At 40.1% G+C, this 72,089-nt stretch overlaps 2 protein-coding genes and 2 long non-coding RNA genes across 4 annotated transcripts; 2 read left to right on the forward strand and 2 right to left on the reverse strand.

Moving 5' to 3' along the window:
* The first annotated feature begins 13,314 nt into the window (after positions 1 to 13,314).
* On the forward strand, positions 13,315 to 14,457 carry LOC117150036 (mitochondrial import inner membrane translocase subunit Tim23). Its single transcript, XM_033316904.1, has 4 exons — positions 13,315 to 13,585; positions 13,690 to 13,972; positions 14,032 to 14,201; positions 14,266 to 14,457. Exons 1-4 carry the CDS (start codon positions 13,534 to 13,536, stop codon positions 14,379 to 14,381), a joined length of 621 nt encoding a protein of 206 aa, XP_033172795.1. The 5' UTR covers positions 13,315 to 13,533; the 3' UTR covers positions 14,382 to 14,457.
* A 115-nt stretch (positions 14,458 to 14,572) lies between these two features.
* Positions 14,573 to 15,209, reverse strand: LOC117150047 (thyrostimulin beta-5 subunit). The gene is made up of 2 exons (XM_033316912.1): positions 15,119 to 15,209; positions 14,573 to 15,059 (listed from the first exon to the last, which is right to left on the reverse strand). The coding sequence occupies exons 1-2, from the start codon at positions 15,139 to 15,141 to the stop codon at positions 14,573 to 14,575; spliced, it is 510 nt and encodes a 169-aa protein (XP_033172803.1). The 5' UTR covers positions 15,142 to 15,209.
* Positions 15,210 to 15,868: 659 nt separating this feature from the next.
* On the reverse strand, positions 15,869 to 16,608 carry LOC117150060. The gene is made up of 3 exons (XR_004460648.1): positions 16,548 to 16,608; positions 16,043 to 16,490; positions 15,869 to 15,960 (listed from the first exon to the last, which is right to left on the reverse strand). It is a non-coding gene; the product is annotated as an uncharacterized LOC117150060 (long non-coding RNA).
* Positions 16,609 to 35,432: 18,824 nt separating this feature from the next.
* Positions 35,433 to 36,232, forward strand: LOC117141519. Its single transcript, XR_004459490.1, has 2 exons — positions 35,433 to 35,566; positions 35,659 to 36,232. It is a non-coding gene; the product is annotated as an uncharacterized LOC117141519 (long non-coding RNA).
* Positions 36,233 to 72,089: the final 35,857 nt, after the last annotated feature.

A 72,089-nucleotide genomic window follows, 5' to 3' on the forward strand; every position in this document is an offset into this window, starting at 1 on the left:
TTAAATTCCTTTTAGTATTTATTATATTTTATGATAAATATATATATTTTATATATATATTTACGAATTCAGACCGAGTGTTTAATAAAAAAAAAGAACACAGGAGGTTATTTTATTTATTATTAAACGTTTTATTATTTCCAGTAAAGGAAGAACTAGAGCCTTTGGATTATCTATCACTAGTGGGGTGGGTTGAAGTGGGCTTAGCAGTGTTATCGCGATTGATAACGTACTCAGAACTGAACTGGTGTATGGGGACATGTTTGGGTTTATATAGGCGGATTGGGATAGCTTAAGAGCGAAGTTTAAGAGAGTAAAGTTATCAACGTCTATTCTCCCGGAAAGAGAGGTGTCTATTCTCCCGTTAAGAGAGGAGCCCCGAAAAATAGGAGTAATTTGAGAATCCTGAGACGATTGTGTGGGCGGAAGTTTTTGTTATTTCAGTTGGCTCGCCAAGTGATCGAATGTTTAGGGGACGTCCCCATCCTTAAGAAAAAAGCCTGTCCTCAGGCGTTTAGAGTAGGGTACAATACAGGGGTATTGGGGGGTGCAGTATTGTCTGTTTCAGGACTTATAATATTTTCATTTTTTTGCGTTTGATTTTTAAATTTTACAATTAACTTTTGGGGTATAGTTTTATATTTATAGATAAAGTACAATATTACAATAATAACTATCATGATTAATGTTGCAAGTGTTATTATTTGAAAGATATTATTCGTCTGATTGTGTTGTTCGATTATTTCCTTTGTCTGAATGTATTCGAGTGGTTCGAGTTTTGTTACATTATTGTTAACATAGATAGTTTGAGTATAGTCTAACATTGTGTTGGTAATTAATATTTCTTCTAATTGGACCGAACAATTAAATGCTTTTATCATGTTATTGGCTTCTATTATAGTTTCTCTATTGATACAGTTTTGGTTTAGGATAGTCTTGGGAAGGTTCCAGTTGTGATTATATTAGGTTCTACATATTTTATTTCAAAATCAGAATGTGTTTTACTGTATCTACATTGTGTTGGGACCTGGTTTAGTATACCAATTATACATTTATTTACAACTAAGCTTTGAGAACTTGTCGTGTATGTTTGATTATTGTGTGAAAAATATTTGTCATGTATTGTTTCGGTTAGTATGTAACTTTTTCCGTCTGGGTAGGGTATTATTTTAAAAACGGGTGTTTTGGTTATTTCTCTTGGAATGTGGGATATTATCAGGATTTCGATCGTATCAGATTTAAGCCAAGCTGAAGTTTTAATATTAAGAAGTTTTTCAGAATTGACGTGGATTAATGAGTCGTATTTTAAAAGTTTTGGATTAAAGATACCTAAGCGTGCCAGTTGCAAACCAAGCTCTATATCTTCAGTGAATTGTTGTAAGTTGAAAATTATTAGATTTATCATTTGTTCTCCTTCAAAGTTATTATTTAAATGGTTGGTCAATTCGATTCCTTGGTTAATGGCTTCTATTACTTGGTTAAGTTCGCTTATTTGTACATTATTTTTAGAGATGTCGGCTATTTTTTGTTGTAATTCTTCTATATCTTCTTGATCTAAGGTACCGAATAAGTATTTGTAAATTGTTCCCATAAAGTTAACAAGACCGCGTTTACTACGTTTTACAATTCGTATACCGTTCATTTATCTGTCAAGTTTCTCTACTAGATACTGTATTTGTGGTGAGTTATTAAAATGTTGAGTTTGTTTAATAAGTTCTTCATAAGTATTTTCTGTTTTAGTTAAGTTAATAGATAAGTAATGATATTCGTGGTTTATCGATAAATCTATTGATCCGGTTTAAAAGAAAGCTAGCCGTTTTTGGCCTGGATAGGGGTTACTTCTAGGTATTGTGTGCTAATTGTCGATAGGAGGCATAACATGAGTATCATGCTCGGGAGTAAGCCTGGAATTATCGTTATTATATTTACTTTTATTAATTTTATTTTTCTTTTTAAACTTAGACTTATAGTGTGTTATATTTCTACCTCTATTTGTTTCTTCGAAATGTTTAAAATCTATTTGTCTTAAATTTCCTGTCTTTTTGAATGGGTTAGTCGTTTTTGATCTAACTAGGGGGGATTCTTTGAAGTTTGTGTCTATGTTAAAGTCGTGTCTATTTTCATTGAGTTTGTCAATTTTGTTTACTTTATTTTGTTGAGTGTTATAGGCAGGGGTTCCTGCAAAAATAAAGATGTCTGCTGGGGCTCGACCAGTTGTGTTGTGTTTTGTTTTGTGACTGTAAATGTAAAGTATTTTTTCAAATTTTGTGAATTGGTTTTCAGGTTCATTTTCGCTTGTTATTATTCTTAATTTTTCATTAACGGTTTTATGAAATCGCTCAACGTCAGAGATTCCATTTTTACTTGTTGTTATATTTAAAGTTACTCCTTCTGATTCTAACCAAATTTTAAGTGCAATGCACATGAAGGCGGAGTCTTTGTCGGCTTTTATTTCTATGGTTTTACCCATATCGTTGAATATGCGTAAAATAGCTCTTTTAGTTTCAAGCCAGTCTCTACTATTTACTTCTATCAGGGAGGCGTATTTAGAATAAATGTCAATGCATGATAGGAATTGTTTATTGTTTACTAAGTAAAAATCCATGACATACTTTTCTCTGGGACTAAAGGATTCTGGGGTTGTTTCAAGGGTTAATTTTGTGTTTCTATGTTCCGTTTTAGCGATGTTACAGACTTTACATTCGTTTATGTTTTGGATAAGTTTTTGGTAATCAGGGTAATAGTAAAGTTCTTTGAACTGAAGTGTGAGTTTTTCTATACCAGGGTGTAATAATTCTTTATGTGTTTTGAGAATGATTTCCTTGAATTGGGCGTATGTTTGAATGTCAATTAGTTTTTTGCTGGTTTTCATATTTTTAGTGAAACTGTCGGGACTTATGATTTGAATATACGCATTTTGAAATATTTGAAAGTCGATCTCATCAGGAAAGTAAGTAAGTAAGTTTTCTTAGTGCAAATGTATTCTTTAATGATATCTTTAGCAAGGGTATCAGTCATTTCTTTATAACTGATTTTAATTCTGGTTTTATGGAAATATTTTATTATTTGGACGTCGTCAAAATTGTCTTTTATGAATTCGAATTGTCTGTTATAATAATTAAGAAGTCTTTATATGTTATTGAAATGTGATTTTGGTTGTCTTCTTGTGCACTATGCACAGTAGCTGTTGTGAGCAGGGAAGCTGGGTCATCTTCTCCTAGGAAGTTTTCCTTAATTTGAACTCTAGATAGAGCGTCAGCTACATGATTTTCTTTAATGGGTAGATATTGAATATTATAATCGTATTGGTTAAGTTTTATCTTCCATCTCTGTAATTTCATATTGGGATCTTTTATGTTATTTAGCCATACAAGTGGTCTATGATCACTTAATATGTCGAACTTTCTACCGAATAGGTAGGACCTGAAATATTTTGTTGCCCATACTATAGCTAATAGTTCTTTTTCTATAGCCGAATAGTTAAGTTCGTGTTCGTTTAGAGTTCTGCTTGCATAGCAGATGGGTTTATGTTCTTGGGATAATACAGCACCTATGGCTATAGGCCATAAAATTTCTTTTCGAAGTTGGGGTATATTAGGATTGGATCGGACGTGATGAGTACTTTTAGTTTCTCGATGGCGGACATGTAATCATTATCTTTTGTGTTAATTACTGCTCCTTTCTTTAATTTGGACGTCATAGGTTTTGCTATTTTTGCAAAATTGGGAATGAACTTACGGTAGAATCCGCAGAGTCCAAGGAATAATTTTATTCCTTTTGTGGTTTTAGGAATAGGAAAATTAATAATTGCATTTATTTTTTTAGCGTTTGGTTTTACACCTTCTGTCGTGATAATGTGACCGAGAAATTCTGTTTCTTTCTTCAGAAATTCACATTTATCAAGTTGCAACTTTAGATTAGCTAATCGTAGCTTATCAAATACCTTTTTTAGTGACATTATGTGTTCTTCCAATGAAGTGGAATAAATGATAATATCATCTAAATAAACTAAACAATCTTTATAAATTAAGTCTTCTAGAAGATGCATGCAGCGTTGAAATGTTGCTGGTGCATTTTTCAGACCAAAAGGCATACGAGTATATTCGTAATGTCCATGTTTTGTTGAAAATGCTGTTTTGGATATTGATTGCTTGTCCATTTGAATTTGATGGAAACCTTTAGCTAAATCAATGGTTGTGAAGTATTGACAGCGTCCAAGCTTGTCTAATATTTCATCCATTACTATAATGGGGAATTTGTCGTCGATGGTTATATCATTGAGACTACGATAGTCTATGACTAATCGAAATTTTGGTTTACCAGAAGCATCACTTTTCTTTGGCACAATCCAAATTGGAGAACAATAGGGGGACTTAGATTTCCTAATTATTTTTTGTTCTATCATTTCGTTGATTTGCCTGTTGACTTCTTGATCAAACGCTTGGGGGTATTTATATGGTTTTTTATAGACAGGGTCTTCGTGTTTTGTATGAATGGAATGTTTAATCGTACTCGTGAAGGTCAAAGTTTCACCTTCTTTGTACTGAATATCACGGTATTCAAGCAAAACGTGGGAAAGTTGCTCCCTTTCTTCTGTATTTAGATGTTCTAATCTAAATACGTTAGATTCTCTTTACTCGTCATCTAGGGCGTAGTTAGAGGATGTTACTAGAAGGGCTTCTTCTATGTATGGGTTAATAAGAGGGTTTTCCTCAAATTTTGAAGTCTTGGGACACTCATAGGTAGTCTTGGACTCTTCTGGGTTAGATGATCTGGGGCACTGATTGGATGCTGACTCATCTGTTTTTAAGTGGTGTTTCCGCTTAATTTTCTGGAGGTTTTTCTCCTTTTTTTTTTGTATATGTAGAGGGGTTTCCTCTGAATTGGATGATCTGGGGCACTCATTGGTAACCTTTGACTCATCTGATTTTAAGTGGGGTTTCCGCTTAATTTTCCGGAGGGTTTTCTCCTTTTTTGGGGTATGTAGAGGGGTTTCCATTGAGTTAGATGACTTGGGGCACTCATTGATTGCCTTGGATTCATCTGTTTGGATGTGGTCGTACCACATTTTAAATGTGTAGCCATTTATAGTGACTGTTTGTGTTGAATAATTAATCTGAGTGTTAGTTGGTTCTAAATAGTTTCTGCCTAATAGTAAGTCATATTTTTCTGAAAAGTTTTGAATATAGAATGTTTGTTTAATGGGACAAAGGTTGCTTGACTGCAATGAAACGCTTTGATTCAACGTTATAATGCCATTAATAGTGTGGACTTTAACATTAGAAGGTTTGATTGGGAAATTAAAGAAATTTTGTTTCATAATATTAATTGACGAACCGGTGTCTACTAAGCATTTGAGAGTAATATTATTCTTTGTAATTTTTAAGAATGGGTTTCCTCCTCCTCTGAATCGCTTTCTGATTCCGAGGCTGGTTGAAGAAAATTTTCGCATCCTGTATCCATTCTGTATTGGGCACTATTACTTTCTCCTCATATCCGAAACCCATTTTTCAGACAGGTGCTACTTCACCTTAAGGGGGTATGACCTCGTGTCAGTCATCCACGCTAATGGTACAGCACGCGGCGGCGCCGCCATCCTTATTCGCAGCAGCATCAAATTCGACACCCAACCACCCATTCAAGAGGATTGGGTGCAATGCGCCCGAATATCGGTAAGCACCACCCACGGAGACATTACCTTAGCTGCTGCCTACTGCCCACCCAGATTTAGAGCCACGGACGATTGCTTCTCTTCGCTTTTGGACAGCCTCGGCCCAAATTCGTCATAGGAGGAGACTTTAACGCCAAGCACACTTGGTGGGGTTCCAGAGTATGCAATCCAAAAGGACGCGCGCTATGCAGGCAGGTTCTCTCCCGCAACCTCAATTGCCACGGAACTGGGACGCCAACATACTGGCCCACTGACCCTGCAAAAACTTCAGACATCTTGGACTTTGCGATCTCTGGCGGCCTGGACCCGGCAAGAATCCAGACCAGGGAGGTGGAAGACCTTCTCTCGGACCATAGTGCCATTGCCGTTTCGGTCTACGCCTCAGCCATGTTGAGATCCGCGGGTAAAAAGTTAATCTTCAAAACGTCCGACATCAGCAAATACCACCACTGGCTGAACAACACGACAGTCACTAATCCACCATTGGATACCCCTGAACTTATAGATGCGGTCGTTGTGAACCTCACCTCGCAAATTCAGGAGGCAGCAACTTATGCTGCTCCAAGGTTCTCTAACCAAACGAGGGACAGCAGTAGAGACGTCCACTTTTGGAATCCGCGGGTTAATGAGCTCAAGTCAGAGAAAAGGCGTCTCCGACGGGTTTGGTTCCTCTCCAGGAACCCTAGAGACAAAACAGCTCTCAACAGAGCCACCAAGGAGCTGAAGGAAACTCTGGTCAGGCTAAGGAAGGAGGCCCTCGGCAGCTTTGTTGGTAATCTCGCGCCGGGTGATCCCCACCACAACCTGTGGAATGTTACCAAGCGCATCAAGAGGCCACTGAAGAGGATCCCGCCCATCAGAAGACAAGACAACTCATGGTGCAGAACTGAGACCGAAAGAGCCAACGCATTCGCCGAGCACTTGGAGGAAGTCTTCACACCAGCCAATCGATGTTCCCCAAATGAAGCAGCCGAAACAGCCAGGCTCCTGACAGAACCTCTCTCTGACTCCGAGTAGATACCCCAGGCCACGGAAGAGGAGATCAGCAATTTAATAGCGGCAATGGGTAACCACAAGGCTCCAGGCGATGATGCCATCAATGCCATTGCTATTAAGCTCCTACCCCCTATTAGCAAGTCGACCATCACGACCATAATAAATAAGTGCTTGCAATTGGGGCACTTCCCTTCATCATGGAAACGCGCCGAAGTAGTTATGATCCTGAAGCCTGGTAAACATGAAGCCAATCTCGCCTCCTACCGCCCGATCAGCTTACTGCCAGTACTCTCCAAGATACTCGAAAGAGTATTTTTGTGCAGAGCATTGCCGGTGATTGAGGAGGCTGGTCTGATCCCTGATCACCAGTTTGGCTTTAGGCGCCGCCACGGGACACCAGAGCAAGGCCACCGAGTAGCGCAATATATCCTGGACGCCTTTGAGAATAAGAAATACTGCCTAGCAGTAATGCTGGACATTAAGCAAGCCTTTGATCGTGTTTGGCACCCCGGTCTCCTCCTGAAGCTCAAAAACGGCCTGCCCAAGCCATATTTCAAGTTCTTGAAGTCGTTCCTGGAGAGCAGAAGATTCGCCGTCAGGTGTAGAGAAGCGCGCTCAGACGTCAAAGAAGCCCGTGCAGGAGTTCCCCAAGGAAGCGTTCTCGGTCCGCTCCTCTACAACGCGTATACGGCTGACCTGCAAGTGATACCGAGCCAGTACATTATGGCAGCCACTTACGCCGATGATACTGCGTTCCTAACAACAGCAGATACCCCAGCAGAGGCCTCCCAGACTATGCAGGAGCAACTAGATCTACTGAACACGTAGCACAAGAGATGGAATATATCGGTAAACAGACAAGTCAACCGCTACCACCTTCGCAACTAGGCGCGGCACTTGCCCTCCAGTCAGTTTCAACGGGTCCCCAATCCCAGAGGTAGCCAATCCAATTATCTTGGCTTTACACTGGACAGGAGACTTACTTGGAGACCACACCTGCTAAAGAAGCGGAAACAGGCGGAGAACCGAGTCCGTGAATTCTACTGGCTGATGGGCAGACGATCTAAGCTACCGACTTCCACTAAGCTCCTTATCTACAAAGCGATCATAAGGCCAATCTGGACGTATGGCATTCAACTGTGGGGCACTGCTTCGAAAAGTAACATCAACATTATCCAGACATTCGAAAACAAAACGCTCCGCACAGTCACAAACGCTCACCCTTTCCACGATAATGCCACTATCCACGAGGTCCTCAGCTTCCCCTGGGTGAAGGATGAGATTAAGAAAAGCAGCAGGCAGTACATGCATAGGCTTCAAGACCACCCAAACTACCTGGCACAAGACCTGCTGGACTCCAGTCAACGCACCAGGAGGCTGCACCGATCCCACCCTTTGGACCGCTCTGGGATTAGATTACAAATTATGTAATCCATTAATTCTCTACCGTTAAGTTTAGTCCTCAAATTTAATGATTGTCCGCGAAGGACAGTTTTAAATTAATACATCCAAAAAAAAAAAAAAAAAAAAAACTTTCTCTCTGTCGTTTGACGGGAGGGTTTGGGGCATTATTATTATTATTTATTATTATACTATTATTTCTTTGTTGAAAATTTAATGGATTCTGGACTCTTCCTGTATTTAATTTTTGTGTGAGTTCTCTTGCTAACCTTGGATTTGGTTCGCCGGGTTTCGGAGTAGTGCTTGGATTTGACTTTTTGTGTTGTGTTGCTCACGAAATTTTGATAGTTTCCCTTATTCTTACAGGTTTGGGGTTGGATTTTGTTAGGATCGGAATAATTTTGGGGTCTTGTTCTGTCATTGAAAGTTATTTCGTATACGCCTTCTTGTTGCGCTATTTGTTTGAGTTTAGATACTGTCGTAATGTCAAATCTAGCAAGAGTCATAAATAACCTATCGGGCAATTTTCTCATGATTACCTCTTTGATTGTATTATTTAATGCATTTGTGTATAATACAGTATTATTGATATCATTTTCTAGCATAAGTTTATTCGATATCGTGAATGATTTTATTTCTAATTCTTCGACGAACTTACGGATACTTCCGTTGAAGGGTGTGTTGTAAATGCGACGGAGTAGTTCTTCACATGGTGTTTGGGTTTTATACTCGCTGATGAGCGCATTCATAAGGGTTGACCAGGTTGTTGCTCCGGATAACTGGGATACACGTTGAGCATCTCCTGCAAGTTGCATTTCAATTGCGCTGAAGAATACATGCCTTTGCCTGATGTCCTGCGATGGATAGAGCTGAAGTATGAACTCAATCCTTCGGATAAAGGCACTGAGTTCTTGGGTGTTACCGCTGAATGTTGGTATTTGTCTAATTTGGCTTAAGGCTTGATTAAGATGGGATTCCGATAACAATTTTACTTGCTCGGTTGCCATGGTTGTTGGTTTTATTATTTTTCTTTTTTTGTTTTTACACTTTCGTTAACCGTATGCAGTAGGTTTGACTATTATGTGTCAACCACCGATTATACGTAGTTCTTTTGCGGATAAAAAGAGTTAATTGTATTACGATATTATGTTCACTTTAGCGCCGATTCGCGTGGTTGAATCTTAAAAGATACGCTTGGTCGTACAAAGAGCTTTTGTCACTAGATTGATATTTGTAAACAACTCGCACAACTTTTTCTATTTATCCGACCGACTGCGCCATTTACGAATTCAGACAGAGTGTTTAATAAAAAAAAAAGAACACAGGAGGTTATTTTATTTATTATTAAACGTTTTATTATTTCCAGTAAAGGAAGAACTAGAGCCTTTGGATTATCACTAGGTTGGATAATGGACTTCGAGGTTGAAGTGGGCTTAGCAGTGTTATCGCGATTGATAACGTACTCAGAACTGAACTAGTGTATGGGGACATGTTTGGGTTTATATAGGCGGATTGGGATAGCTTAAGAGCGAAGTTTAAGAGAATAAAGTTATCAACGTCTATTCTCCCGGAAGTTTAGCGAAGCGAGTTGGCTCGCCAAGTGATGGAATGTTTAGGGGACGTGGACATTGGCTCGCCCCAGAGTCTATACTTTGGACTTCGGACTTTTGCACTTTGCTGTGCGTAGATGAAAGCTAAGCATAATCGAAGGGCTCTCGATCTTTAAATACATTTCGTACTTAGACATTAATGTGTGTGTGTGATTGTTTACAATAGTGTGTGTGGTTGTGATTGGGGAGTTGTGGGTGAAGATATGTTACTATATATATATATACTTACGTAGTTATTAATTTGCCAGTCGAATAAATAATCCGACAATAACAAAGACAAAGATCAACGCTGAAGCAACTTTAAGTCGAAACACGAACAATTTCGGTGAACGTCTTTATTCGAGAAATGTCAGTTTAAGACTACTGTACAGAGTTTTGATCGGCTCGAAGTGAGTCGCGAGAAACGGGAATGTCTAGTCAGTGAATTTGTGGGGTTTTTTTTTTTTTTATTATATACGGCAGGAAAATTAAATCTTCTAAAGATACCATCAAACGTCCTTGGATGGCATGCACGATTCATACCCATCAGCTGAGGCATTATGGCTACGTACTAAACAAAAACCTCCGCTCTCTCTCCTGTCCTTTTCAAGCTCACTTGGACTGCCAGTCAAAGTATTTCATCGGTGAGCAGGATGTGATGCCAAGTCGCACTCCATCTTCTTTTGCGATGCACTGCAGCGCCTTTTTACGACCAACTGAGCGGACAGTCGTAGAGTTCTTGCCCCGCCAAAATACGGGAGTACTCCTTATCTATAGTTCCGATTGGCCAACTCGTCCTTACGGACACGCTTCATCATGGTGACGATGATCACGTGAGCCCCGTCCCAAACGATTTTGTCCGCCATCATAGCGGCAACCAGGCCACTCGGGCTGAGAGGTGACCCAGCGAGCGCCACGAGTTGCGCACTGCATTTTTTATGCGATATGAAATTCATAAGTTTGTTTGTTCAAGCAAAATTGGCGCGAAACTTTTACTTAACTTTGTGATTCTGTTAAAAATACACCACGTGTCCAAATATTGACAAATAAAATGGAATTTAAAGGTCAAGGTATGCTTAATATAGATATAACTTACTGATATAGAATTGTGTTCCATGTTGTAATTGTTGTTGTCTTTGTTTACGTCTTAGTTTAGGGAAACTCTAACCAAATTGTTCGTCTATTGTGGAGTGAGAAATGATTTGTGCCAACTTGTAGAATTCATCTTCCAACACTGGAAAATCTTAAAAAACCAATTATTAAACAGCTTATGTATGGAAAGCAGATCGATAGAAATGAAGGCAGATTGACTAAGAGAATAAGAATAGTAAATGGTGTAAAAAAACAACGGGAAGTTACCTGATAGGCGGAAAATTATGAAATTTCTCGATCATTCCTTTAAGTGTCCTACCCCGACGACGCCCTTGTTACAGACCCCTAAAGATTGAATTCGCTAAATAAACCAAAGAACTTATTTTGGCGGAAAAGTCGAATTTAAAGTCAAAAATACAAAACCTCACAGCTTATAGTTACAATTTTTCAATCGACAGAAAAATAGTTGTCACTTTTTCCCTCCATCTCACATAAATTGACGGAAAGGTGTTGAATATAAAAACTGGAACGAAATCTTGCCAGGTGTGTCCTATCTGTGAGCCGAGCCACTTCAAAGGATTTTATGAAAACCACCGAAATATCAAACTTTAAGGCTAAAATTGAAAATGTAAATTATGGCATCAGTCCTCTGCACGCATGGATCAGATTTTTCGAGTTTATACTTAAAATCTCATACAAACTTAAATTGGAAAAGTGACAAACAAGGGATAATGAAGAAAGAGACATGATAACATTCCGTAAACAAGAGTTACAACAATTATTTTTGACTCAGATGGGATTACATGTTGATAAGCCAAAACAAAACGGAAGTGGAAATACGAATGACGGAAACACCACACGAAGAACATTTAAAAATACAAGGCAACTTTCATCAATATGAGGATTAAATTATAATATTTCGCACAGGTTTTATATTATTTTGGTTGCTATATCTTGTGAATTTCGTATAAATATTTCTAAATTCAAAAAATTCTGCCAACGAACTGGATCACTATAAATGGTATCCGATGTCAGCAACTATCCATAAAGTTTTGATTCACGGTCCGCAGATAATAGAATCCTCGGTTTTACCTATCGGCTGCTTTGGAGAGAACGCATCTGAAACACGTAATAAATTCTACAAGCGTGATAGACGGTCATATTCGAGACAAAGTTCTAGTTTTAACAATTTAACGGACGTATTTTACCGAGCCATGGATTCATCGGATCCTTTACTTTCAAGCCTAAATATAAACAAAAGGTCGTCTCAAAATAAAAAAGTCGCTTTGCCCAAAGTCATCAATCTTTTAGATGCACCAAATGTATAACATATTAATAATGAACATTTTTTGGGAAGCGATGATAGCGACTCGGATTTGGATCACGATGATCCATTTTCTATGCATTTGGACGTAGAAAATGTTGATTAATATAATAGTATAATTATATGTATATTAAATAAATACATAAGAAAAATTCAGCTTAAATTTATTATATTAATTAATAAGAAGAAATAATCATGCCAAATGTACTCCTTAACTTTATATCCTAATATGGGTGGTATGGGTGGGCTTGGTCCGATTTACTTGAAATTTCACGTACGTATTTTGAAATGACATTTAAATGTCAAATGCACCAATTCTACAAAAATTCAGCTCCCTAGCTTTATTATTTGTGTCTGTGCACTGTTGAAAATGTCTCCTTGTAGTTTACACCGTAGATTTGTCCGCAACCTTTTGCCATTAGTCTTGCCTTGTAACGCTCAATTTCGCCAGTCGCGCCTTTCTTTATCCCAAATGTCCACCGGCATCCAATTGCCTTTTGTACTGGGAGCAAGTCTGTTATCTCCCAAGTCTCCTTCTTTATTAGCGCGTTTTATGTTGGCGCCCGCCTCTCATCAGCTATTGTCATCATTGCTATTTTCGTACTGAACTTTAGATGTTCCCAGTTATCCCCTACTATTCCCCTATCCTCAAACTATAAAATGAAAATCTAAACATTTTTCAAAAGTGTGGGCGTGGCAGTTTAGGGCAGTTTTATAGCGTTAGAGTGAGCGTGGCAAAAACTTTTTGGCAAATCGATAGAAATTTACAAGACCAATAAAAATTTTAATATATATTAAAATAGTTTTCAAAGTTTGGGCGTGTCAGTTATGCGTGGCAAAAAACTTTCCCTGCGTCTATGCCTCTGGAAGCTGCATGCATAATCTCAAAATTGTATAGTTCCTCAGATCATTTCCTATAAACCAGAGCGGACACACTTAGCGCAGTAAGATAGGACTCAAAAATTCAAATTAAAAAAATTAAATCATTACCCAATCAAAAAGCTTAAATTTAGTTTTACTTATATGATCAAATTAAGTTTATAGTCAAAGCCGAATGCAAATTTAAAAAATATAATAATATAAAAATAAATTCCTATTTAATATGAATACACATAAAATTTGTACATTTCTTTGTCCACCGTTTCTGAGTTGCCGCTAACCGAGTGATGCTATCTTGACGCATATTTTTAAATGGTGTAAATTTAATGCATATATTTTGTGGTATGGTAGTATTTTTAAATGTTAGCTGTGCAGCCATGCTGTCTCTAGTTTAATTTCCTGAATCTAATGTGAAGAAACAGGAATGCTTGAAAACAGATGTCACTTCTACAGGGGAACAAAGTTTAAAAACAAGTAAATCACAGAAAACGTCGTTTCCTTTTGCTAATAGAGCGCCTGAACTCGGTGGAAATAGCAAAAAAATATATCACCATTCTTGGGACTGCAGAACAAATTCGAAAATGAGTGACAACTTTTCAAGAACACCATTTTCTGAAGGGCACGCTCCAAGCCGTAAGCAATAAAGATTTTGGTTACATAATTTTATTTAATTATTAAATAGCTCGATGTTATCTGTTTTTTTTTTTTAAATTGAAATGGAATACAATGATATGCAGATGAAGAAGCATTAAAACCCCACTACACTACCACTACGGGTTCTTTTAGTAGAACTCCGGTCTCGCCGTATCTCAACTATGATTCGCGATATCTGCAACAAGCACAGCCAGAGTTCATTTTTCCCGAAGGGGCCAACAAGCAGCGTGGACGCTTCGAGTTGGCCTTCTCACAGATAGGCACTTCGGTAATGATTGGCGGTGGAATTGGTGGCCTAGCAGGTGTTTATAATGGTTTAAAAGTCACAAAAGCACTCGATCAGAAGGGAAAAGTTCGTCGAACACAGTAAGTAATTATCGGAATTAAAATTGGTTGCAACCTCACAACTTCGACTTAACGCGTAGGTTACTTAATCACATTATGAAGCAAGGTTCCGGCACAGCTAACACATTGGGCACATTGACGGTGCTGTATTCGGCTTGTGGAGTTTTGCTGCAGTTTTTCCGCGGAGAAGATGATCATGTAAACACAGTAATTGCGGGCTCTGCCACAGGACTGCTATACAAGTCAACAGGTTAGCTGAATTTGCCATATATCGAAAAATAATATTTATGAACTAGTTGCATTGTATTTTACAGCTGGTCTTAGGACGTGTGCTTTTGGTGGAGCTATTGGGCTGGGCATCTCGTCGCTCTATTGCTTATACCTAATAGCACAAGAAAACAGTTCGAACTCAAGTCCCAAGTACCTATAAATGGCTAAAATATGTAGTACGCAGGCATTAATAGGATCAATCCTTGCCGATTAAAATTATAAATACGAAATTTTAATTTTATTTTGTTTTATTACATTTTATATTAAGAATTTTTGCATTAACTTGCTGTTGTAGATAAAGCCATCACAATCCCGTACACAATTTAGTTAGGAACCCAATTTCAAAACTCGTTAATAGTCCAAGTTTTTGGTATCGGCGCCTACCATGATTGCCCTGCTGCCCCCAGCCATTTCATTATTGGCCGGAGCTTCGCAGCTGGTGTCCTGTGTGGAGCACGTCTGGCAGTGACAGTTCACTGCCTCCATGTACTGGTACTTGCTTACGCTGTCCTTTGCTTTAGGGTGACAATTCTTCAGGATAGCTACTACCAGCTGCCGCTGGGCGTGGACACAAACAGGATGGAACGAACGCTTGTAAGGAAACTTCCAATCGGAAATTTCGCTTGAGTCGCATCGTCCCCAACACGACCAAACGCTTACATAGTCCCAACACTCGTGTCCTTGAAGATCAGACTGTGTCACTTTATACGTGTATACACGACGGTGGCATCCCAAAGGCGTCACAATATGTCCGTTGTTTATCGGTTTAATTTCCGACAAACTTGAAGACGAAACCGAAATAAGCACTACAGACGTACCCACAAAGATGACTAAAGTCCTGAAAAAATAATTCTGAACATAGAGGAACAATGCGCTAGCTATTTTTGGCTGCCTTACAGAGTTGCACTATCCGCCAACATAGTTTTCGGTGCAGTTTCTGGTTATCAACTGAGTTACAAGTGAAAGGAATCGCCTTTTTATTAATGCGGCGAACGTCTAAACTGAGCCTGCGCTACGCAGAAAGGAGTGTAAACACTCAACATATGGCGTACAAAAATAAATTACATTGCTTGAAGGTTCAACTTTGCATTTCTAATTCTGTTTGCGTTATGAATTTTAATTTGTACATTAATTTGTTTTTGTTGAATTTAAATCCAAAAACAATTGCACGTATATTTTCGAGCGAACTCATATTTTGTTACTTTATCTGTATGCATCTTCAACTCTCGTACATAAATGCGCATTCAGCAAAAACGTTTGCTTGCACTTGTAAATTAAACCGATTGAGTGAGTGGTTTCATCTTAAAGGATTATTTATTGAGCCAACACTGCTATGGTGGTATAAAATCTCTCAACTTGGCCATTAGATGTGCCGTGCAAAGAAGGCGAAATCGAGACCTGTACACTGAACCTATTTTTTAGGATGACTCGTATGGCTTCCGAGTTCATTCACCCTTCATTGTCAAAGTAAAGAGTTTTCATGTTAGGGAAAAGATTTATTAGCTGCAAAATTGGTTAAAAAAATATATCTTTGTGGATAATACTTTCCTCAGTATAACCGGGAACTGGTGATTTTGTGACGATTTTGCCTTGGACCAAGTTTTATAGTTTGAAGTGATTTTTGAAGCCAGTTGGCTCATTTAGAGGAAAATGCAGTCGCGAAGGACTTTCCTTTCATTTTCCTGTCCTGCTCTTATGTTCCTCGGGCATGATTTTCCGTTATGCGATACTATTTGCTACTAAAATTATGTTTTGAACAATGTGTAAATGTGAGGTAAAAACATCGAATAAATCGTACTGAATAAGAGATATTTAACGAACTGTTTTCCTGGTTCTGGAGTTGCAGCGGCTAGCTCGGTGAGTTTGTGTGTTTGTCCAACGAAATTTATGATTTGTGTGATTGCTCAAACAAGGAGAAGACAGAGTTTCAGACAAGAATAGCTTTATTGTCAGACTACTTCGACAATGGACTCATACAGTCCTCGCCGTCTGCCGCGCGGCGTTACTCCTTCGTCGTCTTTCCTTCGTTATCCCGCGTCGTCCTTGACAACATACCACATGCTTGGAATGGGCTTAGAATGTTATGGGGGCACGCGCTTGCGTATTTTCTTTATAGGCCGCAGGGATTTCCCCTTTTGCGCACGGCTCGCTCGGACTCGGACACGGCCCTTGACTCTTATTGCATTCCAGCCCTCTTCGCTGATGCTAAGACGCTCCCGTGCACCCGGATTTGTGGGGAGATTTAAGACTCCTCACTAACCGCCCTGAGCTGCAACGACCAATTGTTTGAAACGTTTGTAAGAAGATAAATACTTGTAATACTTACGATAAGTCCAATACGATATATATTACGAACCATATCGAAGATCTCGAAAGGAAACGACGCGCCACGATCTGTTCAAAGTCCATGCAGGCCAACGTATATAACGAATCTAGCGATACGTCTGTTCCTTACGAATAAACAAATACAAGCCATCTTATAATGGAATTGCCTATTCATTTAAACAATAGTTTCGAACCAACGACTACGCTTACAATTTTCAGAAGTGGCATAACTTACGATCAAAGCCATTTGTTATGCACCATATGTGAAATTCGTTTATTGTTCTTTCGTGACTCCAGTGGAACAGCGCAGTAACAAAAAAAAGGAAAATTACGAAAACTAACGAATTACGAGTGAAGCACTTGAAGCGTCTTCTGCGAGAACGAGGTCTTTCCACGTCTGGAAGCAGAGAGGATCTTATTCTTCGTTTGATCGAACACGAAAATTGTGATGAAATAAAGTTTGCAACTACGGAGCAATTACAACTCGAGATGAACGACCTTCGTGAATATATGCAAAGATGAACACAGGATTGTTGCATATTCCTCCGACTATAGACAGCCCTACAGTCAAAAACGTTCCGACTTCACCAAACATCACAGAGGTGCCACAGCGTACCGCTCCCATTAGAGAAATTGCAGATACGCTACCTGAGTTTGACCCAATGAATGACAAATTTCTCACGGCAGAAAAGTTTATTGATCGCGCCAATAAAGTCATGGACGTTTACCATTGGGATGAAGAGCTTCTCCTAATGGCTATATCCACAAGTCTTCGAGGTGCTGCACGGATGTGGCATGACGATTCACGTACATTGCATATCCGTTGGTTGGATTTCGCAAATTATCTTCTCACGAAATTTGGTTCGAGGGATACTGGCTATTTAGCATTCAACTTTCGTCAGCTTTATTCTCGGGTCTGGCTTATCTGGATATGCTGCTTCTAACTCTGTCCAGATTGCTGCGGGCTTAGAGTCATTTTCCATTCCTGCGCAATACTCAGCCAGGGTCTTTCGCATGTATTCTGTTCTTCCAGACAGCTGTATGCAAACCTCTTTGCCACATATATGAATTCCTCCTTTTTAAGGTGGTAGAACCAACTTCTACAAATACTACTTTTAGTTCTATACTGCCGGACGCCAGAAATAACGAACTGATTTTAATTGGTCTTCTCGCTACGTGATACGTACTGCTAGCTCAGAATATTTCGTGTGTTCGTCCCACCAAATTTATATCAAAAATTTAACTGAACTTCCACCCCGACGGACGTGTTTTTTACAGAGCTCCAGTTAATACTCAAGTTTAAGTGAAAAATTGAAGCCCAAGTTCAACCATCATATAAAATTGAAAAGACGCCAACATACATTTATATGCGTTAAAAACCTTATTTATTTATTTTTTTTTTTGCACGGGTCCCACGGCCGAGGGGCCGCTGCCGTCCCCGCCCAACCGACCGAGGGGCGCTGCCGTGTATCGTACGGCTCGATTCGCGAGAAGATAGACGAGTCATAGAAAAGAGTACAGAGACGAGGAAACATAAAGTAATAAATAATAATAAATAATGTAACTAAATAATAACATAACTGTAATAAATATAATTGTTAGTAGGATCTAATTATGTACTAAAAAAGTTAAAATTGATTGCTTTAAGAGCGGCAGAGAGTCAAGATTACAAATAATAGGATAAAGTCTATTATAGTCAGAATATAATACTCTGTAAGCGTCATGCTACTCATAGTTAGATCTACAACGATTTAAGATAAGTGGTATATAGCTTCTAGTGAATCTACTTGGAACCGAGAAGATAAGCCGACTAATCAAATTCGGACTCTCAACATCACCACGAATAAGCTTACAAATAAAAACTGTTCCAAGCATAGTTCTACGGTTAGCTAGGGAAGGTAAATTAATTAAAAGTAGTCTACTGGAACAAGGAGGTAATATACGGTTTGCATCCCGCCGCAAGGCAAAAAGTAAAAAAAATTTTAGGACCGATTCAATACGGTTCGAGTGAACTACGTATTGTGGACTCCAAACAGGTGATCCATACTCAAGAATCGGACGGAGTAACGAAATAAATTTATAGTCATGTAAGGATCATCAAATTCCTTAGACCACCTTTTTATAAAACCAAACACACCCCTGGCCTTATTGACAATAGACGAAATATGGTCAGAAAATTTTAGTTTAGGGTCCAGAAGAACATCAACCCATGTTATTCTGTCCAAAGGGCACCCACTTAGAGTGTAAGTCGTGCGTACTGGGTTGACACGACAGAGGGTCATAACTTTATACTTGGAGCCATTTAAGCTTAATATGTTATCACGGCACCATATTTGAAAGCTGTCTAGATCGGATTGTAAGTCTAAATGGCGCGAACTGTCCTTGTGCTGAAGGCATAATTTAACATCGCCTGCGTACATAAGAACACGCGAAGGTTTTATTACTAAGGGGAGGTCGTTAATGAATAAGGTAAAAATAAGCGGACCAAGGTGTTTCCCTTGTGGGACACCAGATGTGACTCGGAGAATACAAGACAGAGAATTTTTAAAGAGGACTTTTTGCGTCCTGCCATTCAGATAGCTTAAAATCCAATTTAGAAGGTCAACAGGGAAACCTAATAGATCAAGTTTCCTTACTAGAAGGTAATGCTTTACTAAAGTCAGTTTAGATGACATCTGTTTGAAGATTATTTTTAAAGGGCAGTATTACGAAAGAAGTTAGCTCCAAGAGGTTAGTGGTTGTTGAGCACACAGCCAGGGATTCCATCGGGACCTGCCGAATAGACCGGTTTAACTCGCTGAAGAGTGGGGCAGAATATTAGATTCGACTTAGATACGGCATATGGCTGTTCCGATGTTACCGTAGTGTTTTCAAAAAATAGCGAGGTTGGGTAGGAACTTGTTTTTTGCTTAGTGTTAACGAAATTATAAAACTGTTTCGGATCCTGTGCGAACTGGAACTTACAACGATTTAAATAATTTCGTAGTAGCACTAACATTGAGCACGGTAAAGTTTAACCGAGCGCTTACATATACTTGCATTGACAAATTTTCGAAATTCGCCGTCGTACAGCATGTGCTGTCAAGAACAATTGAGGATTTGAAACCGGCCATGTTACAGGTCATGAATTTCTTCCCAAAGGTCAAGGGTATTTACTGCGACAACGACCCATCGTTAAAATCGCACACTATCACGGCCATGCTAGACAACCATTTTGGCGTCAGCATCACGAATGCGCCACCCCTTCACAGTGTCTCAAACGGGCATGTGGAACGTTTTCACAGCACTCTACTAGAGCTCGCCAGGTGCCTGAAAATTGACAAGGGCATAAATGATACTGTGGAGATAATCTTGTTAGCCACTACCAGGTATAACAAATCAATCCATTCGGTCATCGATAAGAGGCCGGTCGACGCAATACAAGAATCCACGGACGACACACAAGAACGGATTGCTGATTACTGCTTTAAATTCATTGGAAGAAACACGATATGTACTAAAAGCACTGTCAACTAATGAAATAAAAATACAGCCACTAGAAACTACTCACTATCACAACATATTAAGACTATTAAAAGATAAATCGACCAAATACTACACCATCAGACCAAAAGACCAGAGAGGGTTTAAGTTAATCTTCGTAACGTCCATCATGCTACAATGACGACAATGACGATATTATCAATGAACTAGCTCAGCAAGGGCATGAAGTTATAAATTTACACAACATCCAGACGACTCCAAACAACCATTGCCTCTATTCTCTATTGAAGTCAAAAGGAAAGACAATAATAAAGACATTTATAAAATTGACCATCAACTTCAAAGTAATCTTTGAACACTTCCTCAATGTACAAACCGCCAAAAATATGGACAAAAAATTACAGCACCAAAGACTCTACTTGTGTAAAGTGCGCTGGAAAACACAGCTCATCATCCTGTACTATTAACACAAGATCGGAGAGAACAAGCATTAAATCACTATGCTGTGAAAACCACACTGCAAACTATAAAGGTTGTATGGTGTACACAGCACTACAAATTCAAAAATACCCAACTCTTCAGAAAAAAGAAATACCTATAACAGAAACAACTCATCAAACGACACAATACAACGCAACAAATAACGTAGTAAGCTTTAAAACGCCAGCTATATCCTATGCCGAAGTCTTAAAAAAATCAAGTAACTAAACCAACTAACTAAAAAACAAACCAACTCAACAATTCAACCTACTATTGTACCTGATATACAGCCTGCTTCAACTTAATTAAGCCAAACTGCACAAAATGATTTTGACAAACTTATATTAGTGATGAAACAATTAATACCCCAAATCACAGTACCACTTCAACCTCCAAAGAGATAAGTCGTGCCACTCAGTTTAAAGCCTCGCTTCGCGTAAGCCCAAAACCCTTATCACCAACAACGTGCTAAACAAATATCAAACACAAAGAGAAAATAAAAAACTCAACAACAAAAACAACAATACCGCTAACCCGGGCTCAAGCCCTGAACCAACAATCACGACAGACCCACCAAACATTTACAAAATTACTTCAAAAACATACCAATCCCAATTAGGCGAACCTAAATTTATAATTATTAAAAGAAATGACAACAACTCTTTCGAATGAACTTCACCATTCATCATAAAAAAATCGGTGGACTTTGCCTGTGGAGGAGAAGTTGAGGGATGCAAACGTACAAGAGACGGCAACCTGTTAATAAAAACCTAAAACGAATTACAAGCCAGAAAACTCCTAAAATTAACAAAAATTGCAGATATGGATGTAACAACAAGTGAACATAAAATATTAAACTTCTCTAAGGGAGTTATTTACTGTAACGACCTTAGACACATCGACGAAGACACAATTCTACAAGAACTAAAACCACAAAAAGTAACTGAAGTTAAAAAAATAATGAAACGGCAAAACCCCAACTCTAACTCTGACACCAACAACATTCCTTCATTCACTTCAACGCACTTACCCACCAAACTAACAAGGAATACCCCCCCTCCCACAACGTAAACAAAGAAGCCGCTCTAATCAATAGAATTATTCTTTATAGCGCAAACCTCTCCATCCCACAAACCTCACCTAACATACATCCATACAGGGTTCCATGGTGGAATAAACACCTCGACCAATTACGTAAAGAAAAACAACTTGCCTGGAAAAAATTAAACCGCACATTTACTGTTGACAACATTCTAGACTTTAGACGCAAAAACGCAATATTTAGATACGAACTAAAAAAGAGGAAAAAAGAAGCTTCCAGCTCTTTCACCTCAACCATTCATCCCACTACTCCCTCATCCAAAATATGGGCCAATATAAGACGCTTCTGCGGAACCCAGTAAAACAAATTCATGCCATCACAAACCCAGAAAACAATGAGACTACATTGGCTAGCAACGAAATTGCTAACATATTCGCACAACACTTTTCTGAACTCTCCGGCGACTGGAACTTTTCAGAGGAGTTCCGGAACAATAAATATAGAAATAACCTACATCACTATACCCCTCCCCGGCCGCCACGCCAGTAGGTATCACAAGGGGATCAACGCGCCACCATCGGTGGTACGCGCCGTAATTGTGACACACTACTGGAAGTGCATCTACACTCTCCACGCAAGGGCGGCTGGAAACAGGCTCTAGGTCATGTCTCTGCTAAGAGTGCTGGCTAATCGTAGTTGGGCTGGAGCTGGTAACTCTCAAAAATTTCCACACCTCCGGGCCGGACTAAGGTGTCATTCGACCCGTGCCGAAAGTTTGCCAGGCTAGGGGCCCGTGTAATAACTAGCCCAGTCGATAACAGAGAGTCCGGGCAAGTGGCGTCCGCCCGGTCTAGTTAGCCTTACCCGGGTACTGCGGATCTCTGCCCGGGCGGACCTTTTATTTCTCTGCAACTCGTGGGTACTATGAGCAATAGACCAAATAATTTTAGAATACCGCAGGCCTTGACTACGGGAAATTTCGCAAGACATTACGAGGACCGTCTCCTTGACGGAGAGCGGCCTACTTCGGTGGTAACACCAAAAAATGCTCCTAAACGGAGTGCGCCAACGGCACAAGCTCGCCCAGTTGCGGGAGGGAAGTATCGGGCAGCCACACCGAGTCACTCGAATGTGGTCCAAGCCGGCTAAGCGGGACAGGCTAAAAACCTATTACCGCAACTTGGTCAGCCTGGGGCCCGGGATGACCCTAACCGTAAGGGGCAAGTCACCCGCAGAAGCTTTGTCTCTGGCCAAGACAACGCATCCGCTAGAGCACAGGCCCAACTCTGCTTCGAAGCGGGCAAACACCACCCTGACGCCTCCGACGGAAACGCCTCAGAGGCAGAAGGCGGAGAAGAGCAGGCCACTGACTGCTCCCTTCGATGGCCCAAGTTCCTCAAGGGCTGCAACGGCAACTGAAATACGCAAGCCATCATATGCGGCCGTAACTTGGGCCATGAAAGTTGCGCTCGTACCAGAGGGGTACCCCAAAGTCGTCCTCAGCAGTGAGAACCTCTCACAGCTCGAGGACTCACTACTGGAGGAAATAGTCCTCTCCGGTTGGGATTCTCCAATCAAGTTTGGAGGAATCCACTTAAGGGTGGACCACCTGATAGTGGACTGCCGCAACGCAACCACTGCTGAGTGGCTGCAATCAGCAGTCCCCAGCCTCAGTGGCATTGATGACAACTCATGCGCCACGATTATTTCTAATGACCACAAGCTGAGCTTCAGGTTCAGTTTGTGGTCTAAATAAGGCTAAAACGATAAAATCCTGCCCAAGACAGGTCGAGACTCCTCGAAATCCACCAGTCTCCGCGGAGAAGGAGAAGCCCAATAAGCTCTCCGAATCCAGCGAGGATCTGGCGGATGATGAGGATCTTGATGCGACCATCATCGAGATGGGGGATCAGACCCCGTTATCCTCTCAGAAGCTAGGCATGGAACTAGACCTGCTGAGTAAGGAAGAAGCGATACCGGTGGATGGTGATCTGGGTATCTCCAGATCAGCAACGCCGACGATGGAGCCGATCATCAAATGGTCGGAAGTACAGGGATAGCTCAGGTGAACATCCATCGCGCCAAGGCGACCTCGGCTGCGCTGGCAAGGATGTTCACCAAACAACATCTTGGGCTAGCCCTGGTACAGGAACCCTGGTATAACCAGGGAATAAAAGGACTGTACGTGAAGAACGCCAAGGTAATTTGGGATCAACGGGCCTCTAGCCCTAGAGCCTGTATCCTGGCATGTAGAAGTATTAATTATTATATACTTACAGAATTTCTCACGCGGGACTGTATACCGATCGTGGTAGAAGATGTGGGAGCAGCCAAGAAGACTGTGGTGGCATCGGTATACTTTGCCCACCGCCCGAAATCACTGCACTGGCAAAATACTGCAAGAGGATACACTCACCCATCATCATCGGATGTGATGCAAATGCACATCACGTGATATGGGGCAGCAGCGACGTAAATCAAAGAGGTGAGTCACTCTTAGAATTTTTCTTGAATAACAATCTAGAAATCCTAAATGTTCCGACATTTGTTACCAGGGTAAGATCTGAGGTTCTGGACATCACACTTTCCAGCAGATCAGTGGCTTCGCATATAAGCGACTGGCACGTATCTCCTGAGGAGTCAATGTCAGATCACAGAATTATTCGTTTTAACATAGGGCTAAATCTAGAATGCAGCGAGCGTAGGCGCAATCCCAGGAATACGAACTGGGAAGGGTTCAATGCCTCCTTACTGCGGAATCCAGCTTCTGGGGTAACCGGGAAACTCCGTACCGCTCTAGAACTGGAGGCCGTCGTAAAAGATATTAACTCGTGTCTTACTAACGCGTTTAGAGAAAACTGCTCCCTTGGTCGAGCCAAGAGGGAAAAAAATGTTCCATGGTGGAACGACCAATTGGAGAAGTTACGGAAAGCGACCAGGCGTCTCTTTAACAAAGCAAAAAGAGAAGGGAACTGGGATGCCTACCGGAATAAACTGACTGTGTATAACCATGAGATCAGGAAAGCCAAACGAAGGAATTATAGAACCTTCTGTGAGGCAATAGTAAAAACATGTGAAGGCGCAAGACTTCACAGAGAAATCTCCAAAGAAGTGCCAGAATCAAATCAGGCACTACATACGGAGGATAACTCCTATACTATAGGAAATAAGGAGAAACTTGAGCTACTACTGGCAACTCACTTTCCGGGAAGCACGCTTCAAACGGATGGGAATACCCCGGTAACGGCTCAAAGTAGACCGTGTGCTACTGATTGGGCCAAAGCAAAATCAATAATCAAATCAAAATCAATCTCAAAACGGAGAGATTAAGATGGGCAATTGGTACATTCCAGCCCTACAAATCTCCTGGACCAGATGGCATTAAGCCAATCCTGCTACAACTAGCGCTAAATCAGCTCGCAGTGCCGATCAGGAAAATACTGATCAGCAGTTTAGCTTTAGGACACATACCTACTGCCTAGAGTATAGCAAAAGTGGTCTTCATTCCAAAAGCTGGAAAGAAAGACATCACTGATCCGAAGTCGTTCAGACTTCGATGTCAGCTTTGGCTAAAACCGTTGGAAAAGCTACTGGATGTTAGCATTAGAAGCACTCTGCTTGTAGAGCATCCGCTCCAACGGACGCAGCATGCCTACAGGGCACCTGAAAAGGCTTATTGAGGATTCACTTACTCATAAGGAAGTGGCGCTATGTGCCTTCTTAGACATACAGGGTGCATTCGACAATATCTCTCATGAATGTCGAATGAATTCCTGTCAGAATGTCGCATAGAGGCCAGCAAAGAAGTTAAGTATCTTGGGATAACCCTCGACTATAAACTTAGCTTCAAAACTCATGTCGATAACACAATTGATAAGTGCACCAGAGCAGTTTTCACGTGTAGGAAAATTGCTGGAAAATCGTGGGGAACCTCACCACGCATAATAAGATGGCTGTACCTCATGGTAGTCAGACCCATACTAACTTATGGAGTAATAGCCTTAGGTGATAGAGCACGCCTTAGCACCACTAAGGTGAAACTTCATAAGCTGCAAAGATTCATGGCCTGCAAATGCATGACAGGAGCAATGCGCACCTGTCCCACTGCAGCCCTAGAAGTACAAATGGAGGTAACGCCGCCCCATATCGTCATTGAAATGAAACGGAAAGCCACCCTAATAAGAATTGAAGGACCAGGAAATGACTGCAACCTTACAAGAAATGATGCTGAAAGCCTAAAAATGGATATCCCTTTGCTGATGCAACCAAGGGATGAGATGCCAGCTGAGCACAGGTTCGCTCAGAACTTCAGCACTCATCTCAGTAATAAAACCAGTTGGACAACCCTGGGGAAAGTACACCCTATGAAACCACAGAAAATAAGGTGGTATACAGACGGATCCCTCACCGACGAGGGAATTGGGATGGGGTTTGTAGGCCCCAGGTTAAAATACCACGAATCAATGGGCAGATAGTGGACAACCTAGCCAGGACTTGGACTTCAGGGAGATCTTTGAGACATGAAGGAGTAGTACAATAGATCAGAATGGGTCGCAGTACACATAGAAAACCACTTAATAATAATAATAAATAACCCTCCCAACTAGCCCAAACCATAGAAGAAAACATAACTTATCTAGAACTTAGCTCAGCCCTACAAACATTAAAAGGATCAAAAATAGCTCCCACACAACAAAAAACAGAATAACAAAAGTAATGAAATATTCAATAGCCACATACCACATGCCTAGAAAACAAGCCTAATCATCCCAATCCTCAAGCCAAACACCGACAAAACGAAAACTTCCTCATACCAACCCATGTCTCTCTCACTGCTGTATAGCAAAAACACTTGATAAAATAATAGCGAAGAGACTCTGGTGGCTAGTGACATACAACAATCTAATTAACGACAACCAATTCGGATTTAAAAAAGGCAAATTGACTTCGGACTGTCTACTCTATGTAGACTATCTCATAACGAAGTCAAAAATGCACACCTCCCTCGTCACTCTTGATTTTTCAAGAGCCTTTGATCGAGTAGGTGTGCACTCCATAATCCAGCAATAGCAGGAATGGAAAACGGGCCCCAAAATAATGAAGTACTTTAAAAACTTCATGAGTCACAGGAAAATAACTGTCCGCGTCGGTCCGCATACATCAAACCCATTACCCCTATTCAACGGAATCCCCCAAGGTTCACCCATATCCGTGATACTATTCCTCATAGCATTCAATAAATTATCCAACATCAAATCCCTACACAAAGAAATTAAATTCAAGTTCGTTAAGCATACAAAAACTAAAAAGAAAAAAACACCAATAATAGACCGAACCATCAAGCTTAGCCTAGAACTTAACCTACCCTACAAACCAGTAAAACTCCATAAATACAGGCCATCATTAGATTAAGATGGGCAATTGGTACATTCCAGCCCTACAAATCTCCTGGACCAGATGGCATTAAGCCAATCCTGCTACAACTAGCGCTAAATCAGCTCGCAGTGCCGATCAGGAAAATACTGATCAGCAGTTTAGCTTTAGGACACACACCTACTGCCTAGAGTATAGCAAAAGTGGTCTTCATTCCAAAAGCTGGAAAGAAAGACATCACTGATCCGAAGTCGTTCAGACTTCGATGTCAGTTTTGGCTAAAACCGTTGGAAAAGCTACTGGATGTTAGCATTAGAAGCACTCTGCTTGTAGAGCATCCGCTCCAACGGACGCAGCATGCCTACAGGGCACCTGAAAAGGCTTATTGAGGATTCACTTACTCATAAGGAAGTGGCGCTATGTGCCTTCTTAGACATACAGGGTGCATTCGACAATATCTCTCATGAATGTCGAATGAATTCCTGTCAGAATGTCGCATAGAGGCCAGCAAAGAAGTTAAGTATCTTGGGATAACCCTCGACTATAAACTTAGCTTCAAAACTCATGTCGATAACACAATTGATAAGTGCACCAGAGCAGTTTTCACGTGTAGGAAAATTGCTGGAAAATCGTGGGGAACCTCACCACGCATAATAAGATGGCTGTACCTCATGGTAGTCAGACCCATACTAACTTATGGAGTAATAGCCTTAGGTGATAGAGCACGCCTTAGCACCACTAAGGTGAAACTTCATAAGCTGCAAAGATTCATGGCCTGCAAATGCATGACAGGAGCAATGCGCACCTGTCCCACTGCAGCCCTAGAAGTACAAATGGAGGTAACGCCGCCTCATATCGTCATTGAAATGAAACGGAAAGCCACCCTAATAAGAATTGAAGGACCAGGAAATGACTGCAACCTTACAAGAAATGATGCTGAAAGCCTAAAAATGGATATCCCTTTGCTGATGCAACCAAGGGATGAGATGCCAGCTGAGCACAGGTTCGCTCAGAACTTCAGCACTCATCTCAGTAATAAAACCAGTTGGACAACCCTGGGGAAAGTACACCCTATGAAACCACAGAAAATAAGGTGGTATACAGACGGATCCCTCACCGACGAGGGAATTGGGATGGGGTTTGTAGGCCCCAGGTTAAAATACCACGAATCAATGGGCAGATAGTGGACAACCTAGCCAGGACTTGGACTTCAGGGAGATCTTTGAGACATGAAGGAGTAGTACAATAGATCAGAATGGGTCGCAGTACACATAGAAAACCACTTAATAATAATAATAAATAACCCTCCCAACTAGCCCAAACCATAGAAGAAAACATAACTTATCTAGAACTGAGCTCAGCCCTACAAACATTAAAAGGATCAAAAATAGCTCCCACACAACAAAAAACAGAATAACAAAAGTAATGAAATATTCAATAGCCACATACCACATGCCTAGAAAACAAGCCTAATCATCCCAATCCTCAAGCCAAACACCGACAAAACGAAAACTTCCTCATACCGACCCATCTCTCTCTCACTGCTGTATAGCAAAAACACTTGATAAAATAATAGCGAAGAGACTCTGGTGGCTAGTGACATACAACAATCTAATTAACGACAACCAATTCGGATTTAAAAAAGGCAAATTGACTTCGGACTGTCTACTCTATGTAGACTATCTCATAACGAAGTCAAAAATGCACACCTCCCTCGTCACTCTTGATTTTTCAAGAGCCTTTGATCGAGTAGGTGTGCACTCCATAATCCAGCAATAGCAGGAATGGAAAACGGGCCCCAAAATAATGAAGTACTTTAAAAACTTCATGAGTCACAGGAAAATAACTGTCCGCGTCGGTCCGCATACATCAAACCCATTACCCCTATTCAACGGAATCCCCCAAGGTTCACCCATATCCGTGATACTATTCCTCATAGCATTCAATAAATTATCCAACATCAAATCCCTACACAAAGAAATTAAATTCAAGTTCGTTAAGCATACAAAAACTAAAAAGAAAAAAAACACCAATAATAGACCGAACCATCAAGCTTAGCCTAGAACTTAACCTACCCTACAAACCAGTAAAACTCTATAAATACAGGCCATCATGGACCCTCCCCAATATAATAGACACATCACTCAGAATCCATAAGATAGAACAAACATCTCCATATCAATACTGAAAATAATACGAACATACAAAGAATAACCTTAAAACACATCATTTCATATTCACTGACGGTTCAAAAATTAATTACACAATATCATTCGCCATTACAACGGAGACAGACATCTTGAAATACGGAATACTGCCTCCATATTCATCCGTCCTCACCTCCGAAACAATCGCCATCATAGAAGCAATAGAACTTAATAAAAACCGAAGAGGCAAATTTATATCTGTTTCGACTCCCTATCAGCAATAGATTCAATCCAAAACACAAATAATAGCAACTTTTACCCAAGCAGAATACGATCGCTAATAACGCAACATGCACCCAAAATTAAAATAATGTGGATTCCTGGCCATTCAGAAATAAAAGGAAATTAACTAGCCGATCAAGCTGCAAAATCAGCTAGCAATATGCCACTTATCCTCACCCCAAACATAAATACCACAGATATAAAAAAACAGCTTAAAGTCAACCTTGCGACAAAAAAGAAAGAAAACATAATTAACTGCAGTCCGTGGTACCAATCTATTAACACGAACACCTCACACACATGCGATTACCTCAAACAATCTCACTCAAATTGGACCAGACTCGACCAAATAAAAATAATACGACTTCGACTAGGACACACAAACATAACCCACCCACACTACCTAAATCCCAATTAAATACCAACATGTTCGTTTTGCCAAGGTGATATTTCAATAAGCCACATATTAAACTCATGCCCATCCCTCCTACAAGCCAAACAAGACATTTAACAACACCAACCCTCTAGACCTTCTTAGCAAACCCAATCCAGATAACATACAAAAACTCATACTTTTCCTCAAAAAAACCAAATTATACCACAAAAGTTAAAAACAAAACAGGCAATTGTACATAACAAGCCAGCAATTAGTTAGCAAATTAGATATTAACAAAATTAAAATATAATAACATTGTAAATAAATATAGATGTAAGCCCCGTAGCCAATGCTATACTATCTAAGTTAGTATAGTTTTGTAAACTATTCTATCTATCACAATAAAAAAATAAATAAATAGCCCAAATGACAATTATGATGAACATTTTCACGCTTTTATTATCAAAACTTGACAAATGAACACCTAACAATCGCCATCTGGAATGCTAACGGGCTTTCACGCCAAAATTTTTTTTTATGCTTTGTTTATTGAAGCTTCTCATTATGAGACCAATAAGTTTGCAAATCATAAAAATTACTCAACTAACAGTCACTATTGAAACTGATATGAGTTCGTGTGGCCCTAATAATTATCGTTGGGTTGGCATATCATTACGACGAAGTCGGGTTCGGCTAGATAGCCTTGTTAAGTCGCAAGCCTGTTCGGATGGGCTGTCATCTGTCAAGATGAATACCTAGATACGTAAATTTTTATTTTTCTGTTCATTGACTTTTATTCGCTAGTCAGAAAGCCATTTCTCTATATGTGCCAGATAGAGAGCAAGTTGGGCAGTAGCTTGCCATGGACATTAAGAGCGGCTTGCAGTGTCATCGGCAAATGGAGATATTGTTAGCTGCCTCGATGTTGGTATATCGGCTGTATATTGTAGATATAGTGTTGGGCCAAGTACGCTGCCTTGAGGAACCCCAGCTTCTATGATGTGGTCCTCAGACGTAACAGTGCCGCATCTAACTGAAAACACTTTATTGTGCAAGTACGACTTTAAAAGCCCATGGGTGCATTCAGGGAGTGTTGACATAGAGTACAATCAAAGACACTAGAATAACAAGATGCGTAACGGCCATACAAATTTTTGGCACTCGATTTTTTGGCCGTGGCTCTAGAGGTGGCTCCAGGCTCTCTCCAGTTTTTGTTCGAGAGAGAAAGAGCGGAGAGCGCTACAGCAAACAGCTCTTTTCTACGCATACAGTGATAGCATACAACTGTATGTGTGCAAACGTAAGCTCATGTATTGTAAATTTGACAAAATATGCCCTTCACCTTAGTAGTCCGTTGACTTTAAATCTATATTATTTTTTATCAATTGGCACCATGCGAAAAATTCTTGTTTTGCATTGCCTTAACGTTATTAATATTTAAATAAAGCTTAGAAATAGTAATAGCCGAATCTATGTACATCACAAAATAAATTTCGAAAATGACTTTATATTAGAATACTTGTCATTTGGGTATTCAGCTTGCGGCGTGAGAAAAATTAATAAGGCAATGATTGTTGAGTGCTTGTGTCCGCACTTCGTGCCTGACGATATGACTTTTGCAACGAACTGTTTTCATATTTTTATTTATTTTATTAATTTTTATTTTCTACTACGTATTATTATTTTTTATGAAATATTATTATGAAATATTATTATTTTTATTATTTATTAATAAAATTATTTTTTTTTATGAAATTAAAAAATAATTATTATTATTATGAAATATTTATTTCTCAATGTTATGTCTTCTTTTTGGGAAATTTATGTTTCAAATTACAGTAGTTATAATAATTTCCTTTGTATTTGCTTTAATTATTTAGTATACTTATTAAGTCATTTGACTTAATATGATGTATGTAAATGAACCATTTTTATTATTTAAGATGCGCATTATATTCAGCTTGATTTTTTTTTTGGTATATTCCAATTTGATATTTTTAAAAAGCGCGCACTTTTGGGTAGAAAGAATAGCGCGCCAAATTTTTTGTTTTTCCTTTTAATTTATCTTAGCCCGTTTGCTTAAAGTTGACTATACGCAGAGCTCCTTGATTTTTTGATGTTTTCGCATATAATCGAGTTTATATTCAACTAAAATCGTTTTGTTGCATTAGTGAAGTATGGAAATATAAGCGCAAATAGTAATTGCGATAAATAGTGAATAGTGAATAGTGTTTACGTATTTTCGTAATTTTTCGCGCTTATACAACGTGCTGCTGCTTTTCGACAAAGGTTTTATTTATAAATTGTAAGTGAAAAAAACATTTAAATGGCCCATTTGAATGACCTTATGGATATGGCCAAGAAAAAAAGAAGATTCATAAGTGGGAACAAGTGCAGCTTATCCCACTGTCGGAAATCTAGGCGCGATTTCCCCGCTCTTAAATTGTTTAGATTTCCTGAAAGGGATCCAACAATGTTAATAAGATGGGCGGACAAATGCCAATTTACAGAAGATTTTATGGCGATCTTCTTCATCACTGTTTTTATGCCAAGATCATTTCTCCCCAGATGATACTGGGGTTAAATATTTGAAGAAAGGGACAATTCCAGATCGCAATCTTATAAAATTTAAAAGCTGCAATAATGACTATATTAATTTAAATGCTGTAGGATCGCCTCCACGAAAAAGACACCGCCACAGTCCCCCGTTGAAGTTTGTCGGCAGTGCCATAAAAATGCGAAAACTTTAAAAGTGTTTCAAAAAAAATATTTCGCTTTTAAAAAATTGTCAGGTGAGAGACAAGCTCTAATTAAAAATTTGAGGAAAGAAAACTCAAATCTAAAACGAAAATTAGTTAGGTTTGAATCCAAGTCCAAGAAAAACATATATTCTGAAATAGAAAAAATAAATTTAACGGGAAATGAAAAAATATTGGCGAAAATGCTTATTAAGGAAAAAAAGGGCACAAATACAAGATGGAATTATTGCGAAAAATTGTTTGCTCAGAGCATATATTACAGGTCCACATCGACATATACGTTTTTAAGAGACTCGCTAAAATTAAATTTTCCAAGTCCATCATCTTTGCAAAAGTGGAACAGCATCAACAAATTACAGCCCGGAGACAACGAATGTTTGTACTCAGCCCTTAAAGAATCTATTAAAGAAATGAATGCATCTGATAAAGAGTGCATATTGACTTGTGATGAAGTAGCAATTAAAAAAACCGAGCTTACAATGTGTCAGTTGATATTATAGATGGAATAGAGCATTTACTTGATCGATCTAATAAAATCGGAAGCCATATTTGCGTATTTGTTGTTAGGGGTATTTTAAAAAAATGGAAATTTATAATAAACTTTTTCGTGGCCGAAACGAATATAAAAGGCGATTGCTTAAAAAGTCTTATTTATAAAAACATTATTATCAACAACATTGAAAAAATTGGTTTCAAAGTAAGGGGTGTTGTGTGCGATCAAGGAGGTAACAATAGAAAATGTACCTCACTACTTGAAGTCACCAATGAGAAACCTTACTTTACCTTAAATAATAAAAAATATTATATGTTTTATGACATTCCGCATCTTTTCAAGTCTATAAGGAATAATTTTCTGAAAGCTAATTTTGAAACCCCTGACGGACTAGTTGATTTTGATGTCATTCGAGAGGTTTACGAATTAGATCATGGATCAGTAACGAGAATGACTAAATTAACAAGGAGCCACGTTAATCCAACTAGATTTGAGCTAATGCGCGTATGTTTGGCAACTCAGACACTTAGCCACACTGTTGCAGCGGCAATTAAGACTTGTAACCAAAACAAGCAATTACATCGAAATAGTTCCGAAGTTGCAGCTTCTACGGCTGCATTTGTCCAAAAGGTTAATGATTACTTTGATTGCCTGAATAGCAGAGTATTAACTGATAAAAACCCCATGAAATGCGCGCTTCAAGTTAACAATGCAGTTTGGAATAAACTAAAGGAAATGCAGGAATACCTAAAAAGCGTTAAATATCACGGGAATAAAATATATTGTGTTGATGGCTTGATCCAAACTACTGAAGCTATATTTGGACTCGTCGAAGATCTCTTTAAGGATCACGCAGACCACTTTTTCTTTTTAACTAGTAGAGTTAACCCGGATCCCCTTGAAAATATAATTGCGTGCGTTCGAGCAAAAGGTGGTAACTGCAGAAATCCTTCAGTTAACGAATTTAATATAATAATTGCCAAGTTCATATCTCTACACATTTTTAAATTTTCACAAAAGTCGAAATGCGAATCAGATGATGATGTTATGTTGCCAATAGAGTTCGATTCGATAATATATCAGCCTTTCATTGAAAAAAAAGAAATACAGCAACAAGAATACTCTGTATCATTTTCCAAAATTCTGCAAGACAATGAGAGGTACTTTGACCAAAATATAGATAACTTTTTGTGCAATGATATACCCATTGAATTAACTTCCAGTAGATATTTTGTTGGAGATATTGCTAAAGGATCCAGTTACGATAAATGCAGATCGGTAATTTTAAAAGAAACCGAGCATTTAACAGCTCTATCAGAGCTTTTCATACATGAGAAAATCTACTCAATAGACTCGGACTTCGGGAAATTAAAGGCACCATCTGATTTATTTTTTAATATTTGCAAAATACACATTAAAGTTTTCGAAAATATTTTTAAAAATAATAAAAAACATATGTGTATAAAAAAATGTACTGTTGAGCAATGCATTAAGTGCACAAATGAAAGTAGTGCCTTCTCATTATGGTTTTATGAAAATAATGAATGTTATGCACATAGAACAGATTTGTTAAACAAACTTATAAAAGTTTTGCTTTTTAAGCATTGCAAGTGGACTGTGATGATAGCTGATAAACAAAAAAGCAAGCTAAGCTCAGCATTCTATCTCATAAATAAAAAAATAAGCTATATTTAAATAATTGGCGACTGAAAACTGGACGCAAAATATATAAAAAAAAAAAACAATAGTTAGAAAAATAACTTAATTGGGGAACATGGAAATGTTTTAATGTTATACATTAAAATATTTCAAGTCGACTCGAAGGCCTAATTGATACAATTGTTATGGTGTTCCCTAGGTACCGAATATTACATATATTACAAATAATTAATTAACATAACATAATATAAATAAAATAAAAATAAAATAAAAATATGTAAACGGTAGCTAATTCGAGCGGCGATTTTAACAAACGAATTTAAAAAACTTTAAAATTATAATAGTCAGGGAATTTTTATTTTATTTCATCATATTGCTACGAAATTGGCCACAACTCCAAATATGTAAATTCGTTTCTTCGATCAGAATTGATTTCGGCCCGAAAATCGTCTTCTAGCACAACACGCACACATATACGCGTTCTCGTCTCTTGTTTTTACTCACACAAGCAAGCAAATTCTATTTTTAGATTTCTTACGCTCTCAGCGTGAGCGAGCGGAAAGAGAGATTTGGCCTTCACCAAAAAAGTGGCTGCATAGTGCCAAACGAATGTATGGCCGTTACGCATCTTGTTATTCTAGTGTCTTTGGTACAATGTACTGAGAATACTTGCATAAATCAATAACATAATTACATACGAATTGGCAGTGCTAGCATAAACAATATGGTAATGTTCAAGTGGAAGCGTCATATGATCGCCCGCTTCTGAAGCACACTGCACAAATGCATGGTCAGCATTCCCTAACCAAATGCCGATGTATACATACTGTGCACACATAGCATTTTTGCTCAACATATATAGTAGCCGCTTCTCCACCGACTTCACCAGGCAGCGAAGGCGCAATTCATAGCCTAAGAAGAATATTGTATTAGCTTTAAGAATCAGTCGAGTTTTACCACTGACACGAGTCTAACTATAAAAAAAACGGAGCTATGCTCCATAAAGAAACATTCAAAGGATTTTCAATATTATATGGCGACCGTGACAGGACCAGGATGTAAGGCCTAAGGACAAATGGCCTAAGGACTACAAAGGATTAGGGACTACTAAAATCACTATCAAATCAAAAATTGTATTGGACTGGACTGGAGATACGGATGGAAAGCAAATTTCTGAGTGAGTAGAGTGAGGCAATGAGAAACAAGCGCGGCGGTGTGCGGCAACAGTTAAAAACGAGAATAGCTCACCTAAAATGGCTATTATATTCTCATACGCCACCACCAGCCTGGTCAACTGCTCGCAAACTACAAGCAGATCTTGATTTCTTACAAATATAATTAAAAAAAGAGCCAATAAAAACCCAAAGCCCAACTCTCATTCATCAAAACCACAAATAATACAAAAATTAAATCTGCAACACCACAACCCAGAGCCAGCATACCAGTTTACAAGGAACAATGCCCGTTGGATTGTGAGGCACCATGGAGCGCCTATTGCAAGTACACTTGCAAACATTGTAAGGACATCAACCAGCAGAAGGAAGGATGTGCGACAACCAGCACCGGCACCGCTTATAATCAAAAAAAAAAAACAACAAAGAACTAATAAAATCCAAAATAAAAATACTAATAGTAATACCATTTTTAGCGTAAATGTCAATAGTGACAAACAGAATATATAATGAAGAAATTTACGAAAAAACTGAAGAAATCTTAAAACCCCAAATGGACTCAATTGATACAAAAACAGTGGATTCCACTGCCAATGTAATAAACATAGTGGAGATAGAGTCAAACAATCTAAGCTATATAACAATACTCTTGTTAGCAATTTTTATATTAATGATAATACATGCACTCATAAAAGTGTACAAACTCCACAATAAATGTTTAAAGAAACGCTATAATAGCAGGGCCAATGGCCTAGAAACAATTTAATTTTTTTATAATGAGGTCAATAATGAAATAATAATAATAATACAATCAAAAAAAAAAAAATCTTTTAAAAGCTTAAAAATGTCTCAAATAAATTTAACAGCCATCTTAAATGAAATAAAAGAAAAATTTGACAAGTCACATAAATGTTTGTCTCAGAATAGAACAATCCAAAAACAAACTGCTAGTAAGCATATAAGCATTCTGGTAGAGTCATTTAATCAGGCTAGATCCCGTTTACATGACCAAAGAGGGAAATTAGACAAAAAACAGTGGACAACAGCGTCCAAATTTTTGATTAGACTAAGAAGTAATCTAATAAATATCAAAGAAAGGTTCGATCTAAACATATCGATACCAACAATTCTTAATTCCCCTCTGACTCTAAGTGAAGTAGAAACAGAATCACTTAATGATTCTGACTCGGAACTAGAAATCAAAGAAGAAGATCTGAACGATCTAACAATACCAGCAATGTTGCAATTGCCAGAAGATTCAGGAAATAAAGAATATCAGGAAATAAAATTAAGCAACATGACAGATAATTCAGCCGCCATCAGGGCCTACATAAGGGAAGTGTCGAGCGCAGTACCGGAGTTTGATGGACAAAAAATCCATCTTCAGAGGTTTATTATGGCCATAAAATTAGTAGACCTTGCAAAAGGACCATTTAAGGACATTTCAGTAGAAGTAATAAAATCAAAATTGATTGGCACTACTCTGAACCTGGTACTGAGCGAATCTACAATTGAAGCAATAATTAATAAACTGCAAACTTCAATTGTTGGGGAAACATCCCAAAACATCAAGGCAAAATTATCCACTGTACAGCAAAGAGGCAAAACAGCTACACAGTTCACAACCGAACTTGATAATTTCCGTAAGCTCTTAGAAACCTCGTATATCGGTGAAGGTGTACAAAGTGAGCAAGCCAATAGATTGAGTACTAGGGATGCCATCGATGTTATGATCAAAAAGACCAAACACGAAGGTGTGAAAACTGTGCTAGAAGTAGGTACGTGCACAACTATGGATGCTGCCATATGTGCGTGCATAAGAACTAGCTCCAGAGTAACCGGAAATGTGAATCATGTAATGTATTCAAAGAGAGGTTACTCTAACTTTAACTATAGAGGCCAAGGTTATAATATAAGGTAATGGTCGTGGCAGAGGCCATTACAATAACCGATACAATAACAATTACGGCAATAACGGTAACCAAAATAATGGTAACAATTATAGAGGCCGTGGCTACTCAAATAGAGGAAGCCGATGACATTATAATAACAATAATAATGCTGATGTGAGAGTAACCCAAAATAGTTCGGGAAACTCGCAACAACCCTCAGATACAAGGCAATAAATAAAGCTCATGTGCATTCAATCAATCTAAGTATAAATATATTCCTTACAATTGACCATGTGGCAACAGGAAAATATAATAAATATTCAAGGCACATGCCAAGAGATTATTGAATCCAACGGTTGAACCTCAATTAGACTTCAAACCAAAAGAAGATTGGTTTATAATTAGACCCAATCATTTAAAATTTTCGATTTATGTTCCAATAACATACAACTCTGGTAATAATATTGTATTATAATACTGTCATGTCTCAATTGTCAAAAAATTTCCAACCACAATTCAAAACCCAGCTGAAAATGCTTTGTAGTAAATACACTGATATATTTGGTCTGACAACAGAACCAATATCGGCTAATAATTTATACAAACAAAGATGATGAGACAGTATATATTAAAAATTATAGAAATCATACTCATAGTCAAAAAGATGAAATTCAAGAACAAGTACAAAAATTGATCAATGATAAAATAGTCGAACCATCAGTATCGGAATACAATAGTCCATTACTATTAGTAACGAAAAAATCTCTTCAAGGCTCAAATGAAAAGAAATGGCGATTAGTAATTGACTATCGTCAAATCAATAAAAAACGGTTGTCTGATAATTTTCCACTCCCTAGAATTGAGGACATTTTGGATCATATTCTGCTGTTTCTTATATTATTTCTTTAGAGATCTCACTACTCCTGCGGCGTTTCTCCTGCAACGCCTTGCCTCCGTGGTACTGCTTGCTCCTTGACGTGGACGACGAGTCGGCCCGGCCGGGACTAGGATGTTATGGGGCACGGTGTATCGTCCTTGGGCGAGGCAACGCTCGTCCTGGGACCACCTTTGCCGACCACTGACTCCACTGTCCTTCTCGAACCCGTTACGTCGCAGTCGTCTCCTCTGGAAGACCACCCGCCGGTCGGTCTGGGTTTAGGATGTTATGGGGTAGGGTGTATCGTCCTTGGGCGAGGCAACGCTCGTCCTGGGACCACCTGTACCGACCACTGACTCCACTGACCCTTACGGACACGTCAGGTTCTTGCCTTCCCTTCTGAAGGTCCTTCTGCCGGCCGAAACGGATTTAGGATGTTATGGTGCAGGGTGTATCGTCCTTGGGCGAGGCAACGCTCGTCCTGGGACCACCTTTGCTGGCCACTGACTCCACTGAACCTTGCGACACTCCAGATCCTTCTCCTCCACTCCCAGGATCTCCAATTGCTTGTGGTGATCGTCCTTCCGCGTCCTTCGGGCTTCTTGCCGCCCGATGCTTGCACTGCTCCTTTCCTTCTGACTTGACCGCGCGTTCACACTTCCGAGATCCTTCCGTTAACACTCCGACGCTCGGCCTTCTACCGTACGTGATCTCGCTGTCTCACTAACTGTCTCCTACTCCTCCGCCTTCAGACCCTGTTCCGACTGCGCGCTGACGGCGCGACTCGCGCCGGTACTCTCCTCGACTATCCTCGCGTACGTACTCCTCGCGTGTTGAGACTGACTGCCTCGAGCTGCACTTGCGCCGTCCCTTTATAGGCCGCGGGGATCCCGTTATTTTCCCTTTTGCGCACGGCCCGCTCGGGTACAAGGTACAACAGTTGTACCGTTAGTTCACGGTGCGTCCTCTTTGTGCACGCACCGTTACCGTTCGACTCCTGTGCCCTTGGCCCGCTCGAGTCCAAGACCTAACGGGGTACCGTTAATTCACGGTCTCTCCGCTTTGCCCTGGCCGCCTTGCATCGCGGCTTTTGCTGCGCCACTCCCCTACACGAGATTTGTGGGGAGTTTTAAGACTCCTCACAGGTTGTTCCGAAAACCATATGATTAAAAACTTATCAGATGTTTTTGACAAATGCAGGAAATACAATCTAAAACTACATCCAGAGAAATTTGCATTCTTTATGCGTGAAGTCAGCTTTTTGAGACATAAATGCACAGATAGAGGAATACTGCCAAATGACAAGAAGTATGATGCCATCAAAAATTACCCAGTACCTCATGATGCAGATAGCGCAAGGCATTTCGTTGCATTTTGTAAAAAGAATGTTCCTTTTGAATGGACAGAAGACTGTCAAAAATCATTTTTACACTTAAAAACAAAACTGATGGAACCTACTCTCTTACAATAGCCCGATTTTAGCAAAGAATTTTGTATTACAACAGATGCTAGCAAAATGGCATGTGGCGCAGTCAACACCGCAATGGCCACCAACTTCCAGTTTCATACGCATCAAGATCATTTACTAAGGGCGAGAGAAATAAAAGTACTACTGAGCAGGAATTAGCAGCAATACATTGGGCAAAAACCCAGTTCAGACACTATATCTATGGTACACATTTTACAGTCAAAACTGATCATAGACCACTAACCTTTTTATTTTCAATGACTAGTCCTGGTTCAAAATTGACTCTTGAGACTTGAATTGGAGGAAAATAATTTTACAGTAGAGTAACTGAGGGGTAAAGACAACTATGTAGCTGATGCGTTATTAAGAATAACTATCAAAGAATTGAAAGATATAACCGGAAATATTAAGAATGATTATAAATTTCAATATTACAAGATTACAAAGTAGACAAAAATCCTGCGCAGAAGAAACAAACAAATCTGAATTGCATACTCAATCAATAAAAAAGCTTCAATGCCCAACGTTTACCAAGTCATCAATATTGACGAGGTACGTAAAGTAGTGACCTTGCAAGTAAAAAATATGATGTTTCTTTAAACATGGAACATGGAAAAAAGTTTACTGCAAGATATGATAACGATAATTTATATACAAATGGAGTTCTTGATTTAGATAAATTTTTCCAAAGGCTTGAAATGCAGGCCGGTATATATAAAATCAATCATCTAAAAATGGAACCGTGGGAAAATATCTTTGAATACGTTTCAATAGATAATTTTAAGCAAAAGGGCAATAAAATTATAACAACATTAAGAGTAGCGCTACTCGACCCGGTGACCTTAATAAACAACGAAAAACAAAAAGAAGCAATTTCGTCTACACTACATGATGATCCATTACAAGGAGGTCATACAGGCATTGCAAAAACCAAAAAGACACCAATGACTTTAACTGAAACCCCTGATCATGCTTTCGGCAGAGTGATAGTGGACACTATAGGTCCTCTACCGAAGTCGGAAAATGGCAACGAATATGCAGTCACTCTTATTTGTGACTTAACTTAATATTTAGTTGCAATACCCATACCGAATTAAAGCGCAACAACAGTCGCTAAAGCAATTTTCGAATCTTTTATTCTTACTTATGGCCCAATAAAGACGTTCATTACGGACATGGGTACAGAGTATACGATTTCAATCATTACAGACCTTTGAAAATACCTAAAAATTAAAAGTATAACGTCTACCGCTCACCACCATCAAACAGTAGGTGTAGTCGAAAGAAGGCATAGAACTCTAAATGAATACATACGATCTTACATATCGGTTGATAAAACTGATTGGAATGTATGGCTTCATTATTTCGTCTATTGTTTTAATACAACCCCTTCTATGGTACGTAATTATTGTCCATATGAACTTGTATTTGGTAGAACAAATTATTTACCCAGAAATTTCACTAATATAACTAGCATAAAACAAATATACAATATATTTGCTTATGCTTAGGAAAGTAAATATAGATTAGAAGTAGCATATAAAAGAGCTAGAACTATGCTTGAAGAGCATAAAAGAAAAAATAAGGAAAATTATGACTTACAAACAAAAAATATAGAAATAACAGTAGGAGATAAAGTTCTATTAAGAAATGAAATAGGTCATAAATTAGATTTTAAATAAACGGGACCCTATAAGGTAAAAAAGATAGAAGACAGAGACTTACATATCGGTTGATAAAACTGATTGGAATGTATGGCTTCATTATTTCGTCTATTGTTTTAATACAACCCCTTCTATGGTACGTAATTATTGTCTATATGAACTTGTATTTGGTAGAACAAATTATTTACCCAGAAATTTCACTAATATAACTAGCATAAAACCAATATACAATATATTTGCTTATGCTTAGGAAAGTAAATATAGATTAGAAGTAGCATATAAAAGAACTAGAACTATGCTTGAAGAGCATAAAAGAAAAAATAAGGAAAATTATGATTTACAAACAAAAAATATAGAAATAACAGTAGGAGATAAAGTTCTATCAAGAAATGAAATAGGTCATAAATTAGATTTTAAATAAACGGGACCCTATAAGGTAGAAAAGATAGAAGACAGAGACAACATAACAATATTAAACAAAAAAAATAAAAAACAAATAGTACTTTATGTTATGTATGATCGATTAAAAGTTTTGTATTCATGATTTACATCATGATTTAATACAAAAAGCATTATAATAATGGAAAAATACAATTTAACATGTCACAAAAAAAAAATAAAAATAAAAGAAAAAAATATAAGAAAATAATAATAATAGAATAAAATAACAATAATTATAGAATAAAATAACTACACTATGTTACATTATTTTTTAAAAGGAGGGAGATGTGGTATGCGCACATATATATTCAGAGTACATATTTATTATTATTATTATTATTAAGTGGGTTTCTATCTATACTGCGACCCAGTAGGATCTATTGTACTAACCCTTCATGACTCAAAGATGTCCCTGAAGTCCAATGCATTGTATAAAAGCCAGAATATTGGGGTTCAGGGCTGCAATTGTTTCCCGTGGGACTACGTACATGCCCAGGAGTCTGTTCCTCCTGATGGAAAGCGCCGTGCAGTCACATATAATATGTGCAGAGCTCACCTCCTCCATGCAACAGAAGCGACAGAGTTTACTGTCTGCAATGCCAATCTTATGCAAATGACTGCGAAGTCGGCAGTGCCCCGTAAGAAGGTCAGTTAAAATGCGCACGGCGATCTAAGACTGCCTAAGTCCCAGTAGGTGTTCCCAGAAAGACCTACGTTTTACTTCCTCTATTGACTTCAGTAAGCCCAGTACTCTGTGGTGACCAACACCATTTAGAGGCTTCTCTGCCCCTTTCCTGGGTAGGTTGTCCGCTAGCTCATTTCCCGGGATGTTGTTGTGTCCCGGGACCCACCTTATTGAGAGTTTGTTGACAGCTCCTAGTTTGTTATCTTTGCTTTGCTGAGCGCCTTTATGGCTGCTTGACTACCAGACAGTATAGCAATGTCCTTGCCACGATAGTTCCTTTGCAGATTAAACTCCGCCCAGCGTCCAAAAGCACAGACTTCAGCTTGAAAAATGCTGGTGTATCTGCCCATTGATTCGTGGTATTTTAACCTGGGGCATACAACCCCCAGCCCACTTCCCTCGTCGGTGAGGGATCCGTCTGTTTACCACTTTATTGTTTGTGGTTTCATAGGGTGTACTTTCCCCAGGGTTGTCCAACTGTTTTTATTACTGAGATGAGTGCTGAAGTTCTGAGCGAACCTGTGCTCAGCTGGCATCTCATCCCTTGGTTGCATCAGCAAAGGGATATCCCTTTTTAGGCTTTCAGCATCCTTTCATGTAAGGTTGCAGTCATTTCCTGCTCCCTCAATTCTTATTAGGGGGCTTTCCGTTTCATTTCAATGACGATATGAAGCGGCGTTACCTCCATTTGTACTTCTAGGGCTGCAGTGGGACACGTGCGCATTGCTCCTGTCATGCATATGCAGGCCATTCTTTGCAGCTTATAAAAAATCACCTTAGTGGTGCTAAGGCGTGCTCTATCACCCCAGGCTATTACTCCATAGGTTAGTATGGGTCTGACTACCATGAGGTACATCCATCTTATTATGCGTGGTGAGGTTCCCCACGATTTTCCAGCAATTTTCCTACATGAGTAAGTGAATCCTCAATAAGGCTTTTCAGGTGCCCTGTGGGCATGCTGCGTCCGTTGGAGCGGATGCTCTACAAGCAGCTACTAGTACCACTAATGCTGACATCCACTAGCTTTTCCAACGTTTTTAGCAAAAACGATGTCAAGCTGATGGGTCTGAACGACTTCGGATCAGTGATGTCTTTCTTTCCAGCTTTTGGAATGAAGACCACTTTTGCTATACTCCAGGCAGTAGGTATGTGTCCTAAAGCTAGACTGCTGATCAGTATTTTCCTGATCGGCACTGCGAGCTGATTTAGCGCTAATTGTAGCAGGATTGGCTTAATGCCATCTGGACCAGGAGATTTGTAGGGCTGGAATGTACCAATTGCCCATCTTAATCTCTCCTTTGTTACTATTGATTTTGCTTTGGCCCAATCAGTAGCACACGGTCTACTTTGTGCCGTTACCGGTGTATTCCCATCCGTTTGAAGCGTGCTTTCCGGAAAGTGCCAGTATTAGCTCAAGTTTCTCCTTCCTTCCTATAGTATAGGAGTTATCCTCCGTACGTAGTGCCTGATTTGATTCTGGCACTCCTTTGGAGATTTCTCTGTGAAGTCTTGCGCCTTCACATGTTTTTACTATTGCCTCACAGAAGGTTCTATAGTTCCTTCGTTTGGCTTTCCTGATCTCATGGTTATACATAGTCAGTTTATTCCGGTAGGCATCCCAGTTTTGCTTTGTTAAAGAGACGCCTGGTCGCTTTCCGTAACTTCTCCAATTGGTCGTTCCACCATGGAGCATTTTTTTCCCTCTTGGCTCTCTAAACGCGTTAACAAGACACGAGTTAATATCTTCTACGGCGGCCTCCAGTTCTAGAGCGGTACGGAGTTTCCCGGTTACCCCAGAAGCTGAATTCCGCAGTAAGGAGGCATTGAACCCTTCCCAGTTCGTATTCCTGGGATTGCGCCTACGCTCGCTATATTAGCCCTATGTTAAAACGAACAATTCTGTGATCTGACATTGACTCCTCAGGAGATACGTGCCAGTCGCTTATATGCGAAGCCACTGATCTGCTGGAAAGTGTAATGTCCAGAACCTCAGATCTTACCCTGGTAAAAAATGTCGGAACATTGCCGACATTTAGGATTTCTAGATTGTTATTCAAGATAAATTCTAAGAGTGACTCACCTCTTTGATTTACGTCGCTGCTGCCCCATATCACGTGATGTGCATTTGCATCACATCCGATGATGATGGGTGAGTGTATCCTCTTGCAGTATTTTGCCAGTGCAGTGATTTCGGGCGGTGGGCACGCCTCGTCACCGGCAAAGTATACCGATGCCACCACAGTCTTCTTGGCTGCTCCCACATCTTCTACCACGATCGGTATACAGTCCCGCGTGAGTAATTCTGTAAGTATATAATAATTAATACTTCTACATGCCAGGATACAGGCTCTAGGGCTAGAGGCCCGTTGATCCCAAATTACCTTGGCGTTCTTCACGTACAGTCCTTTTATTCCCTGGTTATACCAGGGTTCCTGTACCAGGGCTACCCCAAGATGTTGTTTGGTGAACATCCTTGCCAGCGCAGCCGAGGCCGCCTTGGTGCGATGGTTCACCTGAGCTATCCCTGTACTTCCGCCCATTAGATGATCGGCTCCATCGTCGGCGTTGCTGATCTGGAGATACCCAGATCACCATCCACCGGTATCGCTTCTTCCTTACTCTGCAGGTCTAGTTCCATGCCTAGCTCCTGAGAGGATAACGAGGTCTGATCCCCCATCTCGATGATGGTCGCATCAATATCCTCATCATCCGCCAGATCCTCGCTGGATTCGGAGAGCTTATTGGGCTTCTCCGCGTAGACTGGTGGATTTCGAGGAGTCTCGACCTGTCTTGGGCCGGATTTGATCGCTTTAGCCTTCTTTAGACCACAAACTGAGATGTCTCCAAGCCTGAAGCTCAGCTTGTGGTCACTAGAGATAATCTTGGCGCATGTTGTCATCAGTTGTCATCAATGCCAAGGCTGAAGAGCGAGCCACCACCCTCATTCTTCCTTGATATGAGACGCCAGTTCTCAATGTCCAAGTCATTTTGTTTCTTGATCAATTCCATGATCCACTTTGTTGTTTTGTCCCCTGTCCTGGGGCAGAAGATGGTGATGTTGTGTGACGATGGCAGGACGTCGCCTATCCTTACCTCCAGGGAGACACCGCTCCACTTACTGAGGCTGGGGACTGCTAATTGCAGCCACTCAGCAGTGGTTGCGTTGCGGCAGCCCACTATCAGGTGGCCCACCCTTAAGTGGATTCCTCCAAACTTGATTGGAGAATCCCAACCGGAGAGGACTATTTCCTCCAGTAGTGAGTCCTCGAGCTGTGAGAGGTTCTCACTGCTGAGGACGACTTTGAGGTACCCCTCTGGTACGACCGCAACTTTCATGGCCCCAGTTACGGCCGCATATGATGGCTTGCGTACTTCAGTTGCCGTTGCAGCCCTTGAGGAACTTGGGCCATCGAAGGGAGCAGTCAGTGGCCTGCTCTTCTCCACCTTCTGCCTCTTAGGCGTTTCCGTCGGAGGCGTCAGGGTTTTGTTTGCCCGCTTCGAAGCAGAGTTGGGCTTTTGCTCTAGCGGCTGCGGTGTCTTGGCCAGCCCCAGTCTGACCAAGTTGGTAATGGGTTTTTAGCCCGTCCCACTTGGCCGGCTTGGACCACATTCGAGTGATTCGGTGTGGCTGCCCGATACTTCCCTCCCGCAACTGGGCGTGCTTGTGCCGTTGTCGCACTCCGTTTAGGAGCATTTTTTGGTGTTACCACCGAAGTAGGCCGCTCTTCGTCAAGGAGACGGTCCTCGTAATGTCTTGCGAAATGTCCCGCAGTCAAGGCCTGCTGTATTTGAAAATTATTTGGTCTATTGCTCATAGTACCCACGAGTTGCAGAGAAATAAAAGGTCCGCCCGGGCAGAGATCCGCACTACCCGGGTAAGGCTAACTAGACCGGGCGGACGCCACTTGCCCGGACTCTCCGTTATCGACTGGGCTAGTTATTACACGGTTCCCTAGCCTGGCAGACTTTCGGCACGGGTCGAATGACACCCGGCCCGGAGGTGTGGAAATTTTTGAGAGTTACCAGCTCCAGCCCAACTACGATTAGCCAGCACTCTTAGCAGAGACATGACCTAGAGCCTGTTTCCAGCCGCCCTTGCGTGGAGAGTGTAGATGCACTTCCAGTAGTGTGTAACAATTACGGCGCGTACCACCGTTGGTGGCGCGTTGATCCTCTTATGATACCTACTGGCGTGGCGGCCAGAGTACATATTTACATAAAGTACAATCAAAGACACTAGCATAACAAGATGCGTAACGGCTATACATTGGTTTGGAACTATGCAGCCACTTTTTTGGTGACGGACGAAATCGTTCTCTGTCCGCTCGCTTACGCTGAGAGTGTAAGAAATCTAAAAATAGAATTAGCTTGCTTGTGTGAGTAAAAACAAGAGACGAGAACGCGTATATGTGTGCGTGTTGTGCTAGAAGACGATTTTCGGGCCGAAATCAATTCTGATCGAAGAAACGAATTTACACGTTTGAAGTTTTGGCAAATTTCGTAGCAATATGATGATATTGCGCGATTTTTAAAAATATCAAATTGGAATATAAAAAAAAAAAAAAACTGAAACTGAAAAACAACTGAATCTGACACAAGCACTCAACAATCACAGCCTTATTAATTTTTCTCACGTCGCAAGCTGAATACCCTAATGACAAGTATTCTAATATAAAGTCATTTTCGAAATTTATTTTGTGATGTACATAGATTCGGCTATGACTATTTTAAAGCTTTATTTAAATAATAATAATAATAATAATAACGTTAAGGCAATGCAAAACAAGAATTTTTCGCATGGTGCCAATTGATAAAAAAATAATATAGATTTAAAGTCAACGAACTTCTAAGGTGAAGAGCATATTTTGTCAAATTTACAATGCATGAGCATACGTGTTATCTGCTTATCACATATACAGTTATCTGCTATCACTGTATGCGTAGAAAAGAGCTGTTTGCTGTATCGCTCTCCGCTCTGTCTCTCTCGAACAAAAACTCGAGAGAGCCTGGAGCCACCTCTAGAGCCACGGCCAAAAAATCACGTGCCAAAAAATCGTATGGCGTTACGCATCTTGTTATTCTAGTGTCTTTGGATGAACCCTGTCAGACCTTACCCTACATCGGAAAAATCACCGAACCGGCATTCTGCATTCTGCACTGGGAGAAACGAAGTTATAGTTTTTAATTATACATTACAAGGTTTTACAATAAGATATTAAATTGTGTACCCGAGGAGAAGACTTAGTTTACATTACTTTTGTGTTTTTTAATTTTATTTAAATTCCTTTTAGTATTTATTATTTTTTATTATAAATATATATATTATATATATATATTTATATATACTTACGTAGTGTAGGGGTATAATAAGCCCTCTAATTTAAATAACACAGGAACACAGGATTTAGCCTCTTCAGTTTATTCGGTACTTTTCATTTCCAGCTTTAGCATTCGACTGACTCCCTCTCCGTTAGCGATCTGCATCTATGCTTGTTGCTACAGAGCCGATGTTGCGAGACAGAGAGAATGACACCCGAAAGCGAACCATGACTTAATGTTTATACACTTAATGTTTATATACTATGTTGCTATACTACACTTATGTACCTCTAGCCTACTACAATTCGACCATCCTGACATTTAAGATCACCTGATCTTGTCGAAATTTTGAACTTATACTTATTACATTGTTCTTAGTCGCTATTTACTTAAAACATTTTTTTTTGTTTTTTTTTTCTTATCTTTAATTATACAAATTTACTTTCTACTCCCTATCCAATGTTTAATATTTTGACTACTCCAGACACCTTGATATGGATTGCGCGCCAATTGAAAACCTTCAACATCTTTAATTAAAAACCTATCATTTTTCAATACCTTCTCTATTACATATGGACCCTTAACTTTAGGTATTAGCTTTCTAGCAACTCCTCCTGTACTATCTAAATTCTTAACCATAATGTAATCTCCTACTTTGTACTGTGTACTTTCTTTTTTCTTATTATTATATCTTTTTTCATTATACCTCTGTGCTTTTAATTGCGATTCCGATCCTTTTCTTCTAATTTCTTTCAGGTCTCTAATTTCACTAACATTATCTAACTCTTCTAATTTTTGTCTTAATTCATCAACAACTTTTCCCTTTTGTTCAATTCCAAACAACATCTTGCTGGGAGATTCCGCTACACTACTTTGTATGGTATTATTCAGAGAAAATTCTACGTCTTCAATAACTGCATCCCAATGCAATCCCTTTTCAATGTCTGTTAATTTAGCTATCATAGGCCCTACTATTCTATTAACTCTTTCTACCTGTCCATTGGCCTGGGGTGAACCTGTCGCTATCTTTATGTGTTTAATATTATACTCTTCCATACATTTTGCAAAATCTTCGGATGTAAAACAGGTCCCCCTATCTGATACTATAACTTTCGGCCTGCTATATGATCTAAAATAATCCTTTAAAGCTAGAATTACTTCCTTTGTGTTCGTTGTTTTTGTTGCGTATAACCTAACATATTTTGTGAATCCATCTATTATTACAAACAGATGTTTCTTTATTCTACCGTTATCTACCGGTCCATAATGATCGATATGTATTATCTCAAACGGCACGTTTCTCTTTGGGATGCTATGCAGCATTCCTTCTTCTTTTCCCGACTTCGGTGAAAATGCCACACATCTCAAACAATTTCCTATATGCCTAACAACTTTTTCTTTCATATTCGAAAACCAATAAGTCTTAACAATAGCATCGATAACCTTATCTCTCCCTAAGTGACCTAATTCATTGTGATATTTATATAAAATTTTTTCTTCCATTTCTTCTGGTACACAAAACAACAATCTTCCACCATTTGCCTTCCTATAAAGTACACCATTTCTCATTTCAAAAATTTTATCTTCCGTTTTCTCTAACTTTTTCCTAATATTTTTCAACTTTTCATCTTTTGCTTGACAAATAATTAAATTATCTTCAAAACTATTAGTTTCTATCACTAATATATTCGTATTTCTGCTCAATGCATTCACATGCTGCATATGCTTTCCTGCTTTATGAACTAACTCAAAATCGTACTCTAATAGTTCTAATGCCCACCTTGCAATCCTAGGATTTAATTCTACTCTATTTAACGTTAGAGTTAATGCGTTGCAATCCGTAACAATTTTAAATCTCTTTCCCTGTACATAGATTCTAAATCTTCTTAATGCATACAGGATGGCCAATGTTTCAAGTTCAAAACTATGATATTTGGCCTCATCCTTTGTTGTGGCTTTCGAGTAATAAAATATAGGGTGCCATTTCATATCCTCTTTCTTTTGCAATAACACTGCACCAAAGCCTTGTGCACTTGCATCTGTATGTAACTCTATTTCATCCTTATAACAATATAACCCTAACACTGGAGCTTCCACTAACTTTTTCTTAAGTGTCTCAAAACATTCTAACTCTTTTTCTTCAAACGAAAATTCTTTGTCTTTCTTCAATAAGTCATATAAAGGTTTTGCTATCGTTGAAAAACCCTTAATGAATCTTCTAAAATATGAACACAATCCTAAAAAGCTTCTGAAATCATGCACCTTATCTGGTACTGGAAAATCTCTAATTGCTTCTATTCCCTTGTCATTGGCCTGTATTCCCTTACTTGTTATTAAAAATTCTAAATATTGTACACTCGATTGCAGAAACTCACATTTATCCATTCTCAGCTCTAATTTGTTCCTCGTCAACCTGTCAAAAACTTCCCTAAGTACTTCCATATGTTCCTTAATTCCTTTGCTAGCTATCATAATATCATCCATATATATAATAACTTTATCCTGCCTTATCATATCCTCGAAAATTCTATTAATAAATCTCTGAAAGACCGCCGGTGCATTTTTCAGCCCCATTGGCATCCTTAAAAATTCAAATTGTCCTAAAGGCGTCATAAAAGAAGTATATTTCATCGATTCCTTATTAACAAAAACATGAAAGTAGCCATGTTTAAGATCTAACTTCGAGAATATCGTTTTATTTACTAATCTATCCAACAAATCATCAATCAATGGTAAAGGATAATTATCTTTGACCATTGTTTTGTTAAGTTTTCTGTAATCAACACATAATCTTAGGTCTCCTGTTTTCTTTTTCACTAACACTATCGGAGATGCATACTCTGAATCACTCGGTTTAATAATTCCGTTTTTTAGATACTCATCTAAGATAATCTGCAGCTTTTCTTTTTCAGTATATGCTAATCTTCTAGGAGAACAACTAAATTATCGGGTCATTTAATCTTAATTGTATTTCACACCGAATCTCCGGTTCATTCGGTCTTTCTTTATTAACATAACAGTTTTCTACCAACTCAATAAATTGACATTTCATATTATGATCCACCTGATCACCTATTTTGTAATCAATTGAGTCATCTATTACATTAATTTCAAGCATTTCCCTCTCCGCTGTGCTTATTTCAGCATTGACAGCTTTCTCTAATTTATTTTTAACCTTGTCACTAATCATTTGACTTTTACTACTACCTTGACTAACACTATCGCTAACTGTTTTACTATTGTTGTACATATTTGTTTCTTCTAGCATTTTATCGCTTTTCTTGTTACATCGACTTCCAATTTTATCCACTGTAATCATTTTCAAGGTGTCCAGATTCAAGCATAAGTTGCATGCTTCCATAAAGTCTCTTCCCAATACTACATCATGACTCATAGACTCGTTTGCCACTATTATTAAATTAAAGTGTATTTTATTCAAGTTTTTCATAACGTAACACAATATTTTTCCATAATGAAACGTAAAATGAACTTAAAACTGGTACTTCAATAACATCTTTAGGTACTTTACTAATTTTGATAAACGAAATGGGGCTTCCCGTGTCTATGAGGCATGCTGTAATAAATTTTGATTTAGAATTGTTCATAAAATTAATTTCAAAATATCTTACGTAATTGTTTTCATCCCCATTCTTGTTTTTCAGGCACTTTGCTGCAAAGTGCCCCATCTCACCACAGGCATAGCATGACCCTTTTTCGCGCTTTGGCTTCCTGCACTCTTTGGCCCAGTGTCCCTTCGAATTGCAATTGAAACAACGCAAGAGTGTGCTGTTATTATTGTTCACCGATGCCACCTTCTTGTCTGCTTCATCCATTTTCGGTAGTTCCACTTCCGCAAATGCCCGCTTTATGTGCTGGATATCTTCAAAGCATTGGATACGGGCTTGGTTACGTAGCATTTGATTCGGAATACCTTCAATGAGGAGCGCCAACAATTCTTCATCATCCATTTTTATTCCATGTGCAAGCATCACCTTATCGTCTGCATAAGCAACAAAGCTTTCGCCCGCTGTCCATTTTCGTTCCTCAAATTTTCGCCTTGCTTCTAACTTCGACTTTCTCTCACCAAACATTGATATAAGCTCAGCCGACAACTGCTCTGTTGGTAGCAATACACGTTCTGGATCTGCATGCAACCACATGCATGCTTTTCCTTTTATCTTACTGACGATCAAAATCTTTATATACGGTTCATGTATTCCATAAACGCTGGCTATATTTTTCACCTGTAGGATCCATTTGCGTGCACATGTATCTCCCGAAAATTCATTTACTGCATCGGTTGCCATACGCAATAATAAATCCATATTTTGCACAGCTTGTCCCACTGTATTTCGTTTATTCTCGCCAAATTCTTTGTTGCTTCTCTCACCGCTGCCATCTTTGTCGCCGTCTTCGCTGCCGCCAACTTCGTTTTCGTCGCTATTCCCGTCGCCGCTGTTTTTGTTGCGGGCGCCGTCTGCACTGTTGTTCTTGTAACTGCGTACCGCACTTCTTTCGTCATGTTCGCCGTTACATTTGTTGCTGCGCACAGTGCTCTTCTCATCGCCGTCTTCGTTGCTATCTCCAGCTTCGCCGTCACTTTCGTCGTCTTTATGCTCTCCGTCTTTTGCGTTATTTCTTTTTCCTTTTTGAACATTATTATTGCTTCTTCCGTAGAAATCTTCTTCCTCGCTTTTTAATAATAATTTCAATTGATTTCGCTTTTCGTTTGTTAAATTATTAAAACGCAAAATCAATTCTCTTTTTGTTCCCGTGGTCGGTTCTTTTATTTCACTTAACCCCTTTTTTAACTGCTCCGTCGATGCATTGCTTATATTCATTTTTTTTTCTTTGGCTCGTGATCGGCCCACTTCTGATATTGTAGGGGTATAATAAGCCCTCTAATTTAAATAACACAGGAACACAGGATTTAGCCTCTTCAGTTTATTCGGTACTTTTCATTTCCAGCTTTAGCATTCGACTGACTCCCTCTCCGTTAGCGATCTGCATCTATGCTTGTTGCTACAGAGCCGATGTTGCGAGACAGAGAGAATGACACCCGAAAGCGAACCATGACTTAATGTTTATACACTTAATAATGTTTATATACTATGTTGCTATACTACACTTATGTACCTCTAGCCTACTACAGTAGTTATTAATTTGTCAGTCGAATAAATAATCCGACAATAACAAAGACAAAGATCAACGCTGAAACAACTTTAAGTCGAAACACGAACAATTTCGGTGAACGCCTTTATTCGGGAAATGTCAGCTTAAGACTACTGTACAGAGTTTTGATCGGCTCGAAGTGAGTCGCGAGAAACGGGAATGTCTAGTCAGTGAATTTGTGGGGTTTTTTTTTTTTTTATTATATACGGCAGGAAAATTAAATCTTCTAAAGATACCATCAAACGTCCTTGGATGGCATGCACGATTCATACCCATCAGCTGAGGCATTATGGCTACGTACTAAACAAAAACCTCCGCTCTCTCTCCTGTCCTTTTCAAGCTCACTTGGACTGCCAGTCAAAGTATTTCATCGGTGAGCAGGATGTGATGCCAAGTCACACTCCATCTTCTTTTGCGATGCACTGCAGCGCCTTTTTACGACCAACTGAGCGGACAGTCGTAGAGTTCTTGCCCCGCCAAAATACGGGAGTACTCCTTATCTATAGTTCCGATTGGCCAACTCGTCCTTACGGACACGCTTCATCATGGTGACGATGATCACGTGAGCCCCGTCCCAAACGATTTTGAGACTGAGAGGTGACCCAGCGAGCGCCACGAGTTGCGCCCTCTCCTCGACGAACCTGGAGCAGTGCAGAAGGATGTCTATTTGTCTGGTGTAAAGTTATTCCGCCAAGTTCTCTTCGCATTTTATTGTATAAAAGGTCAATTTGAGGAATGTTAGTGTAATTAGTTAGTTTATTGTTAAAATAGTGAGTTACGTTATCTATATCGGAAAGGTTTACGCGAAGACAATGATGTTCATATTCTGAAGGGATTTGAATTGATTTATCGGAAAATAAGAGGTATCCATGGTTAGTATCAATATTGTTGAATTAAAGTTGTTGGGCTTGGCATACTTTTGTAAACGTGAGGAGGAATATTATGATGAACCAGGGGCCTGTGGAATGGGAAGTTTATTAATTTTTTTCTGTTTTTTAAATTGGGTCTAGTAGTAATGTGTTTCTCTATTTCTATTGGTGATTTTGTAATGGTCTTCGTCAGTTTGTTCGACGTTCCTTGTTAATTTAAAAGGGTTTTCATATTTCTCTTTTTGCAACGGTCCTTTTCTATATCTAGTGTCGACGTTGTATTTTGTTCGGTCTTTGTTATCGTTGATTTTAATTTCTTTGTTGTGTTGTGTATCTGAAAGTGGTTGTCCAGCATAAACAAATATGTGGGCAGGAGTTTGTCCAGTAGTGTCGTGTTTGGTTTTTTGGTTGTAAATGTAAAGGATCGTTTCTATTTTACTGAGTTTAGCTTCATTGTCATCGGAATTTTTTCTAATACGGATTTTTTCATATATCGTCTTGTGGAGCCTTCTATATCTGCAACACCGGTTTTTGTAGTGTTGAGTTGTAATTCTACATTTTCAGTTTCGAGCCAACGTTTGAGGGCTAAGCTAGAAAATGCGCCATCTCTGTCTGCTTTTAGGATTTTAGGTTTTTTCCAACTGATTTAATATGCGCATTAGAGCATTTTTACATTCTATCCAATCTTTTATTTTTATATGCTCAAGGAAGGTAAATTTATTTCTTCATAAGAAAGGTGTATAATTTGTTTTTTGAAGTAAGTTTCTATTTCTGTACTATTGGGACCTTTAGTAAAGATGATTTGCCTTTTATATTGATTAATAGCTTTCTCTGATAGTCCGATCAAATTGTTACTGTCCTCTTCGGCACTATGTTGTGTAGATTCACCAAAAAATGTTTGTTCTATCTTTACTCTAGAAAGAGCGTCTGCTACGTAATTTTCCTTTCCTTTTTTATATTGTATTTCGAAGTCATATTCCGAAAGTCTAATTTTCCATCTTGTTAATTTTGAATTAGGTTCTTTTAGTTTGTGTAGCCGCACAAGGGTTGATGGTCAGAAGATACTTTGAAATGTCGTCCTAACAGATAGTGTCGGAAGGTTTTAGTGGCCCAAACTATTGCTAATAATTCTTTTTCTATGGCGCTATAATTGACTTCATGTTCATTTAATATTCTGCTGATGTAGCTAACAGGGTGTCCGTCTTGTGATAGAACAGCTCCTAAAGCTACATTGCTGGCATCTGTTGTTAATGTAAATTTCCTCTCGAAATTCGGTATTTTTAGGATCGGGTCTTCAGAGATTAATAATTCTAACCTTTGGAATGCTTCTAAGTATTTTGAACTGTTTATATCTATTGTTGCTCCTTTCTTTAGACACTTGGTCAGGGGTTTGGCAATGTCAGAAAAGTTAGGTATGAATTTCCTGTAATACCCTGTGAGTCCTAGAAAGGCTTTAATTTCTTTAGTTTTTCTTGGTAAGGGATATTTTAGACTGTCCACTGTCTGATGGTCTCGGTCTTTTTATTGGGTTATTGGTTTGTACGTTTCCGTTTTGAGGATATTTTGTGGGCACGTTAGTGTGGCTAGGTCCAAATCGGTTTTGGTCAAAAATATGGTAACGAACTGATTTCTTATTTGGCTCGCTACGGATTGCAGCGGCTAGTTCAGAGAGTTTGTGCGTTCGTCCCACCAAATTTATGATTCGTGTGATTGCCCGACCAAGGAAAAGCAATGGGTTCTTAATATAGCCGTTTATTCTGCTGTTTCTTATATTATTTCTTTGGAGATCTCACTACTCCTGCGGCGTTTCTCCTGCAACGCCTTGCCTCCGTAGTATTGCTTGCTCTTTGACGTGGACGACGAGTCGGCCCGGCCGGGACTAGGATATTATGGTGCAGCGTGTATCGTCCTTGGGCGAGGCAACGCTCGTCCTGGGACCACCTTTGCTGGCCACTGAGTCCACTGATCCCTACGACACGCCAGATCCTTCTCCTCCACTCCCAGGATCTCCACTTGCTTGTGGTGATCGTCCTTCCGCGTCCTTCGGGCTTCTTGCCGCCCGATGCTTGCACTGTTCCTCTCCTTCTGACTTGACCGCGCGTTCACACTTCCGAGCTCCTTCCGTTAACACTCCGACGCTCGGCCTTCTTCCGTAAGCGATCTTGCTGTCTCACGAACTGTCTCTTCTCCTCCGCCTTCAGACCCCGTTCCGACTGCGCGCTGACCGCGCGACTCGCGTCGGTTCTCTCCTCGACTATCCTCGCGTACGTACTCCTCGCGTGTTGAGACTGACTCCCCCCGAGCTGCTCTTGCGCCGTCCCTTTATAGGCCGCGGGGAACCCGTTATTTCCCCTTTTGCGCAGGGCCCGTTTGGGTACAAGGTCCAACAGTTGTACCGTTAGTTCACGGTGCGTCCTCTTTGTGCACGCACCGTTACCGGTGCGTCTTCTTTGTGCCTGTCCGACATCAGCACCGTTACCGTTCGACCCTGTGCCCTTGGCCCGCGCGTCCAAGACCTAACGGGGTACCGTTAATTCACGGTCATTCGCGGCTGTTCCTGGGCCACTCCCCTACACGAGATTTGTGGGGAGTTTTAAGACTCCTCACATCTCCCCCTTCCTTCGGAAGTTTTTAAAAAAAATTGATGGTCCCGGCGGTCCTCCGCTCCGGTGTCTCCTCGCATAGGCAGCTTCCTTGTTCCTTCCACTCGTCGCCACTGCGCCCTTCGTTCTCAGCCTTGGCGTCTCAGCCTAGTAGACCCTGTCGTTTAGCATCTCGACGTGGCATCTCGATCCTTCACCTAACCCTCTCTGAACTCCTCTAGTCGACCTGCGCCTTCTTGATCTCGGCCCGGCAGTCTCAGCCTAGTAGACCCCGTCGTTTGGCGTCTCGTTCTCTCGTTCACATTTCCGAGCTCCTTCCGTTAACACTCCGACGCTCGGCCTTCTTCCGTACGTGATCTTGCTGTCTCACTAACTGTCTCTTCTCCTCCGCCTTCAGACCCCGTTTCGACTGCTCGTCGACCCTGCGCCCTTCGTTCTGAACTCCTCTCGTCGACATGCGCCTTCTCGATCTCGGCCCGGCAGTCTCAGCCTAGTGGACCCTGTCGTTTGGCGTCTCGACCAGGCACCGCGATCCTTGCGTCCTTCTCCAGCTTCCATCTGCTGCTGGCATCTGCTCCTCTCCACCAGCTCGGTATTTTAACTTCCCGCCTTCCGTTCTGCAGTCCGCCATCTCTATTTGCTTTTTTTTTTTTTTACATCCACAGCAGCAGTTTGGTCTTATCCATGCTCCCGATGCTGGGAACCACAGCTTTGCATCCCTGCTTTTTCCACGCTGTCAGTACCCACTCGTCGTCGGCTTCTGTCTTTTGGGGCTCTCGCTCCTATTGCCTCCCGTGCATCGCCTCTTTGGGGCCGGCGATCGTACCCGTAGTGCGGTTGCAACCTGCTTCTCTTGGTTCGAGCTCCTTCTCCTGCGCGTTTGTAGCTGCTTCTCCTAGCTTCTGCTTGTGCCGAACTCCTTCTTCTGTTTGCGAGTTGAAGGGTACGATACTCTGTATCGTCTTCCCCCTTCCTCTTCTATTAATCTTCTCCGACCTTAGACGCCTCATGCTCCTTTGGCATGAACAGGTGTCCTCCATGCTGGCTCCTTGATCAGGACAATCACGTTGGGCGCCAGATGTAAAGAACAGATTTTCTTATTTCGCTCGCTACGGATTGCAGCGGCTAGCTCAGAGAGTTTGTGCGTTCGTCCCCCCAAAATTTATGATTTGTGTGATTGCCCGAACAAGGATAAGCAATAGGTTCGTAATATAGTCGTTTATTCTGCTGTTTCTTATATTATTTCTTCGGAGATCTCACTACTCCTGCGGCGTTTCTTGTTTCTTGGTACTGCTTGTTCCTCGACGTGGACGGCGAGTCGGCCCGGCCGGGACTAGGATGTTATGGGGCACGGTGTATCGTCCTTGGGCGAGGCAACGCTCGTCCTGGGACCACCTTTGCCGACCACTGACTCCACTGTCCTTTTCGAACCCGCTAAGTCGCAGTCCTCTGGAAGACCACAAGCCGGTCGGTCTGGGTTTAGGATGTTATGGGGTAGGGTGTATCGTCCTTCGGTGAGGCAACGCTCGTCCTGGGACCACCTGTACCGACCACTGACTCCACTGACCCTTACGGACACGTCAGGTTCTTGCCTTCCCTTCTGAAGGTCCTTCTGCCGGCCGGAACGGATTTAGGATGTTATGGTGCAGGGTGTATCGTCCTTGGGCGAGGCAACGCTCGTCCTGGGACCACCTTTGCTGGCAACTGACTCCACTGATCCTTGCGACACGTCAGATCCCTTTCCTCCACTTGCTTGTGGTGATTCGTCCTTCTGAGTCCTTCGGGCTTCTTGCCGCCCGATGCTTGCACTGCTCCTTTCCTTCTAGCTTGACCGCGCGTTCACACTTCCGAGACACTCCGTTAACACTCCGACGCTCGGCCTTCCTCCGTACGCGATCTCGCTGTCTCACTAACAGTCTCCTCATCCTCCGCCTTCAGACCCCGTTCCGACTGCGCGCTGACCGCGCAACTCGCGCCGGTACTCTCCTCGACTATCCTCGCGTACGTACTCCTCGCGTGTTGAGACTGACTGTCTCGAGCTGCACTTGCGCCGTCCCTTTATAGGCCGCGGGGATCCCGTTATTTCCCCTTTTGCGCACGGCCCGCTCGGGTACAAGGTCCAACAGTTGTACCGTTAGTTCACGGTGCGTCCTCTTTGTGCACGCACCGTCACCGGTCGACCTCTGTGCCCTTGGTCAACTCGAGTCAAAGGTCCAGAGCGGTACATCCGCACCGTTACCGTTCGAACCCTGTGCCCTTGGCCCGCTCGAGTCCAAGAGCTAACCGTACCGTTAATTCACGGTCTCTCCGCTTTGCCGTGGCTGCCTTGCATCGCGGCTGTTGCTGGGCCACTCCCCTACACGAGATTTGTGGGGAGTTTTAAGACTCCTCACAATATTTTGTCTGTTAAAAGCTGGGTTTGGTCTGGGTACTTGTGGGAATTGAAGTTGGCTTTATATTATCTTTACTTGAGGTTGGTGCCTCATAAAGACCTTTTTCTTGTAATATATTTATTAGTGATCTTAGGTTTGGAATATTACAATTAACTATTCTGAGATAAATGTGGCTTGGAAGTTTTTGAATTAGATTTTCGATGCTGGTTTGTATTAATCTAGTATAGAGAATGGTTTCGTTAGTATTATTTTCCAGTTCTAATTTACTAATAAGTATCTGTCGTTTTCTTTCGGCTTCTTCGAGGAAATGACGAATGTTACCTCGATATCGTATGTTCCTGAATTCTTGCAGAAGTTGGTGGTTCGGTGCTTGGCGCTTGTAGTTAAGTATAAGCTGAGTCCTGAGTTCGCTCCAGCTGCTGAGGTTGGTTACTCCGAGGGTGCGGATTACATCGCCAATGATGTTCCGTTCGACGTGTCCAAAGATTATTAACTTTTGTCTTTCATCTGTGGTCTGATACAGAGCCAAGATGAAGTCGACGCGACTGATGAAAGTGTAAAGGGTGTTAGGATCTCCGTTGAAAACCTCGATTGCGTGTATTTGTCTTTCGACTTGAATAATGTTCGAGTCAGACAATTCTATTTGTGCTGGTGCTGCTACGGTCATTGTGGTTTGTTGGGTTTGAATTTTTTTGTTAGTGTCTTTGATTTGGATAGAATTTGCGTTCTCACTAATGGCTTGTGTCTTTGCTTATTGCTTTTCGTATTCAGAGTAGGCACATAAAAGCACGCTAACATAGAGAATGAGCCGATAAAACAAGAGGCACGCTTACAGTTAGCTCTGAAAACAGAAATTTCTCACAAGCAACGTTGGGCGCGAAAGGGTTAATTTCCACTTATTTTCACTGTTATTATTATCGTTAGCTTATTTGTGGTTAAGTTTATTTGGTTTTCACTTAGTTTAACTGTTATTATTGTAGTTCACTTAGTTGTAGTTACGTTTTATTTAGTTTTCACTTAGTTTAACGGTTATTATTGTAGTTCACTTAATTGTAGTTACGTTTATTTAGTTTTCACTTAGTTTAACGGTTATTATTGTAGTTCACTTAGTTGTAGTTACGTTTTTTTAGTTTTCACTTAGTTTAACGGTTATTATTGTAGTTCACTTAGTTGTAGTTACGTTTATTTAGTGTTGCGCACTTAGCCATTTCACATTGTTTTGAGTAACCTTTTGTGGATTTACTACTCAGTGAATTCAAAGGCGTCTTCTTAAAATTGGATATAATTTTAAGTTTTTTCAATTTCACTATCACACTGTGGTTTCGGATATGTTGTTGGTTCTGAACTGACTGTACCGATTTACCGACGCGAGCTTTTGAAGTTGTAGTTCTATAGCGGATGATACACAGAGAATTGAATATGATTAATATCGCATCAATTAGTATCATCCTACCGACTGCGCCACTTACTTAGTTATTAATTTGTCAGTCGAATAAATGATCCGTCAATAACAAAGACAAAGATCAACGCTGAAACAACTTTAAGTCGAAACACGAACAATTTCGGTGAACGCCTTTATTCGGGAAATGTCAGCTTAAGACTACTGTATAGAGTTTTGATCGGCTCGAAGTGCGTCGCGCGAAACGCGAATGTCTAGTCAGTGTATTTGTGGATTTTGGTTTTTTCTATATGTGTACAAAAAGAACGATATGTAAGCAAAAATGTGAATTGGTTTCATGTGTTTATGCATGTGCAAGATTGTATGTACAATGCTTATGTAAGCGTAATATGTGAAGCATATTATGCTACTATATATAAGTTAACTTCAAAGGGTGTTCAATTAAGTAAAAAAAATATTTTTTTATTTGTGTTAGGACCGTAAGGTCTTTAATAATTGATTGCAAAAACAGAACTGATTTTAGTTTGACAAATTTGTCCCCACCTAACTTAGCCTACCCACCTATGCTGCCGGCGTCGGTGCTGCGCTGGCTCGCTGATTCTCATGGAAATCGGGCAGACGCTACGTCTGCACTTTTATGTTATGCAGGTGCAACGTATGTTTCGCAACCGGACTCTCGTGCGACCCCAAGTACCTCTGTTGACGAGTGTTGAGCAAGCGGATACGCGTGCAGCTCCAGATGTTCTTATCAAAACATTTGTGGTGTTAACTCTCCCACCTTGACAGTTGATTATGACAGGAGTTTTGGGGATGTTGATCTTTCCCCTTGTCTTGATCGTCATTCGTATTAGGGCCAAGATGATAATGATGGTAATAACGCCTCGATCAGGTGTGATATCGTCTTCCATAAACTTATCGTCTTGATGTTTTTGGCATTTAATTCTTTCATCAGCTCCAATGATAATTTTTCTTCGACTTGGGTGATGGCCACTTCAGGTTGCAAGATTGCTGGCATTGGCTTGGCGTAGACGGCATCTTTTGCTTCGAATTTTTGACCCTTTGCTTCTATGGTGGAATTGTTGTAGGTTACGAGGGACGTACCGTTAAGGCTGGTGGTCTTCCCGTCAATATTAATTGTACCCGAAAAGCTGTTCAGCAAGATCGTCCCTGGTAGCAACTCCTCCAACTGTGGGACGTTTTGGTTATTTGTTCTGGTGCAGTTGGCAGGTTTTTTTTTTTAGTAAGTTGGTAGGCAGGGCGAATTGCCTATTTCTCTTATATTTCTATGTTTACAGATGGTTATTTCATTGTATTTATTACAGTTTACAATTTTTGAGAAAAGCTTTTCCTTACATTTAATTATATTTTCGCTTTCTATTTTATTGACATATTGTTCGATTCTAATTGGCTTAATCAATATCTCGCTGCAAAGTTCGGAATTTGTTATGCGAATTTTTATGACGTATATTAACATTGGACCATTGCTCGCTATACTTATCTCCGCTGCAGTGCTTCTTCGAAATTGACATATGGCATTTGATCTGTTTCCAGTACCTTCTTTATCTGTCTAATTTCCTCATTGTCCAATATCAGAGGACTGGTTATTTCAGCGTTTGCCCATTGCACCGCACGGTTGAGATTCAGCATTTCTTCCTTCAGCATTTGGGTCTGGAACATAATGGTGGTACTCATGTCTCTTTGCGAATTTCCCTCATATTTTAGACTGTTGGTAATGCTATTGGTAGCCTGAGTAATGTTATTTATCTTTTCTATAATGGCTCTGTTTAAAATAACTTGGTTAATATTATTTGTCAATACTCCATCAATCTTCTCCTGTATTATATCGAAATCCCTGCTATCTGGAGATCCCGCTAACCATTTCCATGCGCTACCTAACATTTCGATATGCTTTTTCTTCTTATTCTTAACTCTTAGATTGTGCATATATGTTTGGGATTTCCTAATCTTTTGTTCTTCTTTACGTAAATTTCGTCACCTGCCTTATAGGTTTTTACAAAGTCTTTTGTTTCGTTGTGGAATTTTAAATCTTTCTCCTGTTTATTTATAGGTTTTCAATGGTTTCTTGTCTTTCTGCTTGTTGTAGGTTAGGATCATTTGCTACTTTCCTACCAAAAAATCTACCAAAAAGATCTACTGGTTTTCTGTTAGTAGTGGAGTGAATGAATGGAGTAATTGTATTTAATTATAGATCTGCCTATAAGATCTCTTGTGGAACTATGTAGTTTTTCTGCCTTTTGACATCTCATGATTTCAGTTAAGGTTGAATGAAAACGTTCGATTTGTCCGTTTGCCGCGCTATGGTAGGGTGGAGTTTTGAACACTTCTATATTATATTTCTCCTGCATCATTTTCATTATTGGACCTGAACTTAGCGATTTTTCGTTATCTATTACCACTATTTTTGGTATACCAAAATTCCTTAGTACTTCCTCTAGAGGTTGTTTCACATGTTGGGTCGCCCTGGACTTTACGATTTTCGCTTGCGCATATTTAGAAAACTTATCAATCGCGATTAAGACAACTTATTTACAGGTCAAGTCAAGTACAGGTCGATATGGACAATATGACCAGGATATTGGGGTATAGGTGTTCTCTGTATTTCGGGCTTATTCGGGTGTCTCTCATATTTGTGTTCTTTACAGACGCTGCATTCTTTTACGATTTTCTCAATTTTAGCTCTCATTTGTGGGAAATAGAAGTTTTCTAATATTTGCTGTTTATTTTCTTTTGCACTACGATGAGCTCTTTTGTTTTCGTTAATCATTTTATTTTCCTGATCCGTTTCGTCCGTTAGGTCAGTTACTATTTTTGATGCAAATCTGGTCCTGAATTTACTAAAATGCTGCGGGTATACTTCTTGTAGGAGGCCTAAAGGGCGTTCGTCCGAGTGAAGTCCATTTATAACAGAAGGGTTTAGTCGTTTTTTTAAGATATCAACAAGTTTTCCAAAATCGAATGAGGGTTCCTCTATGGTATGTCTATGATAGCTTGGAAAAATTATTTCAAATTTATAAGAGGCCTGGTTTCCTATTTTCAGTATTATTTGATTCTTGAAGACGTTTGTGTGAATGGGTGGTCTACTTAATGCGTCTGCTACTACGTTTGATTTCCCTGGCTTGTGTAAAAGTTCATGATTATATTCTTCAAGGATTGCTTTCCAGCGCTTCATTTGGTCATTCGTACTTTTGGGACTTGTGGCATACGTGAGTGATTCGTGGTCTGTGAAAATCTTTACTTTAGTGGAACCGTAAAGGTAATTGCGAATTGTCTGTACCGCCCATATGATGGCAAGCATCTCCTTTTGTTTGGAGCGTAGTGCTCCTCGGCTTTACTCAGAGTTCTTGAAATAAACATTATGTGTTTATCTTCTTGGGACATTACTGCTCCTATCGCATAGTCTGAGGCGTCCGTTGTCAGTTGGAATTCCTTTTTAAAGTCAGGGTGAATTAACATAACTTCCTCAGATGCAAGAGTTTTCTTTAGCTTCATAAAAGCGTCCATTGCATTTTCATCGAGACTTATTAGAGTTTTGCTTGAAACTGTCTTGGAGATTCGGCCTCGGCCCTCCTCCCCTCTTAAAAGGGCTGAAAGGGGTTTAGCCAGTTTTGAAACGCCGTTAAAACCCTGAAAGTCCCAAAAAGGATCGAAGGTCTTTAAGTGTCTTGGGAGTAGGGAATTCTGCGATAGCTCTTACTTTTTCTGGATTTGTTTTAATTCCACCGTCCGATATCAAAAATAACAGGAATTCTACCTCCTTTTTGAAAAGTTCGCACTTGTCCAACTGAACCTTCATATTTGCCTCTTCTAAAGTTCGGAAAATTTTACTAATGTCGCTTGCATGCTGTTTTTCTGTTTTGCTAAATATGATGATGTCGTGTATATAGGCGAAGCATCTTACACCGACGTTGTCTCCAAGTATATCGTCTAGTGCCCTTTGAAATATAGACGGGGCGTTTTTGAGGCCAAATGGTAATCTCGTAAACTCATATTTACCCTGATTCACTGAAAAAGCAGTTTTCTCTATGTTGGATTTCCTTAAGGGAATCTGATGGAAACCGCTTTTTAAATCTATAACGGAAAAGAAGCTGTTTTTTCCTAACTGTGCAAGGACAAAATTAATGTCTGGGATCAGGTACCTATCGGGAATGGTGGCCATATTCAACTTCCTATAATCAATCACCATTCTGAATTTTTTTGGCCCGATGCATCTACCTTCTTAGGTACGATCCATATCGGAGAGTTGTAGGGCGATCGTGATGGTCTTATGACTCCATTTTCGAATAACTCCTGTATTTGTTTTCCTACTTCTTTCCTGAGTGCTTCTGGATAAGGATAGTGTCTTGAATAAATAGGGTCGGTGTTAGTACCTCTAATCGTTGCTACCACTTAAGTTGTAAACGTTAATTTCTCGTTTGGGTCGCTGAACAGTTTTTGGAATTCTGAGCAGATCTTTTTCATGATTTGTTTTTGAATGTTATTGGCGTGTTCTAGTTGGAGATTGTTTACTTCTCGTGTGGGTTGTTGATTTAATTTAATTTTTAGTTTGTTTGCTATCATTATGAATCCCTTGAAAATATGTCTATTCCTATTTCTCTTATTGTGTCATTTTCTATTAGCGCCTCAAAGGACTCGAGTGCTGGCAAAAGGAAAAATTTGAGATAACTGTTTTTGAGCCCGAACGGGTTGGCTATTACGTGGTGAGTCACTAAAACGGTGCCAGCAACAGATCATACATGGAAAGGTTTTTTATTTTATTTTTTTTTATTTGTTGCATATTTTGGGTGTATGCAATTTTTATTGGAGCCTGTGTCTATGATATAAGCATTTTGATCATTCCTCGCTCACCGATTCTGCAGTTTATGTACTGTAAGGAGGAGGATGTTACTCTAAAAAATTAAGATCGACGAAGTCGGATTCCAATGGTTCGTTGTTGTATTCTTGTGCCTCACTATGTTCGGAAGCTGATAGTCCCTCAACTTCAGACACATATTGTTCTGCGTTTTCCAGGTATTGCTGTTCGTCCCCAGTTGTCACATGGAAGTTTCTTTGTCCTTTATCAGTCTGTCCAAATGTCTGCTGTGCCAATGGTCTTTTAGTTATGGTGTTGTAACACCCAGTTGAAAGATTGGTTTTCAGTTTTGAATTCACTTTTTATTGATTTGTAGGAGCAGGGAAGGTCCCGCTCCATTCGAAGTTAATTCGTGAATAATCTGGCGATCTACATACCATACAATGGTTTCTTAGCCTAAGTCGAGGAGCAGCGCTGCCGGCATAGCCTGCAGCGCAGCGACGCTTATATGCGATTCCTACATATATATATATTGTCGCCGAGCGACGGTGCTGGAGGAGGGGTGCTATAGGCACACATATTAGCGGTCAGCGCTTGGCCAGCGTGAGTACTGCTGATCATGCAATTTTGGTATGTTGCCCTCGACATACGCTTGGGCTGATCTGTTTATGTACACATTGCAACAGAGTGCTAGAATGTGATTGTATATTATGAATACAGTGGTTAACCGATATGTGTGCATACTACAATGGTGTCGTTAAAAGGTCTGTTCATGTAGTTTATGCATCTTGTCTGCATACTTTGATCTATATCCATTGGTTCCGGCCGCGCTTGGGGCTTCGGAGCCGATGATGGAGGGGGTGCCGAAAAGTCGTTTTCCTGTGGTTGGTTACTACTTCTGTAATATTGCTGTTGTTGCTGTGGTGGGCTATGCACCCACCGAGGAGTTTGCGGCATATAGACCAATTGGGGTATGTTTCTTCTTGGCAAGGGTGGTGCTGGTCCAGGAGGACCGTTGAATTTTCTTGAATTGGCCTGATTATTATTGGCGTAATTGATTCTGAACTTTTGATTTTCTAACTTCTCACATAACTGGAGAGCCGATGGTAAGTCATCTGGTTCTCTGGATCCCAACAATCTTGGTAAATCGCCGTTGAGACCTCTGATAAAGGTGTCCAAGGCCTTGTCTCGATAAGTCTTAGCAAAAAGATCTATTGAATCTCTACTCATTTCCATACAGGTAATTTTATTCAAAATTAGCGACAAGTGAGTATAGACGCGTTGATAAAATTCTGATACCGTCTGGTCGCCCTGTATTAGAGACGTCATTTGGTACTCGAGTGTAGCAACATCTCGTTTGTCAGCGTAATAAGTCGTCAAGCATTTCGAGATAGCCGTCCAGTTTAAGGGGGTTCGATATGATTCTAAAACCGAATCAGCATTTCCCACGATCTTGTTCCTGATGACGTTCAGAATCCCATAGTACATAGGTGAGCCGGCTGTTGTTGAATAAATTTGCAAGATTCTTTCTACACTTTTTTCCAAGAACTGAATTCTACTACTACTACGTCTGGAATTCTGTCCAGTTCGTTCATGTTGTTCCCCTCGATTTTTACTGGTTGGTCCACTAATTGAGGGATCCATGGGTTTCACTTATCTTCTATCATTCTTTGTACCATTACTCGTATTTCTTCCTGCAGGCCAGCCATATTGATAGGAAGGACTTGATTCTGCTGCTGGTTTGCAGGTGTGTTCAAAATGGGGGGTCTTACAAGGTTATTTGGATTAACCATTTTTTCTTTTTTAAATTTTAGTTCGGCAGTAGCAAAAATAAGTGAGCGGAATTGGCAAAAATGAAGAAATAATTATGTGAAAAATTCGTATTATGAAACAGAGAGCAAGAGAGTAACGCGCAGTGGCAACGCTTATTAATGGAAAAAACAAAAGAAGCATTTGGAGTAGAATGGTAAACGAGTGCAGTCACGAGTTTTTCAATCGCGCTATATACCTATGCAACTAGAGCTAAACAATTGTCATCAAACAATTAAAAAATAATAAGCAAGAACTATTGTCATTACACAATATAAAGTGTACTATAAATAATTGTCATTAAACAATAAAGTAACACTATAAAACTACTACATAAGCAAGAACTATTGTCATTAAACAATATAAAGGTTACTATAAACAATTGTCATTGAACAATAAAGTAACACTATAAAATAAACTTGCTACAATTTTGGGGGCTCGTCCGGGAAGGTCCAAGTTGTGTATGCATTAGTGCGAATTTAATGAGTTCGAGCGAGACAGAACCTGACGCCGCATCGATAAAAAGAAAAACGACAACGACGCAAAAAAGAGTCGCGGTGATGCTGAAGCAATTAGAAGTCAATCGACGACGGCGAGCAAAAGGTGTTGGAGACGCTGTGTTTATTCAAAAGCACAACGGCGCTGACCAAAAGTTGAAGGCCGCGCCGTAGAAATTGCAAGCAGACAATTGAAGAAGAACGGCAAAACGACGGTTACGGTGTAGCAGAAGAAGAAGAACGGTGAAGCAATCAGAAAAACGACAGTCGCTTCAGTGGCAGAAGAAGCAGAAGAAAAATAACGGCGCAACGAAATATGCCGCCACATATACGAAGGCGATCGAGAGGCAACAGCAACGAGAGAGGCGGAGCAACAAAGAAAGAGGCGAGGCAGTAGGAACGAAAGAGGCGAGGACAACGAAGAGGCGAAAACGACGCCGAAAGTTGTGTATCGTTTGCTGTTAACATAGATTTAACAGAGTTGGCTAAGTAGTGTTGAAAACTTTAAAAAGAGGGTATGTTAAGTAGTTTTGCAGCTTGACGCAAAGAATATACAGTTGATTTTATTCCGTATTGAGAATTTTGTACTGATAAATTTTATATTATTTAGAATGGATCGGATTGAAATTCTTGCGCTGCGCGTTGATGACCTACGAAATAAGCTGTCTGAGTTAAATTTGCAGACAAGTGGTACTAAAAGCATGCTGCAACAGCGGGTCGTTGCTCAATACAGATTACACAATGAAGAACAAGACATTTCGGACGATGAGTCAGTTTCAACTGCACCAATGAAGACAAATAAAAATAATAGGTCATGGTTTACTCTAAAAGATGTCTAAGGTAGTATTTCTGAATTCTCAGGTACTATAGGTAGTGTTGATGTTGATCAGTGGATAAATGAGGTCGAAGAATGTGGGAGTACAGTTCAGTGGAAACAATTACAAATGTTTGTCTGTGCGAAGCAGCTTTTACGAGGTGCTGCTAGATCGTTTGTCAAAAGTCAACACAACATTCGAAGTTGGGAAATATTGATAACTGTATTGCTAGATGAGTTCGAAGTTAAAGTGTCATCAGCAGAAATACATCGAAGATTAAATAGACTGCAATGAAAAAAGATGAGAGTTTGCATGAATTCTTGTACGCACTGATGGAAATAGCTAAGGCAGCAAAGCTTGAAGATGAGAGTATTATAGATTATTTTATTAGTGGCATTCATAAGTCCCCTGCAAACAAAAAAAAAAGGAAAAAAAAAAAAAGTTTGTAGTTCAAGCAAGTCATCAAACAAGCCTGGATCATTCCTTCATGGGATCTACCATATGATAGGCGTTTGGGCAGGGCAGATCTGCAGTAAATACTGAGTAGAGCAGCGGTCCCAGTACGCTGCCCTGCGGAACTCCAGCTCTCATAACACAGTGAGTCGAGTAGGAGTTTCTGACCCTGACCATGAATTTCCGATCTTCCAAGTATGATCTTAGAACTCCATAATATGGTGCTGGGAATAACTTTTTAATTTTGCTGAGAAGGCCGTCATGCCAGACCCTATCAAATGCCTGTTGCATGTCAATGAACACAGAATTACAGTATTCCTTATCATCAAAGGCCTGGAGGATGTGTTTTGTCAGTCTGTGTACCTGCTCCACAGTGCCGTGTCCCTGACGAAATCCAAACTGATGATCCGGCAGGAACCGACGCTCGGTCGTAATGTCATCTAATCTGTTGGCAATCAGTCGTTACCATAGCTTAGATAGCGAAGATAAAAGACTTATGGGTCGGTACGATTCAGGGCTCTCTTCAGGTTTACCAGGCTTATGTATCATTAAGATTGCTGCCATTTTCCACTGTTTTGGGAAAAACTGCACCCTGAGTATGGCATTATATATCAGCGCCAAGTAGAGAATTGCTCGAACAGGTAGTGCTTTTAGTGTGGCATTGCAAACATTGTCGATGCCGGGAGACTTCTTTAATGGGAGAGATTTGATAACTTCGGCCATTTCCTCAACCTTGATGGGCTTAATGGGTGGTGACATTTGCAGAGGTGTCTCTAGGCTATCAAGCGTCTCTTGATACTGCTCCGTTGTAGCGAATTCGAAGTGGGTGAACCTTGTCTCCAGATGATTTGCAAAACAATTAGCCTGTTCCTTCTAATTTTTAGCAAGTTCTCCTCCCGGACACCTTATAGGAACCTGTCTAAACGGCTGTCTTTTAAGGGACTTGGTGCATTTCCATAGCGAGTATCCAGCATCCACTGTGTAGTCCATGTAGCTAGTTTCTGCAAAAAAAAGTTGCTTCGAAGTTCTCTTAAGACATTTCGTAGTTGCATTGCAGCACGCTTAAACAAAAGTCGGTCCCAGGGGTCTTGAGATCGGATTGCTCGCCTTCGGAGTCTTCTTTTCTGTGTCAGAAGCTTTCTAGCCTCTCTTGTCTAGACTATCCCATAGGTGGTGCCTGTCCGAGGCACCTAATGAATGCCCTATGAATGCTTTCTGTTAGGTTGTCAACAGCCATTTCAATTTCCTCACCAGAATTAAGCATGGTGTTCAACAAAACAAGGCTCTCCAATTGTTGACTAAAGGCAAGGAGGTCAGTGTGTTTGGTGACTAGCCTGGGACTTGGATTGACATGAGTACTATCTGTCTCTATGCTAATGATAAGAGGCAGATGATCAGAATCCAAGTCCCAGTTTTGTGTTATAGTTGCTAGGTGGTCTGGTATACCATAATACACTGCGAAGTCTATGCAGGAGGGCGTATGGCTGCACACGTACGGGTACCTTGTCGGAGAGCCAGTTGCGAGGATCTTAGCTCCAGTCACGGACAAGGCTTCTGCTATTTCCCGCCCGCGATGTGAATTGTAAGTGTCGCCCCAAAGCTAGTGGCGGGCATTCCAGTCGCCACCTACCAAGTACCTTTGGCCGCAGGAGCGTATTATTTCAGTAAAATGTCTTTCCTCGATTCTAGTACTTGGGGAGCAGTAAATGGCGCTAAACTGCAGGTCCCCCAGTCCTGTGGCTACTTTTACTGATGACAATTGTATGTGGCGTGTCTCAATGAACCTTTGTGGAAAGTGGCGAAGACTTGTCCTCACGAACACCGCTACTCCGCCAACACTATTATTATTAAGGGATGGCCTATATGCTGGATAGTACGCATATCCATATATCTTCACAGTTTCCCCTCTTTTAAGTCTAAGTTCAATAACAAGAAGACTGTCTACCTTATTGTTGTGCGCGAACAGCTCAACATCTTTGGCTTTTCTTGAAATGCCGTTAGCATTCCAAATAAGAATCTTTAGTGGATTCATTGGGAGGCTGAGACGTTATTAAAGAGCTGGGGGTTAAGTTCACTCCCAGCCCATTCTTTTAACATATTCTCTAGATCAAGAACCATTTTTTCAAGCTTTTCCAGTCGTAGATTGGTTTGGCTTTTATGTAGTTGTTCTTGCTGCTGCTGTTGCAACCACATAAGAAACTGCTGGTGTTGTTGTTGTTGGATGTGCTGTTGCCATTCCAGAAACTGTTGTTGTTGCTGTTGTAAGAATACTTGCACATCAGATGAGTTATTCTGCTGTGTATTCGATCGATGTTGCTGCAATATCTGTTTCGTTTGTAAGGGGCGCTATATTTGGGAATCCTTTTACTACTGTAGCATAGGATACTGCTTCTGTGTTGTTCTTGCGGTAATTGGGCTGCAAGGCAGGAAGCACTTGCTGGTCTCTAGAAGAGTGATGATGGTTGTTCTTATTTAACCTGTTCACATTTTTGCAGGCCCCATAGATCTGCGAAGAAGCTCCTGATACTTTGGGCAACCTTTGAAGCTAGCCGTATGATTTTGAGAGCAATGATAACATGTGGGCAGCGCGTCTATCGGTCGGGTGCATTGCATGATTTGGTGATTTTCGCCACATCTGGCACAATTTGGGTGTCTGTGGCAGTATTTAGCTGTATGGCCGTACTCCTGGCAACGACGACATTGCGCAATTTCAGAAGACTTTCTCATCTTTTCAATCCGTATTTTCTGTCGGCAAAGGGTCACATTGCAAATTTCATTCATTTTTGCACAGGGCTTTATATTAATAAAAAAGATGTTTAGTTTTTCGTCCTTATTAGTCCTAAAACTAGGGTTGTGAATGTGGAGTACTTCGTAGCCTAAACATTTCAGATCGGCGGTTATGTCTTTGTTTGATGTACTGTGATGTAAGTCCCTTATTACAATTCTCTGTGGTTTATCTGTCAGCATTTGATAAGTGTGAAACTGAATACCAATGTCATCCATATGGCTTACTATTTCCCTGTAAGTGTCACTGACTTTTGGAAATAATCTGACCGTTTCCCCATGATTAGCTTTGATGATAACGTTATCTAAGCTTGTCTTTTCATTTTT

This window comes from Drosophila mauritiana, chromosome 2L (genome assembly GCF_004382145.1).
Source record: "Drosophila mauritiana strain mau12 chromosome 2L, ASM438214v1, whole genome shotgun sequence".
In the NCBI taxonomy this organism is placed as follows: Eukaryota; Metazoa; Arthropoda; class Insecta; order Diptera; family Drosophilidae; genus Drosophila; species Drosophila mauritiana.

What these genes read in the sequence shown, in the direction of transcription:
- LOC117150036 (XM_033316904.1), top strand. Translation starts at nt 13,534, where the DNA reads ATGAGTGACAACTTTTCAAGAACACCATTTTCTGAAGGGCACGCTCCA. An exon ending in TGAAGGGCACGCTCCAAGCC is followed by an intron (nt 13,586 to 13,689) that starts GTAAGCAATAAA and finishes AATGATATGCAG; the next exon opens with ATGAAGAAGCATTAAAACCC. An exon ending in ACTGCTATACAAGTCAACAG is followed by an intron (nt 14,202 to 14,265) that starts GTTAGCTGAATT and finishes TGTATTTTACAG; the next exon opens with CTGGTCTTAGGACGTGTGCT.
- LOC117150047 (XM_033316912.1), bottom strand. Translation starts at nt 15,141, where the DNA reads ATGTTGGCGGATAGTGCAACTCT. An exon ending in TTGGCGGATAGTGCAACTCT is followed by an intron (nt 15,060 to 15,118) that starts GTAAGGCAGCCA and finishes TTATTTTTTCAG; the next exon opens with GACTTTAGTCATCTTTGTGG.